At 38.0% G+C, this 72089-nt stretch overlaps 3 protein-coding genes, 2 long non-coding RNA genes and 1 other non-coding gene across 7 annotated transcripts; 3 read left to right on the top strand and 3 right to left on the bottom strand.

Moving 5' to 3' along the window:
* Positions 1-28059: 28059 nt before the first annotated feature.
* Positions 28060-28878, top strand: LOC117274250 (uncharacterized). Its single transcript, XR_004504350.2, has 2 exons — positions 28060-28609; positions 28764-28878. It is a non-coding gene; the product is annotated as an uncharacterized lncRNA (long non-coding RNA).
* An 814-nt stretch (positions 28879-29692) lies between these two features.
* LOC138906564 (uncharacterized) lies at positions 29693-37627 on the top strand. Its single transcript, XR_011414018.1, has 3 exons — positions 29693-30120; positions 32434-32509; positions 37522-37627. It is a non-coding gene; the product is annotated as an uncharacterized lncRNA (long non-coding RNA).
* On the bottom strand, positions 36076-39496 carry LOC104086514 (G-type lectin S-receptor-like serine/threonine-protein kinase At1g11300). The gene is made up of 7 exons (XM_018767460.3): positions 38167-39496; positions 37828-37938; positions 37543-37739; positions 37254-37464; positions 36894-37131; positions 36660-36810; positions 36076-36540 (listed from the first exon to the last, which is right to left on the bottom strand). The coding sequence occupies exons 1-7, from the start codon at positions 39443-39445 to the stop codon at positions 36235-36237; spliced, it is 2493 nt and encodes an 830-aa protein (XP_018622976.1). The 5' UTR covers positions 39446-39496; the 3' UTR covers positions 36076-36234.
* Positions 39497-52548: 13052 nt separating this feature from the next.
* Positions 52549-55959, bottom strand: LOC104086513 (G-type lectin S-receptor-like serine/threonine-protein kinase At1g11300). 2 transcript variants are annotated; one of them, XM_018767457.3, is made up of 7 exons: positions 54451-55959; positions 54219-54326; positions 53929-54125; positions 53643-53853; positions 53292-53535; positions 53060-53147; positions 52549-52963 (listed from the first exon to the last, which is right to left on the bottom strand). In XM_018767457.3, exons 1-7 carry the CDS (start codon positions 55730-55732, stop codon positions 52664-52666), a joined length of 2430 nt encoding a protein of 809 aa, XP_018622973.2. In that variant the 5' UTR covers positions 55733-55959; the 3' UTR covers positions 52549-52663. The 2 variants fall into 2 exon arrangements, with proteins under 2 accessions (XP_018622973.2, XP_018622972.2); XM_018767456.3 differs by having other exon boundaries at positions 53060-53210; positions 54451-55954.
* A 2204-nt stretch (positions 55960-58163) lies between these two features.
* Positions 58164-60717, top strand: LOC138905132 (uncharacterized). Its single transcript, XM_070193636.1, has 3 exons — positions 58164-58472; positions 59277-59897; positions 60175-60717. The coding sequence occupies exons 1-3, from the start codon at positions 58164-58166 to the stop codon at positions 60715-60717; spliced, it is 1473 nt and encodes a 490-aa protein (XP_070049737.1).
* Positions 58614-58720, bottom strand: LOC117274252 (small nucleolar RNA R71). The gene has a single exon (XR_004504353.1). It is a non-coding gene; the product is annotated as a small nucleolar RNA R71 (small nucleolar RNA).
* Positions 60718-72089: the final 11372 nt, after the last annotated feature.

Raw genomic sequence — 72089 nt, 5'->3', positions numbered from 1 at the left:
TAAGTAGACATCTATGTCATTGCCGGGCATTTGTTTTCCTGGAATGATCATTGCAAGAATGAATGAAGTTTGTTTCTTGCACTCCCAAGGAGGACAATTGTATGGAATAATACCCACAAGACAAATACTATAGTTTGTTGCCATTGCTCCAAAAGGATTGAAATCGTCACCAGCTAGGCCTAGTCGTACATTCCGAGGATCTACAACAAATTCAAGATGAAGCAAGTCAAATGCTTTCCAAGCCTGAGAATCCCTTGAATGCCTCATCAATCCATCTTGGTTACCCGTTGAAGAATGTTATCTCTTAGACTCAGTGGTTTTAGAGCACATGAAAAGTCTCTGTAGCCTTGACTTTAGTAGAAAGTAACGCAAAATCTTTGCGGGCTGCTTCTTTTTATTATCCTTCTACCTAGATGTCTTGCACTTTTTGCATTCTTGTAAGCCTTCATCTTCCCCAAAATATAACATATAATCATTTGGGCAAGCATGGATCTTAGTATAATTAAGGCCAAGTTTGTTGATGATTTTCTTGGTCTCATAAAAAGAAACAGAAATCTTAGCATCCTCAAAGGCATCTTTTAACAATTCTAATATCATACTCATCGCTTTGTCAGTCATTCGACACAAACACTTGATATGATACAATTTGACTAGAAAGGACAATTTGGAATACTTCGCGCACCCTTCGTATAATGGTTGATTGCCATCTTCGACTAGTTAATAAAACTTTGCATATTCTTCATTATGCCCATCAATATGCCTTTCATTAAATGTTTCTTCTTTATTCATAGGCTCACAAGACACACCAGGCTCATTGACATTGTTCTTTATGAACCCAAATGCATCGTTAATCATGGTTACTATTGGATCTTGGGGCTGCAGAGTTTTTTCTATGACATGTGTGCTCTGAAACGTTTGTGGCATAGTTGCATTTGATTTTTCACCATGCAAATCCCAAACTTTATAATTTTTTGGAAAAGGTTTACAAGTCATACTCATCGCTTTGTCAGTCATTCGACACAAACACTTGATATGATACAATTTGACTAGAAAGGACAATTTGAAATACTTCGCGCACCCTTCGTATAATGGTTGATTGCCATCTTCGACTAGTTCATAGAACTTTATATATTCTTCATTATGCCCATCAATATGTCTTTCATTAAATGTTTCTTCTCTATTCATAGGCTCACAAGACACACCAGGCTCATTGACATTGTTCTTTATGAACCCAAATGCATCATTAATCATGGTTACTATTGGATCTTGGGGATGCTGAGTTTTTTCTATGACATGTATGCTCTGAAACGTTTGTGGCATAGGTGCATTTGATTTTTCACCATGCAAATACCAAACTTTATAATATTTTGGAAAAGGTTTACAAGTCAGGTGTTCTTCAACTACATTTCTTCTTTGCCACTTGTTAAAACCACATTTCAGATACGGACACTTAATTACACGCCCATCAATAGACCCATACTCAAAAGCAAAATCCAGAACTTTTCTAAGCCCATCCGCATATTCAAGTATATTTCGTGGTTTGCTAATCCAAGATTTATCAATTGGCATGACTAGAAAAGAAGACATAAGATAACATCACAATATCAAAATAAAAAAGCTAGTTCATAGCCACTATATGGAAATCAAAAGAATATTAATCACTTAATCCCACTTTTTAACTTCTGAAGAATATGTAAATGAAAACCAAAACAAGAAATAAACAAAGAAAAGAACATGTGCAACTTATTCGGGGAAAAACAAAAACTACAACATGCATGAACTATCCATATCTTCAACTTAGTTTTGATAAGTTAAAACATATAAGAATCCAACATCTAGTGACAAATTTACACTGATAGTAGGTAACTCAACACTAAGAAAGAATCAATTTACCTTTAAAAAAAGAAAGCTGCTCAAAAGAAAGGATAAAGTTAACTGACAAGAGTTATACCTATCAAATATATTTTTGTCGACGTCGATCCCAATAGCTTCACCATCGGTTTTAGATCCATCGGCTACCTATCAAGGCCATATATGATATTTAGGTTAATATTAGCAGAAAAAAAACTAAAAATGTCAAAATTTAAACAAATACAAACTTAATTGAACAGAAAAGTAACAAAACTTGGCACAAAAATAAAAGAAAAAATAATTAAAACCATTAGATCAGTAGCTAAAAACTTATTGCCAGAAATTTCCAATCAGACACAATTCACATTATCCAAACAGGAAGACAACTGAAAATAGAGTTAAATAACAAAAGACAATGGAGTTTTCGAAGGCCATGATAGGAAAATCGAGAGGAGAAGACGAGTCATCTTCTCTTCTCTTCCGACGCCATACACACAATTTGTGAATTCTTGGGAGAAGACGCTATTTTATGTCCGTCTGTTAAGGGCATATACGCAACAACTTAGGAAAAGAGAATTAAATATAAGAATGATATGTGAAGATTGAAACGAAGCGTATTCCAGAGCCAGGAGATAGGGAAATATCAACAACTACAAGTATCAAAATTAAGAGCATGTATTTGTCTACAATCTTAATATCAAACCAATTGAATAGAAAATAACAAAAATACAGATTAAAAACTAATAGAAACAAGAAATAAAACCATAAGAATAATATGACAGCTAAACCAGTGAAATCAATGGCTGAATCAATGAAATTGACTTCCAAACAATGAAATTGACGGCTTAAGCAGTGAATCGAAAATCAGTGATTTAAACCGATCTTCGTCCAATACACACACACACACATTGTAACGACCCGACCGGTCGTTTTGAGCATTTGCACTTCGCTTAGTAGTTTATGGGCGTGAGTATCTCCGTATGAGGTATTTTGACTTGTGTGAATCGTCGGTTTTGGTTTTCAGATTATTCGAGATTGATTTGGAAGAATGATTCTCAACTAGGGAGCTTTAAATTCGAAAGAGTTGACCAAGTTTGACTTTTAAGTATTTGACCTCAGATTGGAATTTTGATGATCCCGTTAGCTCCGTTGGGTGATTTTGAACTTAGGAGCGCGTCCGGATTGTGATTTGGAGGTCTGTGGTTGAATTTGGCTCGAAATGGCGAAAGTTGAAATTTTAAAAAAAGTTTGACCGGGAGTGAACTTTTTGATATCGGGGTCGGATTACGATTTCGAAAGTTGGAGCAGGTCCGTAATGTCGAATGTGACTTGTGTGCAAAATTTGAGGTCAATTGGACTTGATTTGATATGTTTCGGCATCGGTTGTGGAAGTTTGAAGTTTCAAAGTTCATTTATTTCGAGTTGAGGCGTGATTTGTCATTTTGATGTTGTTATGTGTGTTTTGTGGCCTCAAGTAGGTCCGTATTATGTTATGGAACTTGTTGGTATATTCGGACGGGATCCCGAGTGGCTCGAATGAGTTTTGGACGAGGATTAGATCATTTTTACTTCATGTTGCATTGCTGAAAGCTACTGGTTCTGGTATGATCGGACATGTGGTTGGTTTGCACACGTACGATGTCCGCAGAAGCGACAAAGGCGTTGCAAATGCGAGATGAGAGCTGGATGAGGAGGCCCGTAGAAGCGGAGAAAAGGGCGCAGGTGCGGATGCACATGTGTGTATTGTGGAAGCGCATGTGTTAGCGTTTTCGTAGATGCGAAGTTTGATACCACATATACGGGGGTTGCTGGGCAATGCCATTTTTTGGAGATGCGATGTTTTTCGTAAAAGTGGTAGTCGCAGGTATGACGGATTGTCCGCAAATACGGAATCGCTGGGCATAAGCTATATTATTGAGGGTTTTGGTTCATTCTTCATTTTGGGAGCTATGAAGCTCGGATTGAGGCGATTCTTGAAGCAATTTTCATCTTGTGGACTGGGGGTAAGTTTTCCCTACTCATTTTTAATTTTATATCACGAACCTACCTTCGTTTTTGGTAATTGGATCGTGAATTTTATGGAGGAAATTGGAGGTTTTGGCCTAAAGTTTTATAATATGAATTTTTGGGTTTTGAACATCGAATTAGAGTCAGATTTGAGTGAAACTAATATGACTGGACTCGTAATTGAATGGGTTGTTGAATTTTGTAAATTTTGTTGGGTTCCGAGGTGCGGACCCGGGTTGGGTTTTTGGCCGATTTTGGGGTTTTGATTCAAGATTTGATCTTTTTCGAATCAGATTGGTTCCTTTAGCATTGTTTGATGTATTTGAGTTGTTTTTGGGCAGTTTCGAGCCATTCAAAGGTCAGAACGCACGGGATGGCCTTTTGGAGCATCGCTTGGCTTGTTCGGTGTTGGAATTGGCTTGTTCTAGGTAAGTAACTCTTCTAATCTTGGAGATGAGGGTATGAAACCCCTAAATACGTGTTATGTGAGTAGTGTTAATGTGACACACATGCTAGGTGACAGGCGTGTGGGCGTGCACCATGTGAATTGAGATTTTGTTATTCCCATGGCACTGTATAGTGGTCCTACTTTATTGATATCCATGTTTTCACCATGTGATAAAGTAATTAAGTTGTCAATCATGCTAGATATCATGTTTAGGCATTATGCCGATACTGTTTGGACCCATAGTGGTCGTTTCTTACTGTCATCTCACTGAATTCATCAATATTTCATACTCAGTCATATCCATGCATTCATACCATATCTCAGTCTCAGTTATTATTTGTTGATACATCATATCATTATTGTCGGGCTAGTTTCATGATATTGTGAGCCTGTGAGTGAGACTGGAGAGATTGATGACTGAGTGAGGCCGAGGGCCTGAGTGAGAGTGATATTTTGGGATCGGGCTGCACGCCGCAACATGTTATATTGATTACATATTTTAAGATCGGGCTGCACGCTGCAGCAGGTTATATTGATTACATATTTTGGGATCGGGCTGCACGCCACAACAAGTTATATTGATTAAATATTTTGGATCGGGCTGCATGCCGTAACATGTTATATTGATTACATTTTATGGGATCGGGTTGCACGCCGCAACAATATAGCGCTTGGGCTGAAGGAGCCCCTCCGGAGTATGCACACCACCTGTGAGCACAGTCGACTATATATATGTGGATCGGGTTGCATGTCGCAATGGGCCTTATGGTCATATTTGGATCGAGTTGCACTCCGCAACGGGTATTGTACAACGCTGAGTGATTAAGTGTGCTGAGCATAGTGAGAGAGAATGCGAGACAGTGAGATTGAGTACTCTGAGAGTGTGAGTACATGAGCTTATCATCGAGATGCATTGTATTTGACATACGTACTTGTGATACATGCATAGAGGTGCATTTTCTTCTACTACCCAGTTTTGGGAGCATTTGTGATTTTACCTGTATCTTGACATGTAGGCATAGAGAAGTACTTTCCTCATGCTATCTGAAAATGAAACATCTTACTATTTGTTGAAAGGACATTTAGGGAAAATCACAGTTTTCAAACATACTCGTGTTTTGGCTTTTTCGATAAAAGATTTGGGTTTTCACCGAGATACTTGAAAAGAAATGCCTACTTTTCTGAAACTGTGAACGAACTGAGCCTTTTATTTCTTAGTTACTCTTTTGTTACTTGTACTATGCTGTTATGAACTGTTGTGGAATATTGGTGTTAGACCCGACCCTTTATGTTAGCTCGTCACTACTTTCAACCTAACGTTGATTTGTTACTTATTGAGTACATGGGATCGGTTGTATTCATACTACACTTCTGCACCTTGTGTGCATATGTTGGCTGCTGATGTTGCTGTGATCGATGGGAGCTGGATTGAAGATGTACCTGCGTCCCGGTTGTAGCTGCCTCTTGTTCGTGGTAGCCTCAGATCTATAAAATTCTGTTTATGTACTTTTCAAACAGACGATGTATTTATTTCATTTCAGCTTTGTGAATTCTATTCTTAGAAGTTCATGATTTGTACTACCAGTCCTTAGAAAATGTATAAGATTTAGTAAATTACTTTTGTTTATTTGTCTTGTTAATATCATTAGAACTTGGATAGTTGTTAATTGGCTTACCTAGCGGGTTGGGTTAGGTACCATCACGACTTGTTGAATTTTGGATCGTGACAAGGTGGTATCATAGCTCTAGGTTCATAGGTTCTACAAGTCATGAGCAAGTGTCTAGTAGAGTCTTACGGATCGGTATAATGACGTCCATACCTATCTTCGAGAGGCTACAGGACATTTAGGATATACTTCCCATATTTCATTCCTTATCGTGCGACATTGATTCAGCTTGAAGCATAACTCTTTAAATTCCTTCCACGCATTCTTATGCGCATGTGAGCGCTCGATATCGGTTGTGCACCGGCGGCTTGTGATTCCATGGTTGAGGTGCGAGATGTGATTTTGGCGTGTTGATGATGGGCCAGTCTGGAGGACTTGATGCCGGGTTTTGACGGTAGCCTGGGCACGAGGATTCCGATTGTGTGAGCATGTGCTTTTGGGACTTATAAGTCTGTTGGTGTCCCTATTAGTTGAACTTGTGATTGGATGACTATGTGGTGAGTATGATGAGACTGTGAGATGTGTTCAGATTGTTAGAATATGACGAGAAAAGCTTACTTGAGATGTAGCTAGGACTATGGGGTGTCTGATTTCTGTCTTGATTTGGCGTATGGTCTCGAGTTATGGGTGTGTTAAGGGATCTCTCATGTTGTTTAGTTGTGGAGTGAAGTAGATTCTCATGTCTTGTTGATGAGTTCAGAATCGAGAAGATTAAGTGATTGCGTAGTAGTCGTGACTGTGGAAGGGTATAAAGAGATATCAGTTTGAGGCTAAGCAGGTGGGTTACAACCTGCGAGGTAATCTACAGATGTGTGGTTTTTATAATATTGTGTGGGGGCTTTCTTTTTAGTATGGTATATTTGTGCGATTTGAGTTTGGATTGGTAGTAACAGTTGACCTGACTATTAGGAGGATGAATGCAAGATTTGCAAATAATTTGAGGTATTATATGGTTTATGTTACATGAGTTTACGAAGGATTTAGTTGAATTTCAGTGCGGGATTCTAGCAGTAATAGAGTATGAGTATCGTGATGTTATCGACTATTTTGTTCTATGGCTTTGAGCTAAGTGGGGGAGTCTTCTATCGATGAGTTGATTGTACGGTTATGTGTTGTATTGGTTTCGGTTTAAGGTATACCGGTGAATCACTTATGACTTGCAGAGGTCGAGATCGAGGATGACTCAGGTAAAGGAAATTCGGGATACATGTTGAATTACACTCTATGGGTATATAAGAATCATAAAATAATTGAGTGGTTATTCGTAGTGGATGTAGTGTACATGGAGTAGGAATTTTCTCGGTTGCTTAGGAGTGTGGGTTACTCCCTTGGGTGTTGGTGTGCAAATTGGTCACATGTCGTTCGGTCTGTTTGGTCGGTTTAATTCAGATTTGAGAAGACTGGATGACTCTCGAGAATGGTTCTAATGGATCCAAGATTTATATGTAGCGATTTGGAATTTTCAAGATTTGTATATGGCTAGAGACTAAGAGTTACATTGGGCGGTGTCGAGACTTGTGGCATTTTTTTTTATCATTGTGGGTTATGTATTTCAGTATCAAGAAGGTGAAGAAAATAATTTTAGGTTCACATAAGGTCTCTTTAGAGTGGGGGTCACGGTTGTGGTGCTTTGGGGTGCTTAAGAGGGAAGTCAACGGCTTATGGGCCTTAGGGCGTTGTGGTTTTATACTAGAGCCTCTTGTGTGGTGAATTTTGGTTAAGGATCGTGGTGCTCCAGCAAGGAGAAGTATCAATTTGATTTGGAAGGGACTTGGAGAAATAGGACAGCGTGATAGTAGGTTGGATCAGCATAGTAATGGATATAATCAGTTCTTTGGGTACTTATGATGTGGCAAGTCTCCACAGGTGTTTCGTGGCAATGCTCTTAGGTTTTGGCGACCTGCGTAGCTGGGTTGAGTTAGAAAGATTCGGTTCGGATAGCTTGGTTATGTGCAAATGGACTTCGAAAAGTTCTCAATAGTTTTTACCACGGTTCGAGGTGTATATTTCTTACCAGCGTGAGGAATATGTTGCGTATTGGGATTTTATTCGGGATGAGATCAAATGGAAGGTTTCTGACTGATCGGGTATGTATTCTGCTTGTGACTCAGAGTTGATTATGAGATTCTTGTACTCTTCACAGGATGGCATGGTATGTGCGATGTGTTGTGTGGGATTGAGATTTGCAGGTGCAAGGTCACAGTTCAATTTTGAAGGGAAGGACATAAATTCGTAGGCAACATGAACGGTTTTAGATGACTAGGTAAATGATATTACTAATCGGTATGGATACTTCACTGGTATTGTGGTACTCTCCTGGTTGATCGGTTGCTGATATTCAAAATTTTCCATGTGGCACGAAAGAATTTTAGACGTATTCCTTGTGGGATGATAGTGTATGAGAGATGTGTTAGACATTCGGGCGGTGGAGTTGGGATCAAATATGGTGATTCGTGTGTCCTAAGGAGTTGGAGACTATGAGTTCTCATGAACAGATTATTTCATGGTTGCGGACTGTGAAGTCATGGCCGAAGCTAGCCAGATGATAGTATGTGTTATGATTCAGTCATTGTGGACCTTCGGAGGGTTATTTATCTATTGGTGGGTGATCAAAGTCGATTTGGGGGCCCGTTGGTAGGCCCAACTAGGATGGGTATTCTATATTGAGTCGGATTGGTTGGCTCCGTACTGCTATTGTTGAGGGATGTGCCATTCGGTTGTTGTTGAGCTTATTTGTGTTCTGAAATGATCTGTAAATTACTCTTCTATGCTACTAGGGGTTGCAATTTGTGGGTTATATGCACACACAGTGTGGTTCTATTTGGGCTATATAACGTAATTTGAGCGAGATGAGTATTTGAGTATTGCGTGATTGTTTGTGCGTTGGCTATGTTCTTTCCGGATTGTGGTATTGTGTTATTTGCTCTCCGGGGTTACAGTAATGCACTTTGGGTACTTGATGTTGAATTTCGCGTGGTTATTGATTTTGAGCATGGTGGCTGAGGTATTTCATATGGACTAGTATTTGGATGGGGTCACGCATTACAACAGAGTTATGCTGAGATATGATCCATCGTGTTAGATTTGTGTGTTTTGGTTATACGGTGTGTGATAGGTTCTTAGTATTGCGTTGTGGTGGTACTTGTTGAGCTTGCGGGACATTTCTCCCGTCTGAATCAGTTTTCCATGATTTGAGTATATTTGGAAGGTTGCTTATTGGTGCACGGATTGCACGGGTTATGGTGCTAGATTGTATTGATGTGGCATGTTACTAGAGTGGTCCTGTTGGATGAGATGAGATCATTGAACCTAGAATATATACTATCGGAATTGATTACAACATGGTTGAAAGGATAATATCGGAAGTCGGCTTAGAAATTTGCTATAGTTCTTGTCGAAGGAGAGGGAGCTCCATGACTGGTGGATCTGATGAATGGTTACGAGTTTCTGCGTGTTTCTTTCATCAGTTGTAGTGTACACAGGTTTTAGAATGGAGTGTTGTTTGATATGAGGTTTATTACCAGGCATTGGGTTGTTTTGAGCAGCTACTGTGATTAGAAATCATTACTACGAGTATCTGTGTTATGCGATATATCATGCGATTGTATCTTGGGTTATGGTTGCGGCTTGGTACAATTTGTTCAGACTTATACAGTGTGTAGGTTGCGAGATTCAGATCTTATAAGAAATTGGATTCTAAGGCTTGTGGCTAGGTTGAATTGAGAAATTTCGGTTATGTTATGTTATCGAAACTGTATGGCATAGGGTTATGTGGGATCACCCCCGGGTATGTGCATGGAAAGGTTATATGGCGGTTTGATGGCTTTGAGAACAACTCTGGACACGTTCGAGGACAAACGCATGTTTAAGTGAGGGAGAATGTAACGACCTGACCGGTCGTTTTGAGCATTTGCACTTCTCTCGGTAGCTTACGGGCGTGAGTAGCTCCGTATGAGGTATTTTGACTTGTGTGAGTCATCGATTTTAGTTTTTAGGTTATTCGGGACTGATTTGGAAGAATGATTCTCAACTAGGGAGCTGTAAATTCGAAAGAGTTGACCAAATTTGACTTTTTAGCATTTGATCTTGGATTGGAATTTTGATGGTTCCATTAGCTCCGTTGGGTGATTTTGGACTTAGGAGCGCGTCCAGATTGTGATTTGGGGGTCCGTGGTTGAATTTGGCTCGAAATGACGAAAGTTGAAATTTTAGAAAAAGTTTGATTGGGAGTGGGCTTTTTGATATCGGGGTCGGATTCCGATTCCGTAAGTTGGAACAGGTCCGTAATGTCGAATGTGACTTGTGTACAAAATTTGAGGTCAATCAGACATGATTTGATAGGTTTTGGCATCAGTTGTGGAAGTTTGAAGCTTCAAAGTTCATATATTTTGAGTTGAGGTGTGATTCGTAGTTTTGATGTTGTTATGTGTGTTTTGAGGCCTCAAGTAGGTCCGTATTGTGTTATGAAACTTGTTGGTATATTCGGACGGGGTCCCGAGTGGCTCGGATGAGTTTTGGACGAGGATCTGATTTTACTTCATGTTGCATTGCTGAAGGCTGCTGGTTCTGGTATGATCGCACATGCGGTTGGTTTGCGCAGGTGCAATGGCTGCATAAGCTACAATGGCGTCGCATATGTGAGATGAGAGCTGGATAAGGAGGCCCGCAGAAGCGAAAAAAAGGGCGCAGGTGCGGATGCGCAGGTACGTAGAGTGGAAGCGTAGGGGCAAGCATCTTCGCAGATGCAGAGTTTGATACCATAGGTGTGGGGGTTACTGGGCAAGGCTATTTTTCGTAGATGTGATGTTTTTCCGCAAAAGCGGTGGTCGCAGGTGCGACAGATTGTCCGCAAATGCGGAATCGCTAGGCAAAAGCTATATTATCGAGGGTTTTGGTTCTTTCTTTATTTTGGGAGCTATAAAGCTCGGATTGAGGCGATTCTTGAAGCAATCTTCATCTTGTGGACTGGGGTAAGTGTTCCCTACTCATTTTCGATTTTATATCACGAATCTACCTTTGTTTTTGGTAATTGGATTGTTAATTGTACAGAGGAAATTGGGGGTTTTGGCCTAAAGTTTCATAATATGAATTCTTGAGTTTTGAACATCGAATTGGAGTCGAATTTGAGTGAAACTAGTATGGATGGACTTGTAATTGAATGGGTTGTTGAATTTTGTAAATTTTGTCAGGTTTCGAGGTGCGGGCCCGGGTTAGGCTTTTGGTCGATTTTGGGCTTTTGATTCAAGATTTGATCTTTTTCGATTAGGATTGGTTCCTTTAGCATTGTTTGATGTATTTGAGTTGTTTTTGGTCAGTTTCGAGCTGTTCGGAGGTCAGAACGCACGAGATGGCATTTTGGGGCATCGCTTGGCTTGCGCGGTGTTGGAATTGGCTTGTTCTAGGTAACTCTTCTAATCTTGGAGATGAGGGTGTGGAACTCCTAAATACGTGTTATGTGATTAGTGTTAAGGTGACACACATGCTAGGTGACAGGCGTGTGGGCGCGCACCATGTGAATTGAAATTTTGTTGTTCCCATGGCACTTTATAGTGGTCCTACTTTATTGATATCCATGTTTTCACCATGTGATAAAGTAATTAAGTTGTCAATCATGCTAGATATCATGTTTAGGCATTATGCCGATACTGTTTGGACCCATAGTGGTCGTTTCTTAGTGTCATCTCACTGATTTCATTGATATTTCATACTCAGTCATATCCATGCATTCATACCATATCTCAGTCTTAGTTATTATTTATTGATACATCATATCATTATTGTCAGACTAGTTTCATGATATTGTGAGCCTATGAGTGAGACTGGAGAGATTGATGACTGACTGAGGTCGAGGGCCTGAGTGAGAGTGATATTTTGGGATCGGGCTACACGCCGCATCAGGTTATATTGATTATATATTTTGGGATCGGGCTGCACGCTGCAGCAGGTTATATTGATTACATATTTTTGGATCGGGCTGCACGCCGCAACATGTTATATTGATTACATTTTATGGGATTGGGCTGCATGCCGCAATATGTTATATTGATTACATTTTATGGGATCAGACGGCACGCTGCAGCTATATAACGCTTGGGCTGAAGGAGCCCCTCCGGAGTTTGCAAACCCCTAGTGAGAGCAGTCGACTATTTATATGTGGATCGAGTTGCACGCCGTAACGACCCTTATTGTCATATATGGATCGGGTTGCATGCCGCATCGGGTATTGTACAACGCTGAGTGATTGAGTGTGCTCAGCATAGTGAGAGTGAATGCAAGATAGTGAGATTGAGTACTCTGAGTGTGTGAGTACATGAGCTCATCATCGAGATGGATTGTATTTGACATGCGCAGTTGTGATACATGCATAGAGGTGCAGTTCCTTCTGCTACCCAGTTTTGGAAACATTTATGATTTTACCTGTATCTTGACATGTAGGCATAAAGAAATACTTTCCTCATGCTATCTGAAAATGAAACATCTTACCATTTGTTGAAAGGATTTTTAGGAAAAATCACAGTTTTCAAACTTACTCGTATTTTGGCTTTTTCGGTAAAAGATTTGGGTTTTTACTGAGATACTTGAAAAGAAATGCATACTTTTCTGAAACTGTGAACGAACTGAGCCTTTTATTTCTGAGATACTCTTTTGTTACTTATACTATGCTGTTATGAACTGTTGTAAAATATTGGTATTGGACCCGACCCTTTATGTTAGCTCGTCACAACTTTCAATCTAAGGTTAGATTTGTTACTTATTGAGTACATGGGGTCGGTTGTACTCATACTACACTTTTGCACCTTGCGTGCAGATGTTGGCTGCTGATGTTGCTGTGATCGATGGGAGCTGAATTGAAGATGTACCTGCATCCCGGTTGTAGCTTTCTCTTGTTCGTGTTATCCTTAGATCTATAAAATTCTATTTATGTACTTTTCAAACATACAATGTATATATTTCATTTCAACTTTGTGATTCTATTCTTAGAAGCTCATGATTTGTTCTACCAGTCCTTGGGAAATGTATAAGATTTACTAAATTACTTTTGTTTATTTGTCTTGTTAATATCATTGGAACTTGGATAGTTGTTAATTAGCTTACCTAGCGGGTTGGGTTAGGTGCCATCACGACTAGTTGGATTTTGAGTCGTGACACACATGCACGCCTAGAATCAATGAAATCAATGGCTAAATCAATAAAATCGAAAGCTAAATCAGTGAAATTCACGGCTAAGATCAGTGCTTTAAACTGATATCCATCCAATATATTCACATTTATTGATTTGGGAGAATTATTAAATGATATGACCTTAAATGATTTGGGGGAATCGTCTTTTTGAGAGAGAGAGAGAGAGAGAGAAGACCGTCTATTTATAATTAAAATTATATTTTTAATATTGAACATATTAGCGGGGGAGTTCTAAATATGTAGAGGGAAAAGAATTATTAGAAATTATTGTAATTAGTGGCGGTTTTGAACCGCTGTAATTTAAAAAAGAACGCCGTTATAACATATGCCCTAATGGCATATGGAACGCCGCCGTATTATGATATATATTGCGGCGGTTTTATTGAACCGCCATTATTTAACCTCTGCAATAATTTCGATTTTTTATAGTGTAAATTCATAATAACAGAAATATAACGATACAAAGTATAAGTTTGTCGTCAACGTGCCTTCTCTTTTATTTCGGGTGGCTCTTCAATTCCAAGTTCTCCAGGGGTTCTTATCCATCACTCTCCAAGGACTACTACTGGTTTGGGAGTTAAATAATCGGCATATAACAGGTTAGTTCATACTATTTTCGGAACATATGCATATTGAAAGAATTAAGGAATACTTTTTGTGTATATTGTTTCTGCCACTATTTTTATATCTCCATTGCAGCTTATTGAAAAACCTCATTGTTTTACTTGTCTTGGTACTTGAAAAAAATCAGAAGTATCCGTACTCTAATTCTAAATATTAAAACAAATACTCATGGTTTGACTTTAGAACTTAGGAAAGCCTTTTCGCGTCGATTAATGTGTAGAAACAAAAATTCTATATGTAGTATTTAGGAGTATTCTCAGTTATACTATCTCCAAAAAATTTATTTTTAAATATTATTAATTTGGTATTTTTATATTTTGTTACATGAATCTGGCTAAATTTGATTATAGTTGTATAAATATTTCTATTTTTTCTGTTGTTATATATGTATTACAAAAATTTATTTCTTCTTTTGTAATATCATAATGTCAAATTTTGAGAAGACAAATAATATTGAGAGAAATGAAGAGTCATTAGAAGATATTAGAACTGAAAAGGAAGATGAGAAAATAGAAGAAGAGAAAGTTTTAGAAAATTACATAACTGAATTAGAGGAAAAAATGAAAGATCAAATTGTTAGGGACGAGGATGAAGCTTATAATGTGAATATGCACATTCTAAAGGTTTCAGTGTAAGGAGAGATAAATAATATTTCTTTCAAGGTGGTGCAGTGATAAGAGAAAAACTATTTGTGTGCTATAAGCATGGGAAAAAGATGAAAAGCAACGAAAATCCAGTAAGACATCTTGCAGTCACATAGACACATGATCAAATTGTACTGCAATGATAAGCTTTAAGCGTCACTTTCCTAATAGTCCTTTCATGGTGGATAGATTTGTTAAAGAGCATAATCATGAGATGGCTTCACCGAAAAAGAGACACTTGTTAAGATATGCTCATTCAATAACTAAAACCAAATGACTAGTGATTGAAAATATAGTTAACGCTGGTATAAAGCCGACTGCAACATATTTTTACTTGGCAGAAGAGGTTGGAGGGGATGATGTTTTAGGTTATTCAAAAAAGGATTGTTTTAATTTTATACATCAGTTGTTGAAATCTAAGGTGGATGTTGGGGATGCTCAAAGTGTTGTTAATGAATTTAATAATAGACAAGCAAATAAGTCACTCTTTTATTGGGATGTTCAACATGATTTGGAAGGGCGTATAGCTAATTTCTTTTGGAGACATGATCGATTGTAATGACTCGGTCGGTCGTTTCGAGTATTACAGTCCCGTTCTCTCATTTACTGCTCACTTTATGCTTTACAGTTGTTGTATGATTTGCCGGGGTAATTAGTTCGGGTCCGGAAGGATTTCGGAGTGAAATGAGACACTTAGTCTCATAATTAAAAACTTAAGTTGGAAAAGTTGACCGGATATCGACTTATGTATAAACGATCTCGGATTTGAATTCCAATGATTTCAATAACTCCGTATGGTGATTTTGGACTTAGAAGCGTGTCCGAAAGATTTTTTGGAGGTCCGTAGTAGAATTAGGCTTGAAATGGCGAAAGTTAAATTTTTGGAAAGTTTGACTGGGGGGAGGGAGTTGAATTTTCGATATCGAGGTCGAAATCCGATTCTGGAAATTAGAATAACTCTGTTATGTCATTTATGACTTGTGTGCAAAATTTAATGTCATTCCGGATTGATTTGCTATGTTTCAACATGAGTTATTGAATTTAAAAGTTTAAGTTCATAGATTTCAATTTGAGGTGTGATTCGTCATTTTGATGTTGTTATGTGTGTTTTGAGGCCTCGAGTAGGTCCGTATTGTGTTATGGAACTTGTTGACATGTTCGGACGGGGTCCCGAGGGGCTCGGGTGAGTTTCGGATGAGGTTAAATCATTTCATTGCATTTTTGGATTTTTGCTAAGCTGCTAGTTCTGGTGTGATCACACCTGCGGCTGGTTTGCGCAGGTGCGATGGTCGCAGAAGAGACAGATGAGTCAAAAAAGCATGAAGGGGAGCTGGGCGTGAGGATTGCAGGTGCGAGTGCTTGGACGCACCTGCGCAACCACATATGCGGTTCAAGTGCGTAGAAGCGCAATCGGAGAAGCGACTTAAAGACCACATGTGTGAGGGATTGCTGGTCAGGCTGTTTTCGTAGAAGCGAGGCTTTACCGCAAAAGCGGTGGTCGCATATGCGATGAATTGACCGCATATGCGGAAATGCTAGGCAGAAACCATAAAAATCGAGGTTTTGGTTCTTTCTTCATATTTTGAGATGTGGGACTCGGATTGAGGCGATTTGTGGAGCAATTTTCATCACAAGGATTGGGGTAAGTGTTCTCTACTCGGTTTTGGTTATATTTCATGAATCTACCTTCGTTTTTGGTAATTGGATTGTGAATATTAAAGAGGAAATTGGGGGTTTTGGCATAATATTTTATAATATGAATTTTTGAGTTTTGAACATCAAATTGGAGTTGGATTTGAGTGAAACAAGTATGGTTGGACTCGTAATTGAGTGGGTTATTGGATTTTGTGAGTTTTGTCGGGTTTCGAGGTGTGGGACCGGGTGTGATGTTTGGCCGATTTTGGGTTTTGATTAAGGATTCGATCTTTATCATTTGGAATTGTTTCCTTAGGCTTTATTTGATGTATTTGAGTTGATTTTAGCTTGTTTTGAGCCGTTTAGAGGTCGCTACGCGCGAGATGGCATCTTTGGAGCATCTCTTGGCTTTCTCGACATTGGTATTGGCTTGTTCGAGGTAAGTAACTATTCTAATCTTGGAGCTGAAGGTATAAAATCCTAAAATACATGTTATGTGATTGGTATTGAGGTGACGCATATGCTAGATTATGGGCGTGCACCTTGTGAATTGAGGCTCTGTTGTTTCCATGGCACTGTATAGTGGTCCTACTTTATTGATGTCTTTGTTTTCAACATGTGATAAAGTAATTGAGCTATCGATCATGCTAGATATCATGTTTAGGCTTTATGACGATATTGCTAGGACCCATAGTGGTCGTTTCATGCTGTCATTTCATTGATATTTCGTATTCAGTCATATTCATGCATTCATATCATATCTCAGTCCTAGTTGTTATTTATTGATACATCATATCATTGTTGTCGGGCTAGTTTCATGACATTGTGAGCCCGTGAGTGAGACTGGAGAGATTGATGACTGAGTGAGGCAGGGGGCATGTTGTGATGATATTTATACTGTAGCACGTGAGTTATCTGTGCGGATCCAGATATTGATATTATTTCATGTGAGTTGTCCGTGCGGATTATAGCGCTTGGGCTGAAGGAGACCCTCCGGAGTCTGTACACACCCCAGTGAGCGCGATTGATTTATATTGAGGGATGGATCTTCCCTGGACATGGATCTTGTCCGAAGAACTATATACCTGGAGATAGATCTTCTTCACGGGCTGGATTGGCCCTACTCGGTACTGAGTGACTGATGATCAGTTGATGTGTATATTCCGGGATGGATCTTTCCTGGGTGGGATTGGCCATATACAGTACCGAGTGATTGAGCATGATGAGTGGAATGTGTGAGAAAGTGAGATTGAGTACTCTGAGAGTGTGAGTACATGAGTTCATCTCTGAGATACATTGCATTGACATGCACACATGACATACAAGCATAGAGATGTGCTTTCCTCATGTTGTACGGTATCACGCCATTCATGATATCTCACACATATTGGCATATGGGCATGGTGATGAATTTCAAACTGGCTATCTAGAAAGAAAATGAAACATCTTATTTATTATTGAAAGAATTTTTGGGAAAAATTATTATTTTCAAACTTATTCATATTTTGACGATTTCGGTAAAGGATTTGAGTTTTTACTGCTATACTTAAAAAGCGGAACTATTTTTGGGAATTATGAATAAGCTGAGCATTTTAAATTCCGAGCTAGTTCTTTTATTACTTGCTTTACGTTATTATGAATTGTTGTTGGCTATTGGTGTTGGACCCGACCTTTGTTCCAGCTCGTCACTACTTTTAACCTAAAGTTAGGTTTATTACTTATTGAGTACATGAGGTCGGTTGTACTCATATTACACTTCTGCACCTTGCATGCAGATGTTGACTGATAATGTTGTTGTGTTCGACGGGACCTGGACTTGAAGACGTACCTGCATTTCGGTTGCAGCTGCCTCTTGTTTATGGTAGCCTTAGATTCATAAAGACTATGTTTATGTACTTTTCGAGTAGATGATGTATTTATTTCATACATGCTTTGTAAATTCTATTCTTAGAAGCTCATGATTTATACTACTAGTCCTCGAGAAATGTATAAGATTCAGATAATTGCTTTTGTTTAATTGTCTTATTAATATTATTGAAATTAGATAGTTATTAGTTGGCTTATTTAGCGGCCATGATGTATGGGGTTGAGTGTTGGCCTGTTAAGAACTCACATATCCAGAAGATAAAAGTAGCAGAAATAAGGATGTTGCGGTGGATGTGCGGGCAGACTAGGATAGATAAGATTAGGAATGATGGTATCTGGGAGAAGGTGCATGTGGCTCCCATTGATGACAAGATGCGGGAAGCGAGGCTTAGATGGTTCAGACATATTCAGAGGAGAAGCCCAGATGCTCCGGTACGGAGGTGTGTGCAGCTGGTTGTGGATGGCACGAGAAGAGGTAGAGGGCGACCTAAGAAGTATTGGGGAGATGTGATCAGGTAGGATATGGCGAGGCTCCAGATTTTCGAGGACATGACACTTGATAGGAAGATGTGGAGGTCGAGTATTAGGGTTGTAGATTAGGAGGTAGTTGAGTCGTGCCTTACTTCGTACCATTGTGGGACTAGCCATATAGGATTTTTGTCTAAGATAGCTATTGTCAATGTTGTGGCTTACTATTTCGCTTTTCAGTGCATGTCCTATTTACTAGCTATCGCTTTTGCTTTGCATCTTTTTTCTAGATTTCATGGTGTTCCTATTTTTCTTATGATTGTTGTGGTGATACTAATATTTACTAATATTGTCTCCCTTTGCTTTGCATCTTTCTTCTGGATTTCATGGTGTTTCTATTTATCCTATGATTGTTGTTGTGATACTAATATTGTCTCTTTTTGTCATTTTGTCTTTTTATTTTTTTGAGTCGATGGTCTTTCGGAAACAGCCTCTCTACTCCTTCGGGGTAGGGGTAAGGTCTGCGTACACACTACCCTCTCCAGACCCCATTAATGGGATTTTACTGGGTTGTTGTTGTTGTTGGTTAGGTCCCATCACCACTAGTGGATTTTGGGTCATGACAGATTGGTATCATAGCTCTAGGTTTATAGGTTCTACAAGTCATGAGCAAGTGTCTTGTAGAGTCTTGCGGATCGGTATGATGACGTCCATACCTATCTTCGAGAGGCTACAAGACATTTAAGATATGCTTCCCATCTTTCTTTCCTTATCGTGTGACATTGATTCAACTTAAAGACTCTCGAATTCCTTTCATGCATTCGTATGCGCACATGAGCGCTCGGTATCGGTTGTGCATTGATGGCTTGTGATTCCATGAATGAGGTGTGAGATATGATTTCAGTGTGCTGATGATGGGCCAGTCTAGAGGACTTGAGGTTGGGTTTTGACTGTAGCTTGAGAACGGAGATTTCGGTTGTGTGAGCACGTGCTTTTTGACTTATACGTCAGGTAGTGTCTCTATGAGTGGAATTCGTGGCTCAATGAGTGGCAAGATGGCTACATGATAAGTATGATGTGACTGCGAGATGTGTTCATATAGTTTGAATATGGCAAGAAGACTTTGCGTGAGATGTAAAAGGACTATTGGGTGCTTGATTTCTGTCTTGATTTGACGTATTGGCTAGAGTTGTGGGCGTGTTGAGGGATTTTTCATGTTGTTTAATTATGGAGTGAAGTAGATTTTCATATCTTGTTGTGAGTTCAGACTCAGGAAGGTTAAGTGATTGCGTAGTAGTTGTGACTGTTACAATGGTGAATGCGAGATTTGCAGATAATTTATATTAGATGGTTTGTGTTACACGAGATTATGAATGATTTAGTTGAATCTCACTGCAGTAATGGGGTACGATTATTGTAAGTTATCAGATGTTTTATTTCATGGCTTTGAGCCAAGTGGAGGAGTCTACTATCGATGATTTGATTGTATGGTTATGTGTCATATCGGTTTTAGTCTGAGGCATACTTGTGGATCGGTTATGACTTGCAGATGTTGGTTTTGAGGATGAATTAAGCAAGAAAATTTCTGGATGCATGATGTATTACACTTTATGGGTATATGGAGATCACGAAATGATTTGAGTTTGTTATTTGTGACAGATGTAGTGAGCATGGAGTAGGGATGCACTCGATTGCTTAGAGGTGTGGATTATTTTTTAGGGTGTTGGTGTGCTAATGGAGCACATGTTGTATGATCGGTTTAATTGAGATTTGAGTAGAGTGGAAGTCTATCGAGAATGGTTCTAATGAATTCAAGATTTATATGTAGCAATTGGAAATTTTCAGGATTTGTATATGGCTAAAAACTGAGATTTATATTGGATGGTGTCGAGACTCGCGGTATTTCTATATCCTTATGGATTCTACATATCAGTATCAGGAAGGTGAAGGAAATGGCTTTAGATTTGCAGAGGGTCTCTTCGGAGTGGGTATCTTGGTTCTGGTACTTTGGGGGTGCTTAAGATAGAATTCAGCTGCTTATGGGCCTTAGGGCATTGTGGTTTTATGCTAGGATCTCTTGTGTGGTGAGCTTTGGGTAAGAATCGTGGTGTTCCGACGAGGAGAAGTATCAACTTGAGGGTAATTCGGAGGAACTCGGAGAAATAGGGCAGCTTGGTAATAGGTTGTATCAGCATGGTAATTGATATGATTGGCTCTTTTGGTTCTTACGACTTGGTGAGTCTCTACAGGTGCTTCATGGCAATGCTCTTGGGTTTTGGGGACCCGCGTGGCTTGGTGGAGTTATAGAGATTCAGTTCTGATGGTCTGGTTATGTGCAAATAGATTCCAAAGAGTTCTCGATGATTTCTATCACGGTTCGAGGTGGATATTTCCTACTGGTGTGAGGAGCATGTTGCGTATTGTGACTTTCTCCTGGAGGAGATCAAATGGAAGGTTCCTGGCTAATTGAGTATGTAGTTTGCTTTTGACTTGGAGTGGAATATGAGATTCTCGTACTTTTCATATTATGGCATGATAGATGTGGTGTGTTGCGTGGGATAGAGATTTGCATGTGCAAGGTCACATGTCAGTTTTGAAGTGAAGGACATAAATTCTTATGCAACATGGACGATTTCAGATGAATAGATGAATGATATTATTTCATTGGTATTGTGACACTCTCTTAGTTGATCGACTGCTGATTTCCAGATATTTCTATGTGGCACGGAAGAATTAGAGAAATATTCCTCGTGGGATAATTGTGTATGAGAGATGTGTCAGACATTCAGGCGGTGAAGTTGGGACCAGATGTGGTGACTCGTGTGTTCTATGGATTTAGAGACTAGGAGCTCTCAGAAGCAGATTGTTTCGTGGTTGTGGATTGTAAAAATGAGGCCAAAACTAGTTAGAGGATGATAGAATGTGTTACGACTCAGTCATTTTGGAATTTTAGAGGGTTATTTATGTATTTGTGGGTGACCAGAGTTGAGTTGGGGTCCATTGATAGGCCCAATGAGGATGTATATTCTACACCGGGTAGGATTGGTTGGCTCCATACTGCTATGGTTGAGGGATGTGACATTCGGTTGTTGTAGAGCTTATTCGTGTTCTGATATGATCTGTGAGTTACTCTTATATGTTACGAGGAATTGTGATTCGTTGGTTATATGCACACATGGTGCGGTTCTATTGGGGCCTTATAACGGAATTTGAGCGAGATGGGTATTTGGGTATTGCATGATTGATTGCGTATTGGTTATGTTCTTTCCGGATTGTGGTATTGTGTTATTTGCTTTCCGTGGTTATGGCAATGCACTTTGGATACTTGATGTCGAATTTTGCGTGGTTATTGATTTTGAGCATGATGGCTGAGGTATTTCATATGGACTAGTATTTGGATGGGGTCACGTATTGCAACAGAGTTATGTTAAGATCTGATCCTTTGTGTTAGATTTTTGTGTCTTGGTTATACTAGGTATGATTGGTTTGTAGCATTTTGGTTGTGGTGGTACTTGTTGAACTTGCGGGATGGTTCTCTCATTTGAGTCAATTTTCCATGATTTGAGTATATTTGAAATGTTGCTTATTGGTGCACGGATTTCACAAGTTGTGGCTTTAGATTGTATTGATGTGGCATGTCACTAGAGGGGTCGTGTTGGATGAGATGATGTCATTAGACCTAAGATGGATACTATTGAATTTGATTACAACATGTTTGGAAGGATAATATTGAAAGTTAGCTTAGAATTGGCTATAGATCTTGTCGAATGAGATGGAGTTCCATGACTGGTTGATCTGATGAATGGTTATGAGTTATGCGTGTTTCTTTCATCATCAGCAATGTACGAAGGTTTTAGAACGAGGTTTTGTTTGAGATGAGGTTGATTACGATATTTGGTGGTTTTGAGCAGCTACTGTGATTAGAATTTATTGCTATGAGTATTTGAGTTATGCGGTATATCATGTGATTACATCTTGAATTATGGTTACAACTTGTTCAGACTTATACAGTGTGTAGATGCGAGATTCTGACCTTATAGAAATTTCGGATGTTGGAAATTGGATTTTAAGGCTTATGGGCTAAGTTTGGAGTAATGATCTTCAGTTACATTGTGTTGTCGGGCCTATATGGGATAGGGTGATGTGGGATCACCCCCGGGTACGTGCGTGGTAAGATGGAATAATGATTTGGTGGCTTGGAAACAACTCTTGGCACGTTCGAGGATGAACGTATATTTAAGTGGGGGAGGATGTAACGACCCGACCGGTTGTTTCGAGTATTACAACCCTGTTCCCCCATTTACTGCTCACTTTATGCTTTACAGTTGTTGTATGACTTGCTGGGGTAATTGGTTCGGGTCCGGAAGAATTTTTGAGTTAAATGAGACACTTAGTCTCATAATTGAAAACTTAAGTTGGAAAAGTTGACCGGATATTGACTTACGTGTAAACGACCTCGGATTTGAATTTTGATGATTCCAATAGTTCCGTATGGTTATTTTGGACTTAGGAGCATGTCCAAAAGAGTTTTTTGGAGGCCCGTAGTAGAATTAGGCTTGAAATAACGAAAGTTAAATTTTTGGGAAGTTTAACCGGGGGTTGACTTTTTGATATCAGGGTCAGAATCCGATTCTGGAAATTGGAATAGCTTTGTTATGTCATTTATGACTTGTGCGCAAAATGTGAAGTCATTCCAGATTGATTTGCTATGTTTCAACATGAGTTATTGAATTTGAAAGTTCAAAGTTCATAGATTTCGATTTGAGGTGTGATTCGTCGTTTTGATGTTGTTATGTGTGTTTTGAGGCCTCGAGTAGGTCCGTATTGTGTTCTGGAACTTTTTGGCATGTTCGGACGCGGTCCCGAGGAGCTCGGGTGAGTTTCGGAAGAGGTTCGGATCATTTCATTGCATTTTTGCTAAGCTGCTGGTTCTGGTGTGATCGCACATGCGGCTGGTTTGCACAGGTGCGATGGTCACAGAAGCGTGAAGGGGAGCTGGGCATGAGGATCGCAGGTGCGGGTGCTTAGATGCACCTGCGCAACCGCAGATGCGGTTCAAGTGCGCAGAAGTGGAATCGCAGAAGCGGCTTAAAGACCGCAGGTGCGAGGGATTGCTGGGTCAGGCTTCTTTCACAGAAGCGAGGTTTTACCGCAAAAGCGGTGGTCGCAGATGCGACAAATTGACCGCATATGCGTAAATGCTAGGCAGAAATCATAAAAATTGAGGTTTTGGTTCTTTCTTCATATTTTGAGATGCGGGACTCGGATTGAGGCGATTTTTGGAGCAATTTTCATCACAAGGATTGGGGTAAGTGTTCTCTACTCGTTTTTGGTTATATTTCTTGAATCTATCTTCGATTTTGGTAATTGAATTGTGAATTTTAAAGAGGAAATTGAGGGTTTTGACCTAAAGTTTCATAATATGAATTTTTGAGTTTTGAACATCAAATTGGAGTCAGATTTGAATGAAGCTAGTATGGTTGAACTCGTAATTGAGTGGGTTATTGAATTTTGTGATGTCGGATTCCGAGGTGTGGGCCCAGGTGTGATTTTGGGCCGGTTTTGGGTTTTGATTAAGGATTCGACCATTATCATTTGGAATTGTTTCCTTGGGCTTTATTTGATGTATTTGAGTTGCTTTTGGCTAATTTTGAGTGGTTCAGAGGTTGCTACGCGCGTGATGGCATCTTTGGAGCATCGCTTGGCTTGCTCGGCATTGGTATTGACTTGTTCGAGGTAAGTAACTCTTCTAACCTTAGAGCTGAGGGTATAAAACCCCAAAATACGTGTTATATGATTGGTATTAAGGTGACGCACATGCTAGGTGACAGGCGTGTAGGCGTGCACCATGTGAATTAAGACTTTGTTGTTTCCACGACACTGTATAGTGGTCCTACTTTGTTGATGTCCGTGTTTTCACCATGTGATAAAGTAATTGAGTTGTCAATCATGCTAGATATCATGTTTAGGCTTTATGACGATACTGCTAGGACCCATAGTGGTCGTTACTTGCTGTCATTTCATTGATTTCATTGATATTTCGTACTTAGTCATATTCATGCATTCATATCATATCTCAGTCTCAGTTGTTATTTATTGATACATCATATCATTGTTGTCGAGCTAGTTTCATGACATTGTGAGCCCGTGAGTGAGACTGGAGAGATTGATGATTGAGTGAGGCCGGGAACCTATTGTGAGGATATTGATACTTTAGAAAGTGAGTTGTCCGTGCATCATGTGATTTGTATGCACGGATCTAGATATTGATATTATGGCACATGAGTTGTCCGTATGGATTATAGCGCTTGGGCTGAAGGAGCCCTCCGAAGTCTGTACACATCCCAGTGAGCGCGATTGATTTATATTGAGGGATGAATCTTCCCTGGACATAGATCTTGTCCGAAGCATTATATACTTGGAGATAGATCTTCTCCATGAGCTGGATTGGCCCTAATCGGTACTGAGTAACTGATGATCAATTAATGTGTATATTTTGGGATGGATCTTCCGTGGGCCGGATTGGCCATATACAGTACTGAGTGATTGAGCATGATGAGTGGAATGTGTGAGAAAGTGAGATTGAGTACTGTGAGAGTGTGAGTACATGGGTTTATCTCTGAGATACATTGCATTGACATGCACACATGACATACATGCATAGAGATGTGTTTTCCTCATGCTGTACGGTATCACGTCATTCATGATTTCTCACACATATTGGCATATGAGCATGGTGATGCATTTCACACTGGCTATCTTGAAAGAAAATGAAATATCTTATTTATTATTGAAAGAATTTTTGGGAAAAATTATTGTTTTCAAACTTACTCATATTTTGACGATTTCGGTAAAGGAATTGAATTTTTACTGATATACTTGAAAGGCGGAACTATTTTCGTGAATTATGAATAAGCTGAGCATTTTGAATTCCGAGTTACTTCTTTTATTACTTGCTTTACGTTATTATGAACTGTTGTTGGCTATTGGTGTTGGACCCGACCTTTGTTCCAGCTCGTCACTACTTTCAACTTAAGGTTAGGTTTGTTACTTATTGAGTACATGGGGTCGGTTCTACTCATACTACACTTTTGCACCTTGCGTGCAAATGTTGACTGATGATGTTGCTGTGTTCGACTGGAGCTGGACTTGAAGACGTACCTGCGTTCCGGTTGCAGCTGCCTCTTGTTCATGGTAGCCTTAGATTCATAAAGACTGTTTATGTACTTTTCGAGCAGATGATGTATTTATTTCATATCGGCTTTGTAAATTTTATTCTTAGAAGCTCATGATTTGTACTACCAGTCCTCGAAAAATGTATAAGATTCAGATAATTCCTTTTGTTTATTTGTCTTATTAATATTATTGAAATTAGATAGTTATTAGTTGTCTTACCTAGCGGGTTGGGTTAGGTGCCATCACGACTAGTGGATTTTGGGTCGTGACATCAATCTAGAATTGACTATGAGATATTTGGTGATGTCGTGTCTTTTGATACCACACATCAAACAAATAAGTATCGTATGATTTGTGCATCATTTATTGGAATAAATTATCATTGGCAGAATATAATTTTTGGTTGTGCTTTTTTATCTGATGAGTCTGCAAAATCTTTCAAATGGTTATTCTCTACATTTTTAAAGTCAATGGGAGGTATTGCCCCGAAAACTTTTATAACTGATCAAGCTCAAACAATGACAATTGCCATTAGAGAAGTGATGTCTGGCACTAGACATAGATTGTGTCAATGGGTATATCGCAGAATGCCCCATCTCATTTGGACTCACTTAAGAATGATAAAGTTTTTTCTAAACTTTTTAACAAGTATATGTCCGAATGTGATTCTATTACTGAATTTGAAAAAAACGTGGGAGATGATGCTTACAATGCACAGTGTAGAAGAACATAAGTGGTTGAAGAATCTTTATAATATTCGACACGTGTGGTCTACAACTTTTAATAATGATGTGTTTAGTGTTGGATTGAAAGTCACATCTCGAAGTGAATCTACTAATCATGTACTAAATGGGCTTGGAGATTTGAGCACTTATTTGCATATATTTATGACTAATTATGAGAAACATATAGGAAATAAGTGGCGTCTCAGTGAAGAACATGAAGACTTCAAATGTAAACAAGGTAAGCCTACTCCTGCTGTTTAAGGTAGTCCAATTTTAACTCAGATTTCTGCAGTCTACATTCATAAGATTTATAACATGTTTGAGAAAGAGTTTCTCAATAGAGCTGGGGCATGTTTTATTGAGGCACAAGTAAATTGTGATGTCAAGTGTCCAAATATGAAGTAAGAACGTATAATTAAAGTAAGAGTTGGTTTTTTGAGTTGGATCCCCCAACTTTGTATGTGACATGGACTTGCAAGAAGTTTGAATCTATGGGTATTTTATGTACACATTATCTGATGATTTATACGTCAAATAAAGTTTGTGAAATCCCTGAGAAATATATTTGAGAAGATGGACCAAAGATGGGAGGAAAAGAATAAAAAATTTGCCAAGTCAAAGTTGTTCTATGAATAGAAGTTCAGAATCTAAGAATGTTTACACTAATAGTGTGATGCAAACTTGTTATAATCTTACTCATCTTAGCAAATATAGTGTGGAGTGTCGAGAGATTAGTTAGATGATTATCTAGAGAAATTGAACAGTACTGCTGCCCATATTTCCCGCAAAAAATTGTGAGAAAATATAGAAGACAACAAGGTATTAGAGTCTCTTTATATAAAAGGACAAGGTATTCGTAAAAAGCGTATTGTACGACATTGGGAGAAACCCAAAAAAAAACTTCTCAACCCACTAATGGGATAATTAGTAAGTATTATAGTACAAGTCTTTGCTGGTTTTGCTTTTTTTTTTTTTATTACAATCTAATTAGTTGTTTGTTCACAGAGAAATCTCAAAAAGATATTGCACCACCAATAAAAAACTTGTTTGAGGACAACGATTACACTCCCCATCAAGCAATATCTCCTTTACCAGAAGTTAATTTGCAAGTTAGTTTTCTTTCATTCCATTTTACATAAAACTTATGTTAAATTATTGTCATATTATTAACTCATCTTGAATTTTCTTTTTCCTGTAAGGATGTTGATTTTGATTTGGATATGAATGAATCAAATGTCTCACTTTTAGCCTTGTTACAAAGTGTTGAGAACACAACACACGTATTTTAACAATCTGACTTTCTTGTATAGGAAGTGTGGGGAAATACTGCAATTATAGTTAGTGTGTTTAAAGCTTTTTATAATTCTATTTTTATTTTTATTTTTGTAGCAATCATCTACAAGTACGTGAAAATCAGGAGCAAAGTACAATTGAAGTAATATAGTGTGTCTGCCTTTGTTGATACTTGCATTGTTGCATACAATTAGGCTTGTTACTTTTCACCAGCGGTATAAAAATTGAAATTCTTATATTGAATGATTTATATGAAGTAGTACTTTGAGACATTCGAGAAGGAGAAGCTAGTGAACTAGATTTCTTCGATTTTTGGATAGAAGAATTTGCTTACATTTGTGGAGAATCATTGATTGTTTTTGTACACTAATAAATTTTTTATGTTATTGAAACTCATAATTACCCTTGCTTACATTAGCTTTACTTTGCTTCTCCATTGTAGTCTTCTCTAGGTGTTAGTTCAAAATGTTCTTCCAATATCACCTTTCTATTTGTCTTTTCTTGGATTTTTCAAGGAAAATAAATTTAAACTCTTAACTTGATCCTACGTGCATTTACGGGTTTGTTCAAAGGTAGAAGTGCTATTGATGCTGGAAATTCTGCTTTTCTGACTAGGGGGTAGGGAGTAGGGAGTAGGAGGAGGTTTGTAGTCTATTTGGCACTGCAATTGTGGCTTGTAGTCTATTTGGCACTGCAATTGTGGCTTGATCCTCAAAAGAGATGTATTACTTCGGCATAAAATGAGTTTTCAGAGATGGATATGTTGGAAAAGCCAAGAGTCAAGAAAGAAGAGAGATGCAATTCCATCTTCTGCATTTGGTTTATCACTTCTCAGTTCTCAATACTTGCTGTTAAGAGAAGATGGATTTGATGCTAACATGATCATCGCTTGTTTTTTTTTTCCGGCAGCACTGAGAAATCTGAGGGCACTTGAAATTTCCTGGAGTGATGAGCTTAAGTAGCAAGTGTTTATACCTAGAATGTTTCTCCTTTTGTCTGGTTCCTCTTTCTGGTTGGAATGAGGTGACAACTGAGGGTTGCTCAGTTTGGTAAAACAACTCCACCCACGACCGTTTAGGTTTTGCATTCGAGTCATGCTCGAGGGGAAGTATGAAAATATTATAGATCCTCCTAATTTGGGAGAGATTTATAAAAAAAAAAAAAAAGTTGGAAGGAGGTAGTTAAAATGTTCCCATATGGAGTGAAGGCTTTCGAATCTTGTAACTCGTTAAAATAACATTCCAAGAAACCAGTAAACAGAATTATGTTGAACACAGTAGGTTTATGTTCAATTAGTGACGTAAATATTTTTACATACTGGAGGGTTATTTACATCCAATACAACGGTGAATATAAGGATATCTTTTTTTTTGAGAAATTATTAAGGAGCGTGTGCAAAATATATAATGGTTAACTGTAGTTAAGTATTAATAGTTATAATTAAATAAGGTGACATGTGACAATTTTAAATTAGTTGAGTGTAAACACTCGGTGCGGGTAAGTTTTTACCGTTAGACATGCAACATGTTTCAATTAAATGCTCAATAATTCAGATTTTTTAACACAAGAATTTAGTTACATTTTCTACTAATATTGAGATCTCTTAATAGACTCATAGGGAATATTGAACCTAAAGCAAGTGTACCAACATGACTAAATTTAATTTTAACATGACTAAGAATTGATATCCGCGTAAATGAATCGTTTTCTTATATTATTATGCCTTATTATTCAAAGATGCTTCACAATCTGTTATCATTCCTCTTTGTATCTGATTTCTATTTTAAAAAATAAAGTTTCTAAACGTAAGACATTTTGCAGCCAATGACCAATGTATCTTTTTTGACTGGCTGAAATTGACCAAAGATTTTTCCTCTTCAAGCAGCCAGTTGTTGCTTAGGCTTGTTTTTCTGGTCATTTCCATCTATTTAAGTTCCTTTAATTAGCGAAATAAATTAACAATATGATTTAGCACAACTGTCTCTGAACATGATGTTCAAAACTGGATTAACTGGGGGGAAAATATCCGTACAAGAGCTATTCACACTAATCTTCTAACTAACTCACTAATCTGTAACTAACACACCAAGTCATTTTCTTCAAATAAAAACTTGAACGAGAAAATGAAATATTCCCGGCAAAACTGAAGTAACATTTTGAGTGAGAAATGTTTAACCTAAATGGTAGCGGAAGAACTTGACAAAGTTGAATGGGAGGACTCTGTATTTACTTTAATTACCAGTTTACCCCGCGAAGCCGGCGAAGGGGGAGTTAGTTCAAACGTTGGTTAACTCCGTTCCCCAAATCAGTTAGTTTTGGTTAGGGATTTGATTTGCTTTTAAATCGCAATTCAATATTCAGCGCTAGAATTGATCAGAATGAAAAGCGGAATTACAAAATGTACTCTTTCCGAACAAAACCAAATCTCTGGCTACCGTACATAGTGGACTTAACATACCGCCCAAATTATATACTCCATCTTTTACCCCGGCGGCCGGACGGCGGTACTGGGTGGTCGGCTCCGAGTTCAACAGGTAATTCATGACCCGTTGCTCTTCTCCTTCTCTAAACAAGTATTTTCCTCTTTGGCTGTGTATCAAAAACCAGTATGTGCTCAATGCTTATTTCTCCAAAGAACCAAAATAGTCTAGTATCTTTTGGCTTTAATTCAAACTAGTTCTATTTCTTTCACATGAATGGAGCACTAATAATCCACATCTTTAATAAAGTGGTACACTTTTAATCTTCATGTTTGATATGAAAATAAATATTTTTCGAAAAATATTTTTTAATTTTCTTATATTTGGTTGACTTATATGTTTTGTAAAATATTTTGTAAAATATTTTCCTTATGAACTCATAAAAATATTTTTCCTATCAAAAGGAGGAAAGAAAAATATTTTTCAAAACTCTTTCCTTATCCTTTTCTTCAAACTTTTCTTCACCGTTTACATTTCTCTATATACAAGATTATACATTTATTATTTAAAAACTATACACATAGAATACATAAATTATATATATATTATACCTCCGCCAACTATTTTTAGTTTAAGTAGTTAGGTAGGTGGCTATTTGGGTTAATTCTTTTCTTTTTATGATGTAGAAAAAATATTTTCTTTCATTTCAACAAAATAATGTAGTAAAAAGTATTTTCTTTCATTTTAATAAAATGATTACTTTTTCGTGTTGTAGAAAGAGTACTTTCTTTTTCAACAAAAAAAAGTATTTTCTTTTTAGTTGTGTAACACAAATTTCAACGTTGTTTTTGTGAGAAAAGGTAAAGTAACACATTAGTCTCTTTGGGTTTGTGTAAATTTTTAAAAGAATAATTAAATTCTTGAAAAAAATAGAGTCTTGAATACGTTGGGTAATTGGGGTTGGGAGGAAGGGAGGGGAGGGGAGGGGAAGGGGAAGGGGAGCACGGGGAACATGAGAATTTGGAAAAAGGGGGAGGGGTAAGAAAAGTAGCATAAAAAATTTCTAAAAAATATTTTTCTCTCTAAACAAACACTACGAAAAGATTTTTCGAATTTTTTTTTTCACTCACCAACCAAACAAGGAAAAATAAATGATAACCACTCATTTTATAGGAAAATATTTTCCTATGAAAAATATTTTTTTTCATATCAAACATGAAAACTAAAAGTGTACCACTTTATTAAAGAATGTGGACTATTAGTGCTCCATGTGAAAGAAATATGACGAGTTTGAGTTAAAGTCCAAAGATGCTGGACTATTTTGGGCCATTTCTCTTTCTCCAACTATTTAAATGCTGTAGTATTTTCAATTTTGTTATCTTTCTTCATTTCTGCTTTATTTTGCATATAGCATAACAATTGGCCATAAGAAGGAACCACTCTGTAATCAAACAGTAATAGTGTATTGTTGTTGCTCATTTTCTCTTTCTGTTGATAGGAAGCCAAAGAAATGTGAAAATGGCGTAGACTTCCAGATTTCATCATACTCATAAGTGATAAGAAATTCCTTTTTTCAGAAAGCTAACTATTTGATCTAATGTTGCTCATAGTTTTCAAGTGTAATATATGAAATAGAATTTTTACTAGGATTCTTGATAATAAATTCAGAGTACTCAAAAGTGAAAAGCACAAAAATACACCAAAATTTTAAGTGAGGCGAAGCGCACATTACAACTTGGGCTTCACTAATTTAGGGCTTAGGCGCACTTTAGACTAACCTTTAACAACACTAGATAAATTTAGTGTAAGCATCAGAACAACAAATAGGTACGAGAACAATTTTAAGGAAAGGAATAATCCTGAACTTCATTGAGAGAATTTCACCACTGTTAGTAATTTCACCACTGAGCATTGAGAGAATTGCTGAGACATTTGGCCTATCTGCTGCATATTCTTGAACACTTAATAATCCAACATTTACACATCTCACAACCTCCTTTTCAAAGAAAGGATCCAATATTTTGGGGTCTATCAATTTTACAATGTTGTTTTCGTTCCAGAACATCCATGCCTGCAGAGCAAGGCTATGTATAGAGAAGAGCACAACATTTACTATTTGAAGTATTCGTGCATAAGACAATTGCTTAGAGTAGGTAATATTGATTCTGTGAGTGATCTTCCCGATCAACATTTGACAATCCATCTTATTACATTTCTTTGGAGATAAAGGCCGTCCTAAGTATCTTATAGGAAAAGTTCCAAAAGTAAATCTTGTTCTTTCCAGCAATTGGTCCTTGATATATACCTTCTTCAACCCCAGCTATAAAGATGCTAGATTTCTCCATATTGGCAATCAAACCAGATACTTTACTGAAGTAATCAAGGGCTTTCATTACTCTATTAACTGAGCTAACATTACCTTTGCAGAATATCATCAAATCATCTGCAAATATGAGGTGTGTCATCTTAATCACTTTGCACATTGGATGGAACCTGAAGTCAGGTAATCTACTGATTGTCTTTAAGGTTCTAGAAAGATATTCCATTACTAGAACAAATAGTAGTGGAGAAATGGGATCTCTCTGCCTCAATCCTCTCTTTCCGGCAAAGTAACCATCGCCTTCACTATTAACTTTGACTGTGAACATAGTAGTAGACACACATACCATGACCCAATGGATGAATTTCTCAGAAAATTCATATCCTCTTAAAACTTCCTCCAAAAACTCCCAACTTATTATGTCGTATGCCTTTTTGAAGTCTATTTTCATTAAGCATCTAGGAGTTGTTTTCCTATTGTAGTGTAAGTCATGGCTATTTATCCCAGCTTCCTATCTGAATGTTTATCCCGTATTGGCTATTTATTACTTTAAATTAAAAAAAGGGTTTCCAAACAAGAAAAAAAGGATTTTAGCAAAGAATAGCCTATGTAATTCCCATCTTCACTTGATCAATAGAAAATTATGCATTTTCTACCTAAATAGACACACACGAGTATGTATTTATGCAGCAACTCCAGTAAAAACGACATTTATTTATTGAAAAATAAATATCAAAATGAAGTTTCAAATTATTTTAATTTATTATCTGAGTATAAGGTTTTGTACACCTGAATTTGGTGCGCAGGCATTAATTGATTTGGTATGTGTACTATGATCATGTAAGTATTTTTCCAATCTTATCTCTCTCCTCAACTGTCAGTGATTAACGTGTTTTTTTAAATTGCATATGAGGTTTACTACTGTCTACCCAAATCTTATTCATTTTAAATTTATTAATCACAATTGAATATGTTTACCCGAAAAATGAATAACAATTAAATTTATACGTGGTTTTAAGGATACGTGATATAACTTGGCACAAATTGAGAAAACATATATATATATATATATATATATATATTAGTATTGAAATTAACTGTAAAAGAAATAAATGCAAACCAAATGAATCAATTAGCCTATACCCTCAAGTTCGATCACCCTCAAACCAAGTGGAGAATAAACTGGTACAAGAACAAAATAACTAGGTATTGAAAACCAGAAGAAAGACATTATATTGCTTTTTGTTGCATAAAGAAATCTATCAGACTCCCTTTGTATAGTAGAGAATTCCTACTCTTGATATAGTTCTAAATACAATACGGAATCTCATGATAGGTTAATTAATTGGCCTTTCCTCGATATGCGCCGGGATTTTCTCCGTAATTCTCATCCAATTACGGATATTCCGGCTTTCTGTTTTTTGGCTCGATAAACTTCCCTCGGTCTCGCTCGATTTCTATCTTGTTCGGTCTCGATCTTGGACGGTCCTGATCTCGATTGGTCTCTAGGTTACGAGCTCGGCACTCAAATCTCGCATCACAGTTCGATATTACACGAGTTCGAACCTTGTCCTATTATGTTCCAATCTCAATTAGTTATACGAAGGACAAGCTCGATTTTGACCGTATACCAAATATAAGAGTGGCAGTAAATTATAGTAAGCTATCAAAAAACCTGCTCCTATTATTTTTGTTTTCTAATGCAAGTAATGAAGTAGAAGAGATATGAAAGGTAAAATAATTGAACTTTTTCCTAATAAACAAGTGTAGCTAGATATCACCGAACAAAAAGTCATATTCTTAGATCACAATGAATCGGAAGTCAGAGTACATCCTTTTATTATGTAAGCAGATAGTGTAAACTGTAAAGTTACACAGTATAGCAGGAAAATTAAGTTTTCTCTTAAGATGCAATGAAATAATATGGAAGTTAGTGTAATTTTGGATGGAGGGTAAATAGTTTCAATGTACATGAAATAGGAAAATATTTATTACAATCACATAATAGTTCCTTTATTAGTAGAATATATAATTAGTTTCAGTTAATATATACTATTATTAAAAAAATTCCTTTTTTTAACATTTACAAACATAGTCATCTTATGAATATTATGCACAAATTGCTTAATTACAACACCAACATACTAACCTTGTTCCTATCTAGTTTCACCTCGCCAAACTAATTTTACACTACCTTCTCCTATAAATAAGACTTGCAACACTTAGTGTTAATCACTCATCTGACAGTTTTTAGTTTAAAAAAATGGCCATACAATTCAACTTTCTCCTCCTCTCAAGTCTCTCAGTCCTAATTATTGCTTCTACTTTCTTTCATGTTTCCTCCGCAAAGAATGGCCTGAAACATAATTTCCTTAATGGTGAGCAACCTATAAACCCAAATGACCCTAAAGTTGTGGGAATCGCAACATTTGCTGTGAATGAGCACAACAAGGATTGTAAGAGTGATGGCAGGAGGAACTGATGTAACTCCTGACGGTACTGTTTATCAACTGCAAATCAGTGCCAATGAATCAAATGTTATCACAACCCGTCTCGTGGCTGTTTTAGTGCATTCAAACAATGTTAAAGACCTTCTTTCCTTTGAATGATTATCCTTTATTATAATTTTAGTGTACGTTCATCAAGAAATGATTATATTAGAAGCATTTATATTAAATAAACTATTTGAATTAGACTGTTTATCTTGTTCTATTGATTCGTTTGACCATATTAAAGATGGATGATAAATTTTCATTTTGGATAAATCGAATAAATTCTATTGATATTACACAAAATAAAACTCCAAATGTCCCAATTGTCTATTTTGAGAGTTTCAAAATATATATCACATGGTATTTTTCTATTTGCTAATCCATCCTGTATCTTGGGGAAATTGCGCAGAACTCATTCTTCCATAAATCTAGAATTAAGGGTTGTGTGACAAAAAAAAATGACAATGCTGTAAGCCTATAACGGAAAATCCCATCTACAAAATTATCACTTTTCTTGTTAGTGATATAGTCTAAAACACTGCAGATACAGCCTTTTCTCTTCCTAATTTCTCATAATAGTTTTTTCCCAATGTTGATTAATCCACCAATTCACTTAGCTTCTATGATTACTAAGATTTTCCAAATTTATTAAGAATAACACCACATGATCTCTGCAATTTTCTATAAATTAGATGAGAAAAACAGAGGTAAAAGGATTGGTCATTTATCACCGTTCCGTGCATCAGTACGTGAAAATTTTGAAGTATTTGACTGCCATTATTAGAAGTTGTTAATTGCTACATGTAGATCAAGTAATTAATGGGATTTCATCAGATCTGTGATTTTAGTCTAGTTTCTTTCCAAGGAGTTTCATAATGCAAGGCTAAAGATTCAATATAAGAATCTTGTATAAAAATTTATAGTAAATCAAGTTTTTTTAAAATACTTTTTTGGATAATTTGAGAATTTGTTGAAAGTGATTCCTGTTCCTGTTTTTAGTTCATTACATGCATAAGTGTAGTATTTTCGTTTTTGTTGTCTTCTTGATTTCTTCTTTATCTTGTAGTGTATAGTACAGTATAACATTTGGCTATAGGAAGGAACCATTCTGCAATTAAACAGTAATAATGTTGCTGCTCATCCCCTTTTTTGTTGCTAGGAATTGGATGGAAACCAAAGAACTTTGGGCCTTAGACTTCAAGATTTGATCGTACTCATAAGAAATACCTTTTGTCAGAAAGATAATTCCTTGACATAATGTTGATCATAGTTGTAAAATTAGATTTTTTACGCGATCAGAACGATTAAATATTACTCCTCAGTTTTTGGGAAAGCATCAGAAAAAGAAATAGCTACAGTTACATACAATTTTAAGGAAAGAAATGATCTTTGCCTGCCTGTTGAAAACTTTACAGCCTATCGTGGTTCCACTACAGTTATGGAATCAGTATTCACAGAACCTTGGCTATTAGAAGATCCTTGCTCTGAAGAACCATGTCCTCCGCCTCCGGTAAATGCAGGTTGCTTAGGAGTAGGTAGTTCAGCAATGTCACTAGTGAGCATTGATAGAACCGTGGAGATATTTGGCCTATCTTCTGCATATTCTTGCACACATAATAATCCAATATGTACACATCTCACAACCTCTTTCTTAAATCTTGGATCAAATACTTTGGAGTCTACCAATTTTACAATATTGTTTTCATTCCACAACTTCCATGCCTGAAGAGCAAAGACATTGACAAACAGTGAAAAGATTGTGTTCAGAAGTTTCGTGTTTTTTCTCTTTCTTTCTTTTTTCTTTATCATTTTTTTATAACTAATCAAAGTACTGAACTTACATATGCAAATAGAGTCAGTTCATCTTCATCGTCGTAAAAACTGGAATTCTTCCTTCCACTGACAATTTCCACTATCAACACTCCAAAGCTATAGACATCTGATTTTTCTGAGAATCTTCCATGCATTGCATATTCAGGGGACATGTAACCACTGCATAACATATAAAAAAGGAGACCCAATAACTAATCATGTCATTTCATCCAGACAAAATTAAGGAAGCAATCCAAACTTACTATGTGCCAACAACTCTTATAGTGTTGGCCTGATCTTGATTTCCTCCAAATATCCTCGCCATGCCAAAATCTGAAATTTTTGGGTATAGTTGTTCATCCAACAGGATGTTGCTTGCTTTCAGATCTCTATGAATAATTCGTAGTCTCGAGTCTCTGTGAAGGTAAAGGAGGCCTCGACCAGTTCCTTCAATAATGATGGCTCTCTTACTCCAATCAAGGAACTTTTCCTGGTGTGAACCTAAAAAGGAAGAAATGTTTGATGGATTTTGCTTCCTTAAGACAGTACAGATTTTGTTTGATTTTGGATGTCCTTAAGTAACAATAACACGCAAAAACAATGAAAGAAAGTTAAGCACTAACCAAAGATATATGCATCTAAGCTTCTATTCGGCACGAAATCATAAACCAGCATCTTTTCCCCTCTCTCTATGCAGCAGCCGAGAAGTCTAACAAGATTACGATGTTGTAGTCCAGAGATCACGACGACTTCATTCATAAACTCCTCTAGCCCCTGACTAGAAGACTGTGAAAGCCTTTTTACTGCAATTTCTTGTCCATCTTGAAATTTTCCCTGCAGACAATTGATCTAATTTATTTCATACTTTGCTCATTCGTCAAAACACTGCAGAGCTGCATCGAGAGACATTACTTTGTAGACTGGACCAAAGCCTCCTTGCCCCAGCTTGCTAGCCGAGTGAAATTTGTCAGTTGCATTTGCTAACATGTCAAAGCTGTACAAGGTCATGTCTTCAATTTTGACTTTGTTGATGTCATCTTTAATCATGCTTTCCTTGTAATAGTCTGGAGATGCTTCTCTTAAGAATGCTTCATTTTTTCTCTTCCTTCCTGGTTCAGAATGGATATTCAGAAATTAAATGATCTACAAAGTAAAAGCTCTAGTATGTGTTATCAGATATCTTATTTGATTAATTACCTCTGTGCTTAGTAAACAATTTCCAGAAAAGATATCCACATAAGGTAACTGTTACTGAGACCGTCGAGACAGTGATTGCTACTACAGGGATACGTTTCTTGTGAGTTGCAGCTGCAAAACTTGTACGAGTTATAGACAGTTCTTGAGCATACCTTTTGTCCATGGAAGTTAAAGCACTCATTGAGAATTGGAGAATATTTTTATGGGAGTTTAGAAAGTATCAGGAGTTTCTTGATTATATGTATCAAAGACTAGAAGACATTAAATTTAACTCACCTTGTTGTTCCAATAACATAAGCTAAACAACCGAAAGCTTAAGGTTGAAAAGAAGTATATTACCAAGTTCAGAGTAGGCAAGGCGAATGAACAAATCAGCCGCCCCATCCGTGGAGAATTCTTGAATACCAATTAAGCTTCTATTCCAATGCATACAACCTATGCCTGTGTAGTATGAATATGCCAAGCAGGAACAATTTTTCAAACAATCACTCTCACAGTTTTCTTTTGTAGATGATACCCAAATTGCAAAATCTGGCACTCCCATTGTCTGCAGCTTCAAAAACCCATCCTGCTTGCCCTTGTCAATATCAGTTTTGTTTCTTTCACAGTCAAGTGCAGTATTTCTGACGCAACCACCATTCCAATCTCCCTTCTCCCATTCTCCTTCATTTTTCGGCTTAAACCCTTGTATGCAACTGCACATTGGAGAACTCTTTGGGTTACACCTTCCAAATGGCCCGCACTTGGCATAAAAATCACACTCACTTCGGGGATTTGCCCATGTTACCATCCAATTCTTCTTATTTGGATCCCAAACCTTCTCCTGATAAGACCCTGTGGAATTCAAGGAATAATAGAGTATACAAGACTGATTTTGGTAGGTATAAGTTTGGTATGCGGTGCCTGCATTATCAGCTACAAGGTCAACACCAGAGTTATAAAAAGATTTCATTTCTGGTAATCCGATGTAGATCTGTTTGTTCCACGGACCACTACGCCAGTAAGGAGAGCTGTTGTTCCAAATAAAAGACTGGGGAATGTATTGAGGTTGAATGCCAGCTGAGAAACTTCCGATGGATGGATCATCAGGACTTCTCCATGATTTCAGGAAAGTCGTCGTGTTAGTAAACTTATTAATGCCCATTTTCATCAACGGTAAGAGAGAATCTGTAGGATGCTGAAAACTTTCCCATATAACTCTCCCATTTGAGCTGTCTTTCAGGACTAAGTTGCCAGTGTCCAAGAGCCCGGCAGTTGAATTCCATATAGAGCTTGAAACACTGGACGACCAAACAATCTGCTTCTGTCCATTCAAGATTACAAGATTCCCATCTTCTGATATTGTGAGTATTCCATTAGAATCACGTAAAGGCTTGTCTCTGTTAGCTACCCATACTACAGTTGGTGTTGTTGATGGTAGGTTGAACATAATACCTACATAACGATTTGCAGAATTCCCAGGGCTGAAAAATCCCAGTTTAAATCTTCTGCCGCTGGAAAATACAGTTTCCGAGTCTCTCACGGGAGCACTACTGCTAATGGTATCTGATACATTGGCGCCGGAGAAAACTACATAAAAACAATAAAGTAAAAGATGAAAAAACAGAGGTAAGCTCATCCTAAGTTCTTTTCTGCCAACAGGTTCAGTCTATCATTTGAAATGTAAGAGCTGTGAACTTCACGGATAACACTTTTTTTTCTTTCTTTTTAGCCACGAAATTTCTCTTCCGTTTACTTTTCAATCAGTTGTCAATTAATTGTTGGGCCTGTGTCTTAAATGATTTCTTAAGTGGACATTTTGTCTTCTAACTCTACGCGTACTGTATTTCTGAGTATTTCTTGTGCATTTGATACCTGTGATTCTGTAAACAAATTTTGGGAAGGAAGGGTGTCTGCATCCATGTACAAGCTATATACTCTATAAGATAGTGATATCAGATTTTTATTTTTCCTTCCTTTTTATTTCTCCAAAAGTCCGAAATTTTTATTTTTCTCATCTCCTGTCAAATGATGAGTGATGACATCTATATTTAGAATTGGTATTCTATACTATAACATTTCGTTACCTTGAATGGTTGAAAATATATTTCTCCAAATGAGTGATTATGACTTGCCTCATTTATATGATCTTGTTGTAAATATTGTTCAGAATTTTTGTAGATCAGAAATTTCGGTAGTGAGCATAGACAAAACCATGGATACAATTATATCTATCTTCTGCATATTCTTGAACACATAATAGTCCAACACGTGCACATCGCAAAAGTTCTCTTTCAAACTGCTTATCTATTATCTTGGGGTCTACCAATTTGACAAACCATGTTTTCATTCAACTAACACGCCTGAAGAGCAAAGGCATTGACAAAACAATAGCAAATTGAGCAACGGAAAGATGACTTTTATTCTCTGAAATGTTAAACATCTTATTTTTCTGAGAATCTTCCTTCCAATAAAAAAAACACCTTGGACCTAATTCGACCCCAAAAACGATCGACCATATAAGGAGATCAAGAAACTCAATCCCACTCAATGTGGGACATTCAACAAATCCTTCTTGTTGTCTTCTTTTAATCCATCAAATTTAGTACATCTGTTCTTAGTCGTCAGCAAAATCCTTGCCATGCCAAAATCTTAAATTTTCAGGTTTAGTAGTTCATCCAATAAAGTGCTGCTTGCATTCAAATCACTATAAGAATTCCTCACCAATTCCCTCAATGATGATCTCACGTTGACTCCAATAATGGGGCTTGAATGTACATTAAAAAATAGAAAGTCTGAAGTTAATATTTCAGATTAATTTTCCATAGCAGATACAATCAATTAAAGAGAGAGGTAGGCATCCAAGCTTCTTTTGGCATGTATTCATAAACCTGCATTTTCTCCCTTCTCCCTATGAATCAGCCAAGGAGCCTAAAAAGGTTACAATGTTGAAGTTTGAACAGAAGACTACCGTGAAAGCCTTTTCACAGCAATTTCTTTTCCATCTGGCAATTTCCCATTCCCTTGGAAACCATATCACACCAAGAATTATGCTACTTATTAACAAATTTGAGTATGAACTCTTCCCTTCTTCTTGCTTAGATACGGATTTTGTAATCAAATGATGAAACGTATTTATTTATTTATTTTCCTTTTTTGGAGTCCTTTTTTTCGTTGGGCACTCAGCATGAAAGCAATTTGTATTTTGAACTCCATATCTGTATTAATGAAAAAAATGCATGACACGTGGACTATTATCAGGGTGACAGGGCGTGGTACGTGGACCGTCAATATAACGACAAGTGGCATCTTAATTAAACAAGGTAAAGAATGCGAAAAAGGCACGGGAAGAACACCCTCGGGGTTATACTGAGAAAAGAGCCGGACCTGACTGCTGTAGAAGAAGAAACATAAGCGAAATGAATAAAGTCTGTTAAGAAGGGAAGATGCACGAACCTGTCATAAATAAGGAAAGGAAATCGATACGGTTACAAGAAATCTTTAGCCATCATCAACGAGAGAAGAAGGATTGACTTGAGGAGAAAAGGGTTGAACATCGACTTCACTAGGAGCAAGTCCATCTCCATCACCCTTAGAACCTTCGTCTTCAGGTATGGAAAAAATTTGACACTGCTGAGTCTGTTCAATTGTTTCTTTGGATTTAGAAATTTCAGCATTAAGGTCAAAACCTTCTTGGTTGGATTCAGTTAAAGTGTCGAGGCGAGTGTTCAAGAAAGCCCAGCTAACATCCAGTGATGACTTATCTCCAAGGGCTTCATAATCATTCTTCCACTGCTCGACCTCAGCTTTCAATTCTTCTTTTTTTGCCTCTGAGGCTTCATAAGTTGTCTTCAAAGGAGCGAGAGAGATTTTAAGGAACTGAACTTTATTTGTAGAGGCACGTAAGTATTCTTGAGCTTGGGTAAGCATCTGAACCAGTTCACCCGCGTAAATTTCTTTTTCATTAAGGAGCTCTTTCAAACTCCTTATCTCTTCAGTAGCCTTGGAATGTTGTTCAGCAAAGGAGAATTTCAATCTATCCTTATCTTTCTCAACTTGACTGGAAGAAGCTTTTAAAACCACTAACTCAGCGGAGACGATCCTCAGTTGTTGTTTCAAAGCTCCTTTTTTCTCTGTAAGAACGTCATTTTCCAACTGAAGACCTTCAAATTGTTCTCTACAACTATCAGACTCGGTGTGCAACTCAATTAATTGATGGTCAATCCAAGAGATCCTTTCATAATATCAGTGCCTATCAAATTAATCTACAAAAAGGCAAAAGTAAAGGAGTTACAGATGAGGAAAAAGAAAGAAATATAAGTAAAGTTATACCTTGAGAGAAGAATAAACGATGTCATTCATTAAGGTCAAAGAACCATGACCCTCCAACTTCTTCTTTTCTACTAGTCCTAACAACGTCTTCAACCACACATCAGCTTGGCCAGATTTTATCAACAAATTACCACCCTCGGGGACTTCAATTACAACTTTTTTCATGTTCCGCCTGCTGCTAGAAGGCTCAGCTTCTACATGAGGAGCAGCAGGGAGAGCAACCATTGGGACAACGCTAGGTAAAGACATATGGGGCTAATAGTGGATAAAACTAGAAGGGAAGCAAGTGGCGGTTCTTTAGAAGCATGCCCGAAGCCTTCCTCACCGAGGAAGCCTTGGGCGAATAACCTTTTAATAGGACTAGAGGGGGATTGACTAAATTACCAACATCTTCATCAGAAATTTCTAAAGGAACACTCTCTAGTTCATCAATGAGTCTGAAGGGAATTGAACCTGATGGGAGATCTTGGGAGACAAGGGTTATATAATCTAAAACCACGCGTCTTCTGACACGTGGTTTTCTCACGAAGGAACCTTCCTCAGTATCCTCATCATCATCAGACCCACGGGCTTCGGTAGTTTTTCTTTTGGAAGAAGAAGCACTTAAAATCCGTTCTTGAGCAGAGCTTACAAAAAGCCTGGTTGTGGGAACCGATGCAGGGCTAATGTCGCGAATGTCAAACCCTAATAAAAAGGGGGGGAAATAAGTTATATATGAACAATTAAAGAGGAAAGGAAATCACGAGAATAAAAAGGTACCGTGAGTCTTCACTTTCCAACCAAATTTCTGTGAAAGAAATTTTCAAGATCTTTTGTCCATGGGAGCAGCAGTTAACATCTTTTCTACCCAAGCACGGAAGTTAGGAATTTCTTTGAAAACATCCTTGGTTGCCGAAAAAGTAAAAACACGTTTATGAAGAGGAATTCAAGATATCAATGGGTAAAAAAACAACACTTACGTGTAAAGTTTTTTTTTCTTCTTCTGGAAAAGACATGTTTTCTTCACCCACTAATCCACTGGTGGGGCCAACAACAAATCTGGCGTACCAGCCACGGTCACGGTCATCCTCAAGGCTGACTAAAACCTGTTTACTCCTAGCCACGAGAGAAAAGACACCTTCACGAAATAACTTGGGAGAGTAAAGATGAAGTAAATGACAGAAGATGAAAGGAGCGGAAACCAAATCCGACAAATAATGAAGGCATGCCACTACCCTCCACACAATGGGACCGATTTGGAAAAGGCAAACATTAAAATAGCGACAAAACTCAATGATCACTGGGTCAATGGGAGGTTTAAACCCTAAAGTGAAAGGGTAAGTATAAACGAAAGAGAAGCCAATATGGTAAGAAGTGGTTCTTTGGTTGGCACCATGAATTAAAACAGAAAAATCTGGTTTCCAATGACATACACGTCGAACTAAAGAGAGAAGATTAAGAGTGATCATACTTGGGTAGTGTTCAGCAGGGTTAAGGGAGGCTATAGAGAAACTTGATTCTCCATGGTTTCACGATCTGGTACAAAGGAAAACTCTTGAGGAACAATCTCAGAAACTGTAGGCTGATCCCCAACCCTAGATGAAGATGTAGGGGTTAAAGGGGCTCTAGGACTAGAAGAAAATGGTTTGACGGAACTACTTTGGGAAGTAGAACTGCGAGTAGATAACGAACCAAGATACTGAGTTTGCCACCCCTCCTACTTCTAGTAGGGGCGGTATAAGGAGCAAGTTCGTCGACGATAATGACTTTGCGAGGGTCTGGTGATGAAGAAGACATGTTTAACGAAGAAAATATAGAGGAAAGATAGAAGAATACGAAGGAAGGTTAAGGAGATGAATATACCAAAGAAGGAAAAAAGATTTCAAAAAATCAATTGAGATGAAGTATATAATGAGAGGCAACCGTCATTAAGGTTGATCATTATGAAGCGCCATAATAGAACTGTCACTTCTTGACTGATGCAGCTGCAGAAAAACCCTAAAAGGCCCTTGAGAAATCGTAGAACCAATCAAGTAAAGCCACATGGCACGGGCATTAAATGGATGTGACATACGTTGCATCGATTCTGAAAAGGGCATAATGATACTCGAGAAATGGCGGCAAAGAATTCCCGCCATAAATACTTACCACTTCCCGAATACTCAAGTGAGAATATTCAGAAAGTGGGAGACTATCTGTATAAGTGAAAAAAAGGCATGACACGTGGACTATTATCAGTGTGACAGGGCATGGTACGTGGACCATAAATATAGCGACAACTGGCATTCTTAATTAGACAAGGTAAAGAATACGAAAAAGGCACGGGAGGAACACCCTCAGGGTTACACTGAGAAAAGAGCTGGACCTGACAGCTGTAGAAGGAGAAACATGAGCGAAATGAATAAAGGTCGTTAAGAAGAGAAGATGCACGAACCTGTCATAAATAAGGTAGAGAAATCGATACGGTTACAGAAAATCTTTAGCCATAAATACTTCCGTTACAATTATATATGGTAATGCGTAATCAAGGCAATTAATGCCACTAGTGAGCCCGAATTAAGTAAGGAAATAGTTATAATTGTATACTCCTATATAAGGATTGAAGCCTCATTTGTAAGATCATCGAATAATTATTAAAATTCATGCAATCATTCTTTACTTTATTCTCAAAGTTCTAAACCGCAATTTTGGGAGTGATTACTAATCTGTTTCATATTTTCTTTGTCAATTATTTCTATTACTTGATTTATTCTTCAAATTATTGAGAAAGTGAAGTAAATCTTGGTTATCAGTGACCCGATTTCTTCTTGATATTGACTTTGACCGAGAAATTTATTTTTGGATTAAATAAATTGGTTCAGTTACCGTGAATCTGATAATCTGTTCACTTTCCAAACTTCATTTTTAACGACCATGTATGTCAACCGTTAACGAGAACAACCAGCTGAACCAATAAGGTGGAACTCCACCACACCACACACCTACGGGATCTCCTCAGCAATCCCGTGAGAGTTCACCTGAAAGGTCTACTTCGCGCACTGATGATCAACAAGGAGACGATCAAACCGTGGAGCAGGATGCTCTAAAGCAATTGATTACAGTACACATGAACAATGCACTACAGTATTTTGTTAGAGGATTACCCAATGCAGCGTAAATTCCTACACCAGTTAATACAATAACTTTGAAGAACTCGCGTTCAGGGCTTGATAACTCTGGAAGTGGAGAAATTCCCAATGAATCTCGCGATAGAGGGTCAGGTACACTAGATAATTTAGTTTACAAAGTTTAGTGTTAAATTTACAGAAATAATTGAAGGAGCAAAACGATTGTGTAGAGAAAATATCTGGCGTGCCTCCCCTAATCAAAGGTGTGGATATTGACAAGTATTCACAGCAACCCTGGAAGCCAAGTGTAACACCTTTACCAATTCTCAAAAAAGTTTAAAATGCCTGATATTCCCAAATATGATGGAACAATTAACCTTTGGGATCACGTAACCATGTTTAGTACCGGCGTGAAAGGCAATGATTTAACCAAATCAGGAGATCGAATCGGTTTTGGTTAAAAAGTTTGGTGAAACACTCACAAAAAGAGCGTTGAAATGGTATTCTCCTTTACCTGAAATTCCATTGATTATTTTTCTCATTCATTAATAAAAGCTCATTCGGGGGCTCAAAAAGTTGAAAAAAGGATGGAAGACATTTTCAAGGTTAAACAAGGGAGTATAGAATTGCTTAGGGAATTCGTAGATAGATTCCAGCGAGAGAGGATGATGTTGCCTCGAGTACCTGATAATTGGGCGGCTATGGAATTCGCGAGCAACTTGAACGCGAAAAGTTCAAAAGCCACGAGATGGTTGAAATAAAGTTTGCGAGAATTTCCATCAACAACTTGGAATGATGTGTACAATAGATACAGTACGAAGCTGCGGATAGAAGAAGATATGGTCGCACAACTACGGGCTGAAGAAAGACCAGGTTCGAGACGCTTAAAATTAGAAAGGAGGTTCGGTAAAAATATGTACTAGTCGTACATGGGACCCGCGGGGTGAGACTCTCAATCTAAACGGGAAAATGCACGATTTGATTCAAGATTAACACAAAAAGATACGAGTTCTTCATCCAGGTTAAAAAAGGAGCAGGTTTAGGTATTGTTTTGATTCCATCATGAGGAGAAGTCATAAGACATGCAATAAAATATTATCAAATTACTAAACAATGACGCAGAGTATGAAGCTGTGATTGCAGGCTTGGAACTGGAACGAGAACTTGGTATCGAACAAATTATGATCAAAAGTGACTCGCAGCTAGTGGTCAATCAAATGCAGGGGACTTACGTGGCAAGAGAGACGCGAATGCGGCATTACGCGTAGGCGAATCTCGCTTCTGTCGCAGATGCGACAAATGCAAAAAATGTCATGGTGGTACATTTGTTTCATTCAGCACTCGATCAAATAAAAAATGAGGTAAATTTTAATAATTTAACTTGGGATTGGAGAAACGAATTTGTGAACTTTTTGCAGTATGGTATCTTGCCCGAGGATAAGAAGAAATCTCAAATGTTACGGTTGAAAGATGCCCAGTATTGCTTAATTTGTGAAATTTTATATTGCAAAATGTTTGGTGGACCTTTAGCACGGTTCCTTAGACCATCGCAAACAGAGTATGTAATGAGAGAAATTCATGAGGGGCATTGTGGCATTCACGCCGGGGGAAGATCGTTGGTGAAGACATTAATATGGGCAGGATATTATTGGCCAAAAATGGAAGAAGAAGCAGAAAACTTCATAGCCAAGTGTGATAAATATCAACGATAAGCCAATGACATGCATCGACCAGAGGAACTCTTACATTCAGTTATATCATTGTGGCCCTTCATGAAATGGGGTATGGATATTGTAGGGCCTTTGCCTCAAGCCAAAAGAAAGGTACGATTTCTGTTAATTTTAAAGGATTAATTCTCAAAATGGGTAGAAGCAGGTGCCTTTAAACAGGTGTAAGAAAAGGAAGTCATAGATTTCATTTGGAGAAATATTATGTGTCGATTTGGAGTTCCAAAAGAGATCGTCTATGATAATGGCCCATAATTTATAGGCGCGAAAGTCACCGAATCCTTTTAAAGTTGGCAGATTAAACGAATTATCTCTGCACCTTATCATCCAACGGCCAATGGGCAAGCTGAATCGACAAATAAGATTATCATCAATAATTTAAAAAAGCGATTAGAAGAATCAAAAGGCAAATGGCCAGAAGTACTCTCAGGAGTGTTATGGGCTTACCGAACAACGATAAACCAGTACGGGCGAGGCTCCGTTTTCACTTACATACGGAACATAAGCTTTGATTCCGATGGAAATAGGTGAACCAAGCATGAGGTTCACACATACCACTGAAGAAATGAGGAAGCGTTACGAGTAAATTTAGATTTGACAGAAAAAAGGAGAGAAGTAGAATTAATTCGAATGGCGGCTCAAAAGCAGACGATTGAACGATATTATAACATGAAAGCCAATTTGAGGTACTTCAAGATTGGGGACTTCATCCTCAAAAAGGTATTCCGGTCAACAAAAGCGGCAAACACAGGAAATTTGAGTCCAAATTGGGAAGGCCCATATAGGGTTAGAGGCATTGCTGGAAAATGAGCGTATGAGTTGGAAACCATGAACGGCAAGGTGCTACCATAAAATTGGAATGCAGTCCATTTGAAGAAGTATTACTTCTAAACGAGGATAATACCCATGGTCAGGTATCATGCAAGTTCGTTTTTTTTTAAATTTTACTAACCATTTTAGATAATAGGCAAAAAGCTGGTCCATACCAAATAATGATATTAGACCCGAAAGACACGCGGAATACTGAATAATTCCCCGTATAGGTTATAACTTTTCTGATGGGGAAAAGGGTTATGTAATCATCATATAAAAAATTACCTCTAAGTCTCGTTTGTATTTTCTTTTCAGGAAAAGGACCAAAAGAAAGGAGTTGATCCAGTGTTCGAGATTTCATACTTCAATTCTCCAACACTGGGGGGACTATTCATATAGAAGGTTACACAAGGAAAGAAGATGTATTCCAAGGGCATAGTTCAGCCTAAATCAAAACCTTGGAGAAACCCTTGAAGACTTTCTCAAAAACATTTCAAAGGCGTTCAAGCTCGCAAATACAAGATATTCCTACGAGCTTTTAGGTTAATGCCATAAATTTAGTCGCAGAAAGACATACTTGAATTTGTAAACCTGCTACAATGAAATCAGTTATGAAAATGTTGTACGAACAGTTATGAAAACATTGTACAAACTTACTTATTTGAGAGTTCAAAAAATAAAACTTCCTCAAATTACTTTTTATTTCATATCTACTTCATGTTTTATATATTTAAACCAATATGAAGATGAGACGTCATCTTCATCAGTGTCGTTAACATAAAATGGCCTTCTTTTATGAAAATTCGTGCATATTGATGTCACAGTCTATTAAAGCATTTTAAGTACGAGAATAAAGCTCAAAAATTAAAGAGCAAAAAGCATAATATACGATGAGATCAATAAAGATATTTATATCATTACCCCCCAAAAAATGACAGGGCGATAAAACCTTCCAAAAGTTGTCCAAAACACACAAGGTAATTCCAACCAAAAACCAACAAACAAACACTTTCAACAAAAGTCAGGAAAGGGGAGAGCTAAGGATCATCATCAACGAGAGAAGAAGGATTGACTTGAGGAGAAAAGGGTTGAACATCGACTTCACTAGGAGCAAGTCCATCTCCATCACCCTTAGAACCTTCGTCTTCAGGTATGGAAAAAATTTGATACTGCTGAGTCTGTTCAATTGTTTCTTTGGATTTAGAAATTTCAGCATTAAGGTCAAAACCTTCTTGGTTGGATTCAGTTAAAGTGTCGAGGCGAGTATTCAAGAAAGCCCAGCTAACATCCAGTGATGACTTATCTCCAAGGGCTTCATAATCATTCTTCCACTGCTCGACCTCAGCTTTCGATTCTATTTTTTTTCCCTCTGAGGCTTCATAAGTTGTCTTCAAAGGAGCGAGAGAGATTTTAAGGAACTGAACTTTATTTGTAGAGGCGCGTAAGTATTCTTGAGCTTGGGTAAGCATCTGAACCAGTTCACCCGCGTAAATTTCTTTTTCATTAAGGAGCTCTTTCAAACTCCTTAACTCTTCAGTAGCCTTGGAATGTTGTTCAGCAAAGGAGAATTTCAATCTATCCTTATCTTTCTCAACTTGACTGGAAGAAGCTTTTAAAACCACTAACTCAGCGGAGACGATCCTCAGTTGTTGTTTCAAAGCTCCTTTTTTCTCTGTAAGAACGTCATTTTCCAACTGAAGACCTTCAAATTGTTCTCTACAGCTATCAGACTCGGTGTGCAACTCAATTAATTGATGGTCAATCCAAGAGATCATTTCATAATATCAGTGCCTATCAAATTAATCTACAAAAAGGCAAAAGTAGAGGAGTTACAGATGAGGAAAAAGAAAGAAATATAAGTAAAGTTATACCTTGAGAGATGAATAAACGATGTCATTCATTAAGGTCAAAGAACCATGACCCTCCAACTTCTTCTTTTCTACTAGTCCTAACAACGTCTTCAACCACACATCAGCTTGGCCAGATTTTATCAACAAATTACCACCCTCGGGGACTTCAATTACAACTTTTTTCATGTTCCGCCTGCTGCTAGAAGGCTCAGCTTCTACATGAGGAGCAGCAGGGAGAGCAACCATTGGGACAACGCTAGGTAAAGACATATGGGGCTAATAGTGGATAAAACTGGAAGGGAAGCAAGTGGCGGTTCTTTAGAAGCATGCCCGAAGCCTTCCTCACCGAGGAAGCCTTGGGCGAATAACCTTTTAATAGGACTAGAGGGGGATTGACTAAATTACCAACATCTTCATCAGAAATTTCTAAAGGAACACTCTCTAGTTCATCAACGAGTCTGAAGGGAATTGAACCTGATGGGAGATCTTGGGAGACAAGGGTTATATAATCTAAAACCACGCGTCTTCTGACACGCGGTTTTCTCACCAAGGAACCTTCCTCAGTATCCTCATCATCATCAGACCCACGAGCTTCGGTAGTTTTTCTTTTGGAAGAAGAAGCACTTAAAATCCGTTCTTGAGCAGAGCTTACAAAAAGCCTGGTTGTGGGAACCGATGCAGGGCTAATGTTGCGAATGTCAAACCCTAATAAAAGGGGGGGGGGGAAATAAGTTATATATGAACAATTAAAGAGGAAAGGAAATCACGAGAATAAAAAGGTACCGTGAGTATTTACTTTCCAACCAAATTTCTGTGAAAGAAATTTTCAAGATCTTTTGTCCTTGGGAGCAGCAGTTAACATCTTTTCTACCCAAGCACGGAAGTCAGGAATTTCTTTGAAAACATCTATGGTTGCCGAAGAAGTAAAAACACGTTTATGAAGAGGAATTCAAGATATCAATGGGAAAAAAAACAACACTTACGTGCAAAGTTATTTATTTCTTCTTCTGGAAAAGACATGTTTTCTTCACCCACTAATCCACTGGTGGGGCCAACAACAAATCTGGCGTACCAGCCACGGTCACGGTCATCCTCAAGGCTTACTAAAACCCGTTTACTCCTAGCCACGAGAGAAAAGACACCTTCACGAAATAACTTGGGAGAGTAAAGATGAAGTAAATGACAGAAGATGAAAGGAGCGGAAACCAAATCCGACAAATAATAAAGGCATGCCACTACCCTCCACACAATGGGACCGATTTGAAAAAGGCAAACATTAAAATAGCGACAAAACTCAATGATCACTGGGTCAATGGGAGGTTTAAACCCTAAAGTAAAAGGGTAAGTATAAACGAAAGAGAAGCCAATATGGTAAGAAGTGGTTCTTTGGTTAGCACCATGAATTAAAACAGGAAAATCTGGTTTCCAATGACATACACGTCGAACTAAAGAGAGAAGACTAGGAGTGATCAGACTTGGGTAGTGTTCAGCAGGGTTAATGGAGGCTATAGAGAAACTTGATTCTCTATGGTTTCACGATCTGGTACAAAGGAAAACTCTTGAGGAACAATCTCAGAAACTGTAGGCTCACACATGGGTTCATTCTGATCCCCAGCCCTAGAAGAAGATGTAGGGGTTAAAGGGGCTCTAGGTCTAGAAGAAAATGGTTTGACGGAACTACTTTGGGAAGTATAACTGCGAGTAGATAACGAACCAAGATACTGAGTTTGCCACCCCTCCTACTTCTAGTAGGGGCGGTATAAGGAGCAAGTTCGTCGACGATAATGACTTTGCGAGGGTCTGGTGATGAAGAAGACATGTTTAACGAAGAAAATATAGAGGAAAGATAGAAGAATACGAAGGAAGGTTAAGGAGATGAATATACCAAAGAAGGAAAAAAGATTTCAAAAAATCAATTGAGATGAAGTATATGATGAGAGGCAACCGTCATTAAGGTTGATCATTATGAAGCGCCATAATAGAACTGTCACTTCTTGACTGATGCAGCTGCAGAAAAACCCTAAAAGGCCCTGAGAAACCGTAGAACCAATCAAGTAAAGCCACATGGCACGGGCATTAAATGGATGTGACATACGTTGCATCGATTCTGAAAAGGGCATAATGATACTTGAGAAATGGCGGCAAAGAATTCCCGCCATAAATACTTACCACTTCCCGAATACTCAAGTGAGAATATTCAGAAAGTGGGAGACTATCTGTATAAGTGAAAAAAAGGCATGACACGTGGACTATTATCAGTGTGACAGGGCATGGTACGTGGACCATAAATATAGCGACAAGTGGCATTCTTAATTAGACAAGGTAAAGAATACGAAAAAGGTACGGGAGGAACACCCTCAGGGTTACACTGAGAAAAGAGCTGGACCTGACAGCTGTAGAAGGAGAAACATGAGCGAAATGAATAAAGGTCGTTAAGAAGGGAAGATGCACGAACCTGTCATAAATAAGGTAGAGAAATCGATACGGTTACAGAAAATCTTTAGCCATAAATACTTCCGTTACAATTATATATGGTAACGGCTAATCAAGGCAATTAATGCCACTAGTGAGGCCGAATTAAGTAAGGAAATGGTTATAATTGTATACTCCTATATAAGGACTGAAGCCTCATTTGTAAGATCATCGAATAATTATTAAAATTCATGCAATCATTCTTTACTTTATTCTCAAAGTTCTAAACCGCAATTTTGGGAGTGATTACCAATATGTTTCATATTTTCTTTGTCAATTATTTCTATTACTTGATTTATTCTTCAAATTATTGAGAAAGTGAAGTAAATCTTGGTTATCAGTGACCCGATTTCTTCTTGATATTGACTTTGACCGAGAAATCTATTTTTGGGTAAACAATATTCAGATAAGGAATAACCTTCCCTAGCAAGGCTAACTTGTTAACATGTCAGAAATTCTCACTGGAAAAAGTTTTCTTATGGATTCTTAATATAACTGAGAAAACTTTGAGTAAAGCCATTACTTTAAATATCACATACAAGAATCATTACTGGAAACCATAAAAAATATAAGATGTCTATCGTCCTTCCATAGTGGTAATGCTAACGGTGTTGACAGAGCCTTGAGTTCTACAGGAATCTTTCTTGGAACAGCTTGGTCCTGTCGTAAATGCAGGTTGTTTAGGACTTGGTAAATCAGCAATTTCCCTGGTGAGCATACACAAAACTGTGGAGACATTTGGTCTGTCTTCTGCATATTCTTGTACGCACAATAGTCCAACATGTACACATCTTAGAATTTCCTTCTCGAGCTGCAGGTCAATTATCTTGAGGTCAACCAATTCGACTATCTTGTTTTCGTTCCAAAGCTTCCATGCCTAAAGAGCAAGTGCAATGACAAGACAAAGGAAATTTGAATTATGAAAAGTTGTCTTTTCATTAAAACTAGGACCTTAATTTTCATATGAACTTACATATGCTAGAAGGCTTAATGCACAATCATCTTGGTGAAAGCTAGTGTTCCTCCTTCCACTTGTAATTTCCAATAATAAAACTCCGAAACTGTAAACATCTGATTTTTCTGAGAATCTTCCTCCCATTGCATATTCAGGTGCCATATAGCCACTATATCACATTATGAATTTGAATGGTTTCTTTTCTTTTCATTTTAACCATGAAAATATAAAGTGAGATTCACAAACTTACTAGGTTCCAACAACCCTACTTGTATTGGCCTGATCTTGGTTGCCTGCAAAAATCCTTGCCATCCCAAAATCTGAAATTTTGGGGTTCAGGTATTCATCCAACAAAATGTTGCTTGCCTTCAAATCCCTGTGGATAATCCTTAGTCTTGAATCCCTATGAAGGTAAAGGAGGCCTCGACCAATTCCCTCAATGATGATTGCACGTTTACTCCAACCAAGGAAGTCTTCTGCTTCAAGGTGTGAACCTGTAAGTATATATATTGAAAAACATACAAGTGAAAATATTTCAAACAACTTCCTTTTTAGCTAGACAGTATGAAATATAAAAGAAAAGTAATGGTAATCAACTAACCAAAGATATAGGCATCCAAGCTTCTTTTTGGCATGAACTCATAAACCAGCATTTTCTCCCCTCTTTCTATGCAGCAGCCAAGGAGCCTAACAAGATTACGATGTTGAAGTTTGGAAATCACCACAACCTCATTCATAAACTCCTCTAGCCCCTGACAAGAAGACTGTGAAAGCCTTTTCACAGCAATTTCTTGTCCCTTTGGCAATTTTCCCTGTAGTTATATCATATTCCGTCAATTTCTATTCTGGAAAAGGATAATAAATGACTCAATCACACAGAACATTACTTTGTAAACTGTACCAAAACCACCCTGCCCAAGCTTGTTAGAGAGGTGAAAGTTGTCGGTTGCATTTGCTAGCATGTCAAAGTTGTATAACGGCAGCTCTTCAAATTTAGCTTGGTTGATGTTATCTCTAACCAAGCTTAGCTTGTAATAGGTTAGTAATGATTTGCTTGATAAGAGTTCACTCTTTCTCTTCCTTCCTGATTCAAAATGCACGTTTGAGAGATCAACTCAACTCATTTTCTTGATTACAGGTACTGTATATTTTCAAATGTTATAGATAAGCTTGTTACCTCTATGTTTAGCCAACAGTTTGCAGGAAATGCATCCCAAAATGGTAATGGTTATCGAGCCAATTGGGACTACGATCCCAATGGCTACTTTATGTTCCTTCTTTTGATCTGCATTTCCAAATATTTCCATTATTATACTCATATTCTGGCATGCAGAGCTCAACCAAACTTACGTTTTTGTTTTGAGACATTAAGCTAAAGAATGCAAACATAAGTGAAAAATAGGTATTACCTTGTTCAGTATATGCAAGTCGAAGGAATAAATCAGCCCCACCCTTGGGGAACTTCTGAATATCAAGTAAGACTCCTTCCCAATGCATGCATCCTATGCCTATGTAGTATGAATAAGCTATGCAGGAGAAATTCCTCAAGCAACCACTTCCACAATCTTCCTTATTCAAAGATACCCAAATAGCGGAATCCGGAATTTTCATTGACTGCAGCCTCAAAAACCAATCTTGCTTACCTTGCTCAATGTTAGAGTTGTTTCTTTCATTCTCTAATGCAGTCTTTCTGATGCATCCATTGGTCCAGTTTCCTTTTCCCCATTCCTCTTGACTTTTTGGTTTAAACCCTTGCAAACAAGTGCAAATTGGTGAACTATTAGGATCACAGCTTCCAAAAGGCCCACACTTTCCATAAAATTCACACTCATTTGCAGGACTTGCCCATGTTACTGTCCAGTCATTCTTCCTAGCATATAGTAGTTCTTTTTGCTGCAAAAATCCTGTTGAGTTCAAGACTAAGTAGACCATCCCATCACCTTGATCTGAATATGAATAGGAGAAGTAGGCACTACCCATGTTGTCATTTACTAGCTCAAATCCACTGAAATAGAAAGAAGTCATTTCTGGTACTCCAATGAAAATCTGTTTATTCCATGGACCGCTACGCCAATGTGGTAAGCCATTCTTCCATATGAAAATTTGGGGAATGGTTTCAGGTTGAATTCCAGCTGAGAAACTCCCATCAGAAGGATCTAAGGGACTTCTCCATGATTTCAACAGATTCGTCGTGTTAGTACTCTTATCGCTGCCAAGTTTCATGTACTGCAAGAAAGAATCTGAAAGATCACTAAAACTTTCCCATAGAGTTCTCCCACTGGAGCTGTCTTTCAAAACTAAGTTTCCAGTATCTGAGAGCTGGGCAGTAGTATTTCTCACAGCTGTTGAAATATTGGATGACCAAATACTCTTCTTCTGTGCATTCAAGATTACAAGATTTCCACCTTCTGATATAGTTATTCTTCCACTAGAATCTTGTAAAGGACTGTCTCTGTTGGCTACCCATACAACACTTGGTGATTGGGTATTAAACATAATACCAACATAACGATTCGTCGAATTCTCTGGACTAAAAAATCCCAATATGAATCTGTTATTATTGGAAACTAAAGTTTCTGAACCACCCAGAGATTGATTGATACTAATGGTGTCTGATAAAGCATTTGCTATATGAAAAAACAGAACAAGAACAGCGCGCCAAAGAAAAATCTTCTTACAACTTAGATTCATTGCTTATCAAGCTTTTCTTCTGCCAATAAGCACGAGAACTGGGGTTGTCATCTGAAATTGATTTTCCTATAGTTGCAGTATTTCATGATATTTTCACTTCTTTTTCTATTCCAGTTGCTCAACAGTACCCTTTTATTCTAAATTTGTCAACAACATATGTCTGAATCAAATGCCTTGATTGACCCGTCATATTGGATTTCCTACAGTTGGTGATTACTAAAATGTTTGATCATTACCTTAGGATGGCTAAGGAAACCACATCAACGTAAGGAAGTTTCCATGCTAATTAGAAATGTCAACAGTTGATATTTCCTTGTCAATCTTAAGCCGGACATGACCAAAAAGTAACGCTGTGAATTTGGGGTCAGCGCTGTATTTGAACGTGGTAGTTCAAATGTCAAATTAAATAATAGGCCAAATATATTAAACTTGTCTCAACTTTTCGTTTAGACATTTAAACTAAGCTTATGACGTATCGAACACTTAAAGAACACTTAAACAAGATTAAACTATACCAATTGAGCACATATTTTACAATTCTAGACAACCTATAGTGCGTGAAAGCCACTTACTCTGATGTGGTAAATACAACCGGTAATAAAAAGACACCTCAGCACAAAAAGTCAAAATATTTTAATAAAATAAAAATCAAAACCCACCAGGTTTCTGAACCACCGTCTTCCATAGGTGTTCTAAATAACTTCTTCATGCTATCTTGTATCGGAAAAATGAGGTAAGCTCATTGCTAATGTCATAACCCAGAACCAATTGGGAGCTTGTCGGATTTCTCATCTTTGAGCTCTCTGGCTCATAGCTTTGGCTGCATCAGTGATGTTTGGCTAGAATTTCATATTATAGTACATTATTTACCTTACATTTTGGGGTGCTTTAATGCTAAACTATATTTTATTTGCACGTAATGAAGTCTATTTTATGTGTAGGTACATTGGAGATGAAATTAGAGCAAAAGGAATATTTAACGTATAAAGCGTGCTCGAAAACAGTAGGAAAGAAGAAAGAAAGAATTGAGCAACGAAAAAATGAAGCAACAGGCGAAGCTCGCTATGAAGCTCGCATTAGAGCTGGCGAGCCGAGCCTCTGAGCTCGCGTGGGAGCAGGCGACACGAGGGGTAAGGCGAGGATGAGCGCACTGAATACCTCGCGAGGCACGGTCTGAGGCGAGCCTGATCCGGATTTTGAAGGCTTATTTCGTTTCCTTCTTTGATTAGGGCTTGGGCTATGTCGTTTAGGTCTTTTCCTATACATATAAATAGACATTAAACACCACTTTTGAAGGAGTTTTGCGACCGGTGGCAAGAATAGTTCGTGGAACACCCTTGGGGGATAGAATCATTGATTTCTACATTCCTTTATCTTTACTTTATAATTTATTTATGCAAAATACTTGAGATATTGTTACTGTGAGTATGAGTAGCTAAACTTCTAATCTAGGGTTTTGATGGAACCTATTGGAGGATGATTTTTCTGTTATGTTAATATAGATTTGCCGTAGTTTTTCTCTATTTGTTCAACTACGTTTATATTGTGGTTGGTTGAAGAGCTCTCAATCGACTGTGCCTAATTAGTGTGTATTACTCAGAAGAGAGTGCATATTTAGGTAGTTGTTGAACAACATCACTCCTAACGTATATGAGGGATCAATACAGAGGGTTTAAAGGTGGGATTAGGAATAACGAAACCTTGGTGCGATCCGAGTGAGCCGTAACTTAGTGCCAACTAGCGTAATTCGGAAGAATATGTCTAGTAAATTGTGGTAGTTACTCGGGAGAGAATTACGACACTTAGAGAGCTCATGATCGGTAGAGAAAACTTAGGCAAATTTATAGGAAACGTAGCGAAAAAGATTTCAACAATAGGGAAAATCAGAACCTTAGACCATTCCAATTCTTGTCTACAACCTGTTCGTAGTTAGTTATTAATTACTATATTTTCATTACGTGATATTTAGTTAGTAAATATCCAATTTGTTATTTAAATATTTCTGAATATTGATTGAGTGAATTTGTGCGAGTCTAGTAGTTATGCTTAATAGGTTAATTCCCTGTGGGATTCGACTCCAGGCTTGTTAACTAGAATATATTTGCAATGACCGCTTAGTCCTTTTTATAAGGCATAGTTGGGCGTGATCAAATTTTGGCATCGTTGCTGGGGACTTTAATGGTGTTATTAATTGCATCTAAAAGAAGTGCTAGAATTCTTAGTGTGGTCAAATTTCTTCATTTTAAACTAATTACATTGAAAGTCTAACGTTTGTAGTCTTGGGTGTTACGGGTGCATGCCTAGAAACTCCTCAAGAACTGGTGAATTTTTTGAAGCATTATCAGATCCTGAAAAAGTTTTCAAGGCACTGAATCGTGCAAACAAGAAGGGCAAATAACAACAGAACTCAATAGAACAAATCGAACCAGACATGGATGACAGAATAGTAAATCCAAACAACAGAAATAAAGCGAATGACCCGAACAATCAGGGTGTGGTGCCTCTTATGCCAGAAGCAACATTGTATGATTGGGAACAACCTACTGCCGAAAATCTGGCAACTGCAATTGCAGTCCCTCAGATACAAGCGGAATCATTTCAAATCACAAAAAACATGCTACATTTGTTGCAGAACAAGGGACTGTTCTCAGGGTCTTACATTGAAGATCCTCAGCATTATCTGAAAAATTTCCAGTCAATATATTTCATGCAAAGGCAACCTAATGTGACACCGGAAGCAGTAAAACTGTTATTGTTTCCATTCTCGGTGACGGGAGAGGCTCAGACTTGGCTTAATTCACTCCCCATAAACTCCATCACTACTTGGGAGGAATTAGTCAAGCAATTTCTGAACAAGTTCTACCCACCCAATAAGACTGCCAAACAAATTGATGAGATATTGAGCTTCAGGCAGAGACCAACAGAAACACTACAAGAAACGTGGGAGAGGTTCAAGGGTATGCTGGTTAAGTATCCACATCATGGCATTCCAGATCAGATGTTGGGGCAGAGGTTCTATATGGGATTGGCAGATAGCTTAAAGTCCAATGTTGATGCTTCAGCAGGTGGAGCATTTTTGAGCAAATCATTTAGAGAATGCAAGATCCTACTTGATAAAATGGCTCAAAACTCAGGATGGATGACAAGAGACTCTACGATCACTCATGTCGTTCACTCTATGGCTTTAGACCCAAACAACTCCATAGCCGAAATATGGCCACTCTGATGATGCAAATGAGTATCCTCACCAAAAAGATTGATGAATCAGGCCAGAAGCAGCGGGTACACATAGTTGACGCGATTAATGGGGGCTTATGTACACCATGCATTAACCAACCATATGTATGCTCTTGGAGTGCGAAAAGTGACAACCAGCACTATCAGGAAGATATGAACTATGTGGCCAACTATGGAGGACAGAGGCAAGGTGGTCAGAATTGGGGGCAATAGAATCAGCAATATAGACCAGCACAACAGCAGTACAAGCAACAATCCTGGAGCTATGCGACCACATGGTCAAATTGTGTCGTACCAAAGGCAATAGGGATACAACCAGCAAAATCAGCAGCTAGCTTATCAACAGCCTCAACAACAGCAAATAGCGAGACAAGATGATGGGTTGTCTAAAATTAAAGAAATGCTGCAACAACTGATTAGGTCCAATGGAAAAATGCAAGAGAGAGTGGACACACACGAATCAGCGATAAAAGGCATTGAGATTCAATTAGGACATATATCAATGGCTCTGAATAATTGCTCCCAAGGGACGTTACCTGCAGACACACAAGTCAATCCAAAAGAGCAGGTCCCGAAACAACTTATGGCAGTGAGTCTAAGAAATGGTAGAGACCTAGATCTAGAGAAAGAAATTGCTCGTGAAGGCCGACCAACTGAAACACTTGTGCCAGTACCCATTGAGGTAGATGATTCAACAAGGTTAACTGAGGTGCCGATACAACATGCACAAGAGAGCACAAGCAAAGAAAAAGAGGTTGCGAAGGAGACTGAGGTAGTACAAGAAACGACAGAAGAAGCAGTGCCTGAGCAGGATAAAACTCAAATCACAGGAAGGAAGCGACCTCCAGCACCATTCCCACAGAGATTGTCCAAATATCAGAAAGATGAGCAGTATAAGAAATTCATGGAGATGTTGAAACAAATCCAGGTGAACATTCCACTGATTGACGCCTTGAGAGAGATGCCTAGGTATGCCAAAATGATGAAGGATTCGATGTCTCACAAGTTCGACTTTCAAGACTTGGCCACTGTTACACTAACCCGGACTTGTAGTGTTGTCGTGATGAGACCCATAGCTAAGAAGTTGTCAGCCCCAGGGAGTTTCACAATTCCATGCACAATAGGCAGTTATGCTTTTGCTAAAGCATTATGTGTTTTGGGGGCAAGCATAAACTTGATGCCCTTGGCTATCTACAAAAGGTTAGGCATTGGAAGAGCAAGACCCACATCCATGTTACTACAAGTTAGCCGACCGGATAGTGAAGAGGCCATCGGGTATCCTTGATGATGTAATAGTGCAGGCTGGAAAGTTTGTGTTTCCAGCAGATTTTGTCATTCTGGACTGCCGGGTTGACGAGGAGATCCCCATAATTTTGGGAAGACCATTTTTGGCCACTAGGAGATCTCTAATTGATTGTGAAACTAGAGAGCTAAAAATGAGACTTAACGATGAAGAGATAACATTCAATGTGCAGAAGTCTATGCGGCGACCAAGTGAATTCGCTAACTGCTCTCTAATAGAAGCTGTGGATGTAATTTTGGAGGAGGAAGATGAGACTTTGAACGCTACAGACCCTCTAGCAGCCTGTCTCATGAACTTAGAAGAAGTAGATGGAGAGGACTTGGTGGAGTGGGTGCTGGCTCTTGAAGGCCAATGGTTCTGGAAAAGAGAGCTCGAATTTGAGACTTTGCACTTAGAAGAAAGAAAGACTCCTCCAGCTAAGCCATCGATCGAAGAGCCACCATAGTTGGAACTGAAACTGCTACCACCTCATCTCAGGTATGCTTTCTTAGGACCTAACTCAACTTTACCTGTTATTATCTCATCTGGTTTGTTAGATGTGCAGGAAGAACAACTTTTGCAGGTATTAATATAGTGCAAAACTGCAATTGGTTAGACCATTACAGACATTAAGGGTATCAGCCCAGCCTTCTATATGCATAAGATTTTAGTGGAAGACAACCACAAACCTTCCAGCGAACATCAAAGAAGGCTGAACCCCAACATGAAAGAAGTCGTGAAAAAGGAGGTGATAAAGTGGTTAGATGCGGGAATCATTTTCCCCATCTCTGACATCAATTGGATTAGCCCAGTTCAGTGTGTGCCAAAGAAAGGTGGAATGATTGTTGTGCAAAACGAGAACAACGAGCTGGTCTTAACAAGAACAGTCACGGGATGATGAATTTGTATGGACTACAGAAGATTGAACAAGGCCACCCGAAAAAGGCCATTTTCCCTTGCCGTTCATTGACCAGATGCTAGATAGATTAGTTGGGAGGTTCTACTTCTGCTTTCTGGATGGATACCCGTGGTATAATCATATCTCTATTGCCCTGGAAGATAGAGAGAAAACATCATTCACCTGTCTATGTGGCATCTACGCTTTCCAGAGAATACGGTTCGGTCTATGTAATGCACCCACCACATTTCAAAGGTGCATGATGGCCATCTTCACAGATATGGTAGAAGAAATAATGGAAGTCTTCATGGATGATTTCTCAGTGGTGGGAGACTCATTCGATGACTTCCTTAAGAATCTAAAAAGAGTGCTGAAACGATATATGGAGACTAATCTAGTGCTTAATTGGGAAAAGTGTCATTTCATGGTACAAGAAGGTATAGTCTTGGGGAACCTAGTGTCAAGTAAAGGCATTGAGGTGGATCGTGCAAAGGTTGATGTGATAGAAAAGTTACAACCACCCACTTCCATCAAAGAAATAAGAAGTTCCCTTGGCCACGCCGATTTCTACAGACGGTTTATAAAAGATTTCTCCAAAATTGCTAACCCCTGATGTAAACTGCTTGAAAAAGATCACCCTTTTGTATTTTCTGATGACTGCAGGGTAGCGTTTGAGGAGTTGAAGAAGAAATCGGTGACTGCACCAATCATAGTGGCCACCGACTGGGGGGCAACCTTTCGAACTGATGTGCGATGCAAGAGACTATATTGTGGGAGCCGTTCTTGGGCAATGAAAATATAAAGTAATGCATCTGATATACTACAAAAGTAGAACTTTGAGCGGCGCCCAACTGAATTACACAGTGACAAAGAAAGAGATGCTAGTTGTGGTGTTTGCATTTGATAAATTCAGGTCATACCTGATAGGCTCAAAGGTAATTGTTTACACTGATCATGCTGCCCTTAGGTACCTAATTGAGAAAAAGGAGTCAAAGCCGCGCCTAATTCGATGGGTGCTACCGTTACAGGAGTTCGATTTGGAAATCCGGTACCGAAAGGGAACAGAAAACCAAGTTGCTGGTCATTTGTCCAGGCTTGAAGGAGCGGAAAAGAAGGTTGAGGTGGAGGAGATCATGAAGACTTTCCCAGATGAACAACTCTTAGCAACGAGCCTCGAGGCTACACCATGGTATGCATATATTGCAAATTACCTGGCAAGCGGTATTGTTCTCTATGACTTGTCTTCTATGCAAAAGAAAAGTTTTTTCGTGATTGTCGCATGTATTTCTGGGATGAACCATATTTGTTCCGGATTTATCTTGATAACATGATCCGGTGATGCAATCCCGAGATAGATCAATCTTCTATTTTGCAGGCATGTCATGCTTCACCGTATGAAGGACATTTTGGAGGTGTAAGGACAACGGCTAAAGTGTTGGAGTCAGGTTTTTATTGGCCGACACTGTTTAAAGATACACACTTCTGGGTGAAAAGTTGTGATGAGTGCCAACGGATGAGGATTATTTTCCATCGACATGAGATGGCCATGAACCCAATTCAAGAGGTAGAAGTATTCGATGTATGGGAAATCGACTTTATGGGACCATTTGTCTGCTCATATAATAACAAGTACATACTTGTAGCGGTGGACTATGTCTCGAAATGGGTAGAAGCCGTGGCACTTCCAACAAATGATGCAAAGGCAGTTATTGGTTTCCTGAGAAAGAACATCTTCACCCAATTTGGCACTCCAAGAGCTATCATCAGTGATGGGGGCACCCACTTCTACAACCGAGCCTTTGCAATGTTGTTGGAGAAATATGGCATTCGCCATAAAGTTGCTACTCCGTATCACACACAAACAAGTGGGCAAGTCAAGGTGTCAAACAGAGAAATCAAGAGTGTTTTGACCAAAACTATAAATGTTACTCAGGTTGATTGTGCAAGAAAATTGGATGATGCGCTATGGGCTTACCGCACTGCATTCAAAACTCTGATTGGTATGTCACCGTATAAATTGGTGTTTGGAAAGGCATGTCACTTGCCGGTGGAGTTAGAGCATAAAGTCTTCTGGGCGTTACGACAATTAAATCTGGACTTGGAGCCCGCTGGAACTAGTAGAGTCACAGAGCTGCATGAACTTGACGAGTTCCGTTACCATGCTTTTGAGAGTACAAGGTTATATAAGTAAAGAATGAAACTGGTGCACGACAAAAACATTCTTGAGCAAAATTTTAAGCTGGGAGACGTGGTATTATTATTTAATTCGAGATTGAGGTTGTTTCCAGGCAAATTGAAGTCAAGATGGTCAGGACCATTTTGTGTGCTAGAGATTCATCCCACCGGAGCCGTAGAGATTGCTTGAGAAGATGGTTCTCGCAAGTTCAGAGTCAATGGTACCAGACTGAAACATTATTTGGGCATTGATGAGACGAAAGTAGTATTGGTGACTCATTTGCTAGAGCCAACAATGTTGAGCGAGCCTTAAGTTGATTGCCTGCGTCGTGCCGCGACGTTAAATCAGGCGCTTCATGAAAGGCAACCCATTGTAATGTTGTATTCGTCATGCCGTGACGTTAACTAAGGCGCTCATTAGGAGGCAACCGAATTCGTAGTTGATTTTTAGCGTAATTAGAATTTTTCTTTTCCTTTGTAGGAACTAACATGTTTGCAGGCAATTTCGGCGGATCGTGTACTGGACCTCGTGTCGCCAGGTCCCCAGCAAGCTAGGCCAGGCGGAAAGCCTCGCGTCACCAGCGTTATTTCTTGCGTGGGAGGTCGCCTTGCATGGGTTACAACGAAGTGAAACACGCGTACTATCTCGCACTGCACGCCCTACAGCTCGTGTTGGAGCTCGCTTCGCACGGGGTATAGCGCGCCATTAGCCTCGCGTCTCCAGGTAAGTATTTTTCCGGTTTTCTTTTAATCCTTTTATTTTGTTCCTTTTAAAACCCCTCCCTTAAAACATAAACTAAACGCCTCAAACATCACTCATAACAATCTCACACACTCTCGCCTCAAGAACCGTCCCTCACAAACCCTTTGAAGACAAGCATTCTCTGCTCTTTCCTTCACCTGCAACATCAATTCACGGGCAATCCCTCCTCTTAAACATCTAAGGTATGATTTCTACATCCATTCTTTGGCAATTTCGAATTGGGTGAATGCATGTCATTGGATACAAATTTTGGGGTTGTTATTCATTGTAACAATGTGTTTGTGTGTCCCAACCCCATGAACCACATAGGAATGGTGTTGTTATTGTGTGAACAAGTGGTAGCGCGGAACTCCCAAGCCGATATGGTAGGGTGAGGCAATCCCTCATCCCTTCAAGCACTCCCATGGCACTAGTGCATGCTAAGTGTTTTTCATAATGCCTCAAAGGCATTCTTTGTCCCCATTGGAGCCCGAGTCTCCGGGATTGTGAGACTAGTGCTATGTAGATATGCACCACTTTAAAATGTTAAGTGTGGGGTGGCTCACTGGTAGCCTGATGCTTCAAAATTGGAGGAAGCACCCATTTGTCATTGCTTGATTCTCATACTAAGAAAAGATGAGGTGAAGTCTGAGTAACCTCAGAATTTGTTGAAAATCATGTGTTGAACTCTTAAGTGTGGGGTCGCAAGACCATGTTTTGAATTTTGCAATGCGTCCTAAACTGATTAATGCTCACTTATGTAGATAGAAACATGCCTCCAAGGAAGGACACCAGTAAAGGCAAGGCAACATCCACTACTTCATCTAAAGCTAAGGCTCCCTCCGCACCTCTACCAAAGAAGAGAAAAGGGGGTGAAGCCACTTCAAGTCAAGTTGAAGGACTGCAAGCAGTGGCAGCTATAGCAGCCACTCGCCCACAATCTCAAGGACAGAGGGAGTTTGGACTCAAGAGAGTACCTCCACATGTTAAGGACCGGTACAAATGTTGTAGGCCGAGACATATACATCCGGAATCTGCTATTCATGAGCGTCACATACAAGGCAAGTACCAAGCAATCTGGAGAGATATTAATGAGTTGGGGCTGCGTTATGTGTTCAAAACATACTGAGGATATTAATGTCAATATGGTTCGAGAATTTTATGCCGATTTTGATCCAAAGGATCCTGAGCAGCTGGTGCCTATTCGGGGAAGGTTGATAGATTTTTCAACCTCAGCAATATGCAAATTCTTAGGTGCTCCATATGTTCCTCAGGAACCCTTGGAGAATTTCATCACCCATCCTACATATCGAGAACTGAGACACACTCTTTGTGGTGTCAATTCTGTGGCGGCGTGGGTTCAGCATAAGAAAACCAATTGTCATAGGAAATTCCCCAAGAAGAAGATAAGGGAAGAGGATCAAGTATGGCTGAAATTGATTAATACACGGCTCCTACCTTGCAATCATGACACTCTTATTAGCCGTGAGAGGATGTGTGCGCTATATTTCCTTATGACTAGCCAGCGGGTGAATGTGGGCCACTTGATCCGCTACCAGATGACTCAAGTGAGAACTAACAAGAGAATTGATCGAATGCCCTTTGCAAACATGTTGACTCAGTACTTGAGACAAGAAGAGGTGGAGGAGGAGAAAGCTTTCGATCATATCATTGATCAACCCCTATGACTAACAGACATTACAAGCGTCCAAGTTAAGGAGGAGATTGTTATGCCATAAATGACAGGTGTCGAGCGCAATGCTCGTTATGACAGCTTTATGACCCATTTATATGGGATGATGGACTTGCAGCTTCGGATTGGGGGACGTTTGGCCACTACAGAGGAGAGGGCCATATTGGAGGAGCGTTTCCCGCTCAATGCTCATGCTTAGTGATGGCTACAAACTCCTAGAGGATGAGGATGTCAACACACTTGAGCAGTGCGAGGTCGAGCCATAGCAGTCGGATGATGATGATGAGGAGGAGGAGGAGGAGGAGGAGGAAACAGAAGCTAAGGAATGGGAAGCCTTCGAGGATGAAGGCGATGGCGAAGCTTGATCAGGGAGTTTTCATACACCCTACTTGTTATTTTTTTCTTGTTTTGTCTATTTAGGTATGCACTGAGGACATTGCATGAAATAAGGGTGGGGGTGGTAACTTGTAAATATTAGTCTTGCTTTAGTTATTTTTTTAGTTAGTGTCGTCTTTGCCTGATATAAAAAAAGTAGAAAAAATTGGACTCTTCCCGACGACGGATCTCCTAGACAGTTTTCATGAGGGAATTAAGTCTAAAGAAAAAAAAACAAAAAGATTTTCTTGTAGGTAGTGTAGTAATGCCCTCTTGGTTTTTCTTTGTGTCGTGGTTCTTTTTCAAGGGTTTTAGTTGAACCGGGTGTAGTTAGTTTTAATTTTTAGGATAGAAACCACTATGCTATGAATTGAATTGCAGCGATATCTCTTGACTTTGTTATACCTTGAGAATAGTGAGTACTCTGGCTGTGACGCTTAGGCTCAATGTTTGACTCTAGTATAAGTACCTTAAATCGTAGGTTCTAAAATTTGCTTAAGTGCTTTGACTAGAGTGTCGTGATAATACCAATCCTGAGTGATTTATGTGCCATGTCTATGTGAGGTTTGTATGTATTCTATGCATTATAGTTGATGTCTAGAACTTGCCCCGTGTGTGTGTGCAAAGCAAAATAGTAGTCTTGTTCAGTCTGGGAAGTGATATAGGCGTTTCTTTGTTGAGCCAGATATATATAGTTTACCCGCCTAAATGTCATATAACGTAGTTAACCCCTTTGAACCTATAATCTTGTTTCTTTGGTAACCACATTACAAGTCGTACCCTTTTATTTGAATTGACCATATATTTGAACCTTTTCACCTCTCATGAGCATTTAAATTGTGAGGAATTATGTAATAGTTAAAGTGTGGGGTGCTGGTTTGGCTTTTGAGTGGAAAAAATGGAATAAGGAGAAAGGTGCACCGTTTTGAAAAGAAAAGAAAAAATAATATATCAATAAAATCCACTTGGATTGAAGATATATATATATATATATATATATATATATATATATATATATATATATGTATGTATTGTATGAAAAATAATTCTTGATGGTGGTGGCTAGTGATGTAATTGTGCTTAAAGAAGTATGGGGTAATATACATTGATGTGAAGGTGAAGTTTTGGTTTGACATAAGTATGGGCTCGAGTGTTAAAGTATATGTATTAAAGTGCTTAAGGGAGGTGTAGTCACTCATATCCAAATGTATCCTACCCGACCCGCAGCCTACATTACAACCAGTTAAAGTTCTACTTGATCTTAGACTGAATGAGCTCGATTAGTAGAGTATTACACTACGGGCAAGCCTATGGTGCATCGTTTGTGGCATATGAATGTTATATCTGAGAGCGAGTGAATTCTTCCTATCTTGAGTTCCTAAGGTCTTAAAATGTATTGTGTGTGGAACTCATCTCCTTTGTTGTGTGAGGGCATGTGATTCATGATGGAGAGGTAATATCGTTGACCTCCATGTTAGAGTAAGTAAGTGAATTATGAATAATACATGGTATTTGTGAGTCAAATCTTGAGGTGAGTAAGTTACATCTTTGTGCTTAGTATATTTTAAAGATTCTTGGTGTAACGAGTTAAGGGAATTGCTTAAAAAGGTCGTGTCTATAAGTGTAGTTTGATTGCTCGAGGATGAGCAATGTTTAAGTGTGGGGTATTGATGTTTGTCTAGAATTCCATATTTTAGTACATTATTTACCTTACATTTTGGGGTGATTTAATGCTAAATTATACTTTATTTACGCGTAATAGAGTATATTTTATGTGTAAGTACATTGGAAATGAAATTAGAGCAAAATAAATATTTAACGTATAAAGCATGCTCGAAAACAGTAGGGAAAGAAGAAAGAAAGAAGTGAGCAACAAAAAAATAAAGCAACAGGCGAAGCGAGCTATGAAGCTCGCGTTAGAGCTGGCGAGGCGAGCCTCTGAGCTCATATGGGAGCAGGCGACGCGAGGGGTAAGGCGAGGATGAGCGCGCTGTACCTCACGAGGCACGGTCTGAGGCGAGCCTGATCCGTATTTTGAAGGCTTATTTCATCTCCTTGTTTGACTAGGACTTGGGCTATGTCATTTATGTATTTTCCTACACATATAAATAGACATTAAATATCACATTTGAAGGAGTTTTGCGATCGGAGGCAAGAATAGTTCGTGGAACATTCGTTGGGGGATAGAATGATCGATTTTTACATTCCTTCATCTTTACTTTGTAATTTATTTATGTAAAATACTTGGGATATTGTTATTATGAGTATGAGTAGCTAAACTTCTAATCTATGATTTTGATGGAACTTATTGGAGGATGATTTTTCTGTTATGTTAATATAGATTTGCCGTAACTTTTCTCTATTTGTTCAACTACATTTATATTATGGTTGGTTGAAGAGCTCTCAATCGACTGTGCCTAATTAGTGTGTATTACTCGGAAGAGAGTGCATATTTAGGTAGTTGTTTAACAACATCACTCCTAACGTATATGAGGGATCAATACAGAGGGTTTAAAAGTGGGATTAGGAATAACGAAACCTTGGTGCGATCCGAGTGAGCTGTAACTTAGTGCCAGCTAGCGTAATTCGGAAGAATATGTCTAGTAAATTGTGGTAGTTACTCGGGAGAGAATTACGACACTTAGAGAGCTCATGATCGGTAGAGAAAACTTTAGCGGAAAGAATTCCGACAATAGGGAAAATTAGAACCTTAGACCATTCCAATTCTTGTCTACAACCTGTTCGTAGTTAGTTATTAATTACTAGATTTTCATTACGTGATATTTAGTTAGTAAATATCCAATTTGTTATTTAAATATTTCTGAATATTGATTGAGTGAATTTGTGCGAGTCTAGTAGTTGTGCTTAATAGGTTAATTCCCTGTGGGATTCGACTCCAGGCTTGTTAACTAGAATATATTTGCAATGACCGCTTAGTCCTTTTTATAAGGCATAGTTAGGCGTGATCAATCAGTGTCCGCTTTGTTTGATTTACTTGCCGTTTGGAGCTTGTTCGTGAGTTCCTAAAAAGCTTTCTTCCCATTATCTAGCTCACTAAGACCATGACTTTTTATAATCTATATTTTAAAGCTGTCAAGTTCTAATTTGAGGACTAATTAAATTTGAATCTGCATTTGTTGGGTCTCAAATATATTTTGGCAAAGACGATGAAGGCAGATTTGGCTCTCTTAACACATGAAGAAAAAATGATTATAGCTCATCCAAAAAAAATTCGGTGAAACTCTATTTTTGTCCTACAAGAATTTTGGCTTTGAAGATGAAAATGATTGTGAGTACGGAGAACAAGACAACTTGAAAAGAAAAACAAAAATCATATTTTTGTGGCCATTACGCGTCCTTGTTAGGTGAGATACACATAACTTGCCATGTCACCAAGTTGTGTTCAATTGATATAGCTCTAATCTAATTTAAGTGTTTAATGGATAGTAAGCTTAGTTTAGGTGTCTAAACCAAAAGTTGGACAAGTTTAAGTTTTTGCATATGTATTTGGCCTAAATAATATGCTGATTGAACATAGGCAGTGGGCAGAAAGATATTTCACTAGAATAAGATCGTCAAATTAATCTCTGCAGCACTATATGACATAGGCAGGAAACTTCCTTCCCAGTTATTTTATAGAGTTATGTTTGAATACACGAGGCAATGGTTCAAAAATATGTCTACAATAATCGTTTATTTATTTTCCTTTTTAACATAATTTCTGATTATTGAATGTGAATTGTGTATTTGACCAAATCTTAAAAAAAACAAATTGAACCTTCCAATTTATGGGTAAAAATGGTGGAGAATTAGCTGAAACTAGATTAAGAAAGAGTTTCGGTAGGAGTTCTTGAACATGTTCCGAAGTCACTTTCTGATTGGGTTCCTGATTTGTTTGATTTTCCGTGTGTTAGTTAGCCATATATATATATATATATATATATATATATATATATATATATATATATCCAAATTGCAAGGAAATGTCGTTTGGTGTTAATATCCTCTGAATTGATAAATATTGTGGGTTCAGAATTCTAGTTTTTTTAAGTTACTGATTTGTACATATTTAATAAATTTCTTAAGATAAATACAGAATTTGGACCAAAATTATGTGTTCGGCTAAACCCACAACGTATGTGGGGTAGGGTGTATAAAGAAAACCGATAAACCGCACCAAACCGATAATCCGAGTCAAACCGAAAAAAACCCGATGTGGTTTGGTATTGGAAAATAAAATCCGACCATAATTGATTTGGTTTGGTTTTAACTAAAAAAGTCAAACCGAAACCAAACTAACCCGATAGTACATTTATATAATTTTTAAAAATATTTTATACATATAAATATTTCTTGTAATATAATTTATAAATATTTCTAAAACTTTTTCACAGTTTTATCTTTTAACGTATTATTTCAAGTTTAGACTTAACATTCTTGAATGGTAAATAAATTTTATACCCCATAAATATAATAACTCAAACAAAGTTCAAATCAACACTAATGCTAACAAAAGAAATTCAATTCAATACTAGGAATGACGATAGTGTTGGATAATTATTTTAGTTTTACATTGGTTTATAATGAAAATGCATAACTTAGTTTATCTTTTTCTTTAGTGCTTAGTTATGTAATTAATATTAGTACTTATTAGCTATACTTATTTTAGCATGACCTATATAGTATTTTTAGATTATGTTAATTTTTATTATGGCTTATTAATTAGCAATATTTATTTTATGTAATTTTATTATCTTATCTTTGTTATTGAATATTTTAATATAATGCTATGACTTATCTCATATTATTGTGTTAGTTTCTTGGAAAACATATTATATAGTTGTATTTACTAGGATTTAAGAAATATTTGGAGCACAAGTTACATATTTTATGCTACGAAGATTTTACCGAAAAAAAACGTGAAAATCCGTAAAACCTTGAGAAAAATCGAGATTGAAAAACCCGACTTTGTTGGTTTGGTTTGGTTTATAAATTATAAAATCCGACACCATTGGTTTGGTTTGATAATTGAAGAATTCGAACCAACCCGACTTATGTAAACCCCTAATATGGGGATGGGATTCCCTCCTGTACTCTAATATCGAGTAATTCTCGATGGCTACCTAGATGTATGCCATGTGTGCAGTTGAAGTTTCAAAGGCTTAGATTTACTGGTTCTTTTTAGTGTTTTTTATTTGCATTGTTAATAAATTATACTTTCTGTTTTTATATATATGTATTAGATAAAGAAAAAATGGTCGCTGCTGCAACATGTCCAGCTCATTCTTTTTTCAAACAAAGATCAGTTTGTCAATCTTAAATATAAGAAAATTCTCATCATATCTATGTACAAACAAGGTATGTTTTATCTAGAAACTCAATTGAATTTTCTTCTACTAAGTGGATGTACAAAATATTGGCATCTAGAAAAATGAAACAAATGGGATTTTCGATATTTTAAAATAATGTAAAAGTGTAATAATGTGTGTAAAGAAAATCACAAGGTTGAAGAAGAAGAGAACAACATCAGTGGAGGAAGGTCAAGAAAATGGCGTAAACTGATCGTGTCAATTTTTGTTTTTATTTTCTAAGCATTATTTATTAATTAAGCAAATAAAAAATATAATAAAAAATAATTAGTATAAAATAAATCCAGGTCATTGAATGTCACGGCCCCAAATTCCCCTCCGTAGGATGTCGTGATGGCACCTAATCTCTAAAACTAGGTAAGCCTATCAATATGCGGAATAACCAAAATAACAATTAAAAACTTTTAAAATCTCAACCTCTCAGCACATAAAGAAATTCCCAAAATCCAGTGAAATACAAGTCACAAGCTCTAAAGAAGTAATACGAATATCTTTATATATTAGAGTTTAAATGTGAATAGGGAAAACAACATAATAAGGATAGAAGGGGACTCCGAGGTCTGCGGACGCTGGCAGATATACCTTG

This window comes from Nicotiana tomentosiformis, chromosome 2, assembly GCF_000390325.3.
Source record: "Nicotiana tomentosiformis chromosome 2, ASM39032v3, whole genome shotgun sequence".
NCBI classification, from domain to species: domain Eukaryota; kingdom Viridiplantae; phylum Streptophyta; class Magnoliopsida; order Solanales; family Solanaceae; genus Nicotiana; species Nicotiana tomentosiformis.
The sequence above is the reverse complement of the archived record's forward strand: the minus strand, read 5'-3'. Positions and strand labels throughout refer to the sequence as shown.

Coding starts and splice junctions, on each gene's coding strand:
- LOC104086514 (XM_018767460.3), bottom strand. CDS start 39,445: ATGAGCTTACCTCTGTTTTTTCATCTTTTACTTTATTGTTTTTATGTA. Junction 37,465..37,542: donor GCTTTGGTCCAGTCTACAAA/GTAATGTCTCTC, acceptor AATTGTCTGCAG/GGAAAATTTCAAGATGGACA. Junction 36,541..36,659: donor AACTGACTCTATTTGCATAT/GTAAGTTCAGTA, acceptor TTTGCTCTTCAG/GCATGGAAGTTGTGGAATGA.
- LOC104086513 (XM_018767456.3), bottom strand. CDS start 55,732: ATGAATCTAAGTTGTAAGAAGATTTTTCTTTGGCGCGCTGTTCTTGTT. Junction 53,536..53,642: donor CTTGGATGCCTATATCTTTG/GTTAGTTGATTA, acceptor ATATACTTACAG/GTTCACACCTTGAAGCAGAA. Junction 52,964..53,059: donor CATTAAGCCTTCTAGCATAT/GTAAGTTCATAT, acceptor CTTGCTCTTTAG/GCATGGAAGCTTTGGAACGA.
- LOC138905132 (XM_070193636.1), top strand. CDS start 58,164: ATGGATGACAGAATAGTAAATCCAAACAACAGAAATAAAGCGAATGAC. Junction 58,473..59,276: donor CTAATGTGACACCGGAAGCA/GTAAAACTGTTA, acceptor CAAAGGCAATAG/GGATACAACCAGCAAAATCA. Junction 59,898..60,174: donor AGATGTTGAAACAAATCCAG/GTGAACATTCCA, acceptor ACAAAAGGTTAG/GCATTGGAAGAGCAAGACCC.